This window comes from Cherax quadricarinatus, unplaced genomic scaffold, assembly GCF_038502225.1.
Source record: "Cherax quadricarinatus isolate ZL_2023a unplaced genomic scaffold, ASM3850222v1 Contig1344, whole genome shotgun sequence".
Taxonomy (NCBI): domain Eukaryota; kingdom Metazoa; phylum Arthropoda; class Malacostraca; order Decapoda; family Parastacidae; genus Cherax; species Cherax quadricarinatus.
The window spans coordinates 11,287-83,375 of NW_027196370.1; the positions used below are offsets into that span (position 1 = coordinate 11,287).

The 72,089-nt window shown below is 45.0% G+C and overlaps 1 protein-coding gene across 1 annotated transcript; it reads right to left on the reverse strand.

Annotated features, from left to right (window-relative positions):
* Positions 1–16,844: 16,844 nt before the first annotated feature.
* On the reverse strand, positions 16,845–36,568 carry LOC138851641 (cell surface glycoprotein 1). Its single transcript, XM_070080957.1, has 4 exons — positions 36,547–36,568; positions 20,958–21,033; positions 19,982–20,843; positions 16,845–17,354 (listed from the first exon to the last, which is right to left on the reverse strand). The coding sequence occupies exons 2-4, from the start codon at positions 21,031–21,033 to the stop codon at positions 17,216–17,218; spliced, it is 1,077 nt and encodes a 358-aa protein (XP_069937058.1). The 5' UTR covers positions 36,547–36,568; the 3' UTR covers positions 16,845–17,215.
* Between the last annotated feature and the right edge of the window lie 35,521 nt (positions 36,569–72,089).

Genomic DNA, 72,089 nt, shown 5'->3' on the forward strand with positions numbered 1-72,089 from the left:
TAGATTGCGTAGCTGTGGATCATTATAGTATTTACATTTGTTTTTATTGTTATTTATACTGGAAAGTAGGTTTTCTTTTCCTGCCCACTTGATCTGTGAGGACAGTCTCAATAGTGACAATATTATTGAATTTTTGTGTGTCAATGTGCTCGTAATTCTTATACCATTGATCCAAGTGGTTAATATAGTCATCTCTGTGTTCTGGGTTAAGAATAAGTTTTCTCCTTCTGTATTTAACTCCTTGATTACTGGAGATGTGATCAAGATTGACAGTTGTGAGTCTTGGGAAGTGATCAGATAGAAGATCATCAACTATGACAGAGTCATGCATCGTATATGATGTATTAAATCCAAGGCACAAGGAAAAATAAAAGCACTAATGATGCAATCATAAAAATGCTAGATCTGCTTTACACAGCATTGGAAAATAAGGAATATCCACTAGGAATTTTTGACCTAAGAAAAGCTTTTGACACAGTAGACCACGACATCCTACTCCACAAACTTGACTATTACGGCATAAGAGGCCATGCGCTTGCTTATTTCAAATCTTACCTTACTAATAGGTATCAGTATGTCACCATTAAAGATACAGCATCAACAACACGGCCACTTGATACTGGAGTTCCACAGGGAAGTGTCCTTGGTCCCCTGCTCTTCCTCATATACATCAATGATCTTCCAAACGTATCCTAACACCTGAAACCCATTCTCTTTGCTGACGACACGACTTAAGTCATCTCTCACCCTAATCTTGCCACCCTCAACACCATTGTTAATGAGGAGCTGCTCAAAATATCGACTTGGATGACAGCCAATAAACTTACACTTAACACTGACAAAACCTACTATATTATGTTTGGTAGCAGAGCAGGTGTTGCACAACTTAACATTAAGATCGACAACACTCTAATTACCAGACATAATGAGGGCAAATTCCTAGGCCTATACCTTGACAACAACCTGAATTTCAGCACCCATATCCAACACATAACCAAAAAAGTATCCAAAACGGTTGGGATCCTCTCCAAGATACGATACTACGTGCCGCAAAATGCCCTTCTCACACTATACCACTCACTTATTTATCCATACCTCACCTATGCTATTTGTGCTTGGGGATCAACTGCAGCAACACACCTAAAGCCAATAATAACCCAACAAAAAGCTGCAGTAAGAATAATCACTAAATCCCATCCCTGGCAACACACCCCCCACTCTTCATAGATCTAAACTTACTCCCTGTTCAGTACATCCACACTTACTACTGTGCAATCTACATCTACGGGACCTTAAACTCCAATATCAACCTTGACCTAAAATGCTTTCTTGACAGTTGTGACAGAACCCACAGGCATAACACCAGACACAAACATCTGTACGACATTCCCCGTGTCCGACTAAACCTTTACAAAAATTCAATGTATGTCAAAGGCCCTAAAATCTGGAACACCCTACCTGAGAACTCTAGAACTGCAGACACATTCATCACCTTCAAAACTACCATTAGAAAACATCTTATCTCCCTGATACACCCCATCAACTAACTACACGAATACCACCTGGTGGTTCACACTAACACTCACTCACCCATTCGACCATAAACAGAAATATTAACCTCAATCTTAAAATAATGAACCCTGTGATACTCCAATACTGAAACTATGTACTGTGCCAAAACAAAAGCATTCACATTGCTAAACTCACAAACTAGTATTTAGTCACTTAGTTTAATTCTTAATTTTAAAATATTACAAATTATGAGGTAAGTTGGTATTATGGCTAAGTGACTAAATACTAGTTTGTGAGTTTAGCAATGTGAATGCCCGAAATGCCTAGCCATGCTAGGTGTTCTAGTGGTGCACTCTGTAATCATTATTTAAGTGCATGTAAACCACAATAACCAAATTCTGTAAACTCAGCATTGTAATCCTTATAGAGAATAAACTTTGAATTTGAATTGAATATTCCACCATATATGTGAGTAGGCTCAGTAGTGCCCACAATTCCAACATTATCATGCTCATTTAGAAATTTCATTATTTTAGTTCCATTGGTGTTTGTTATAGACCCACCAATATTCTTATGTCTGGCATTAAAGTCTCCAAGAATGATGGTAGGTTCACTATTGATGCGATCTGGTGAAGCATCAGGTCGAAGCTGGTTCGCTGGGGCATAGAGATTAAAAATGTTTATAGAAAAATCGCCTGCACATAATTTGACACCATGATACTGCATGTTAACTCGACTCTGCAAGGAAAGGAGTGAATGTGGCAAGTTCTTTCTAACATACATCACACAACAGTTGGTTGACCTTAGGTTATAAGCTGCATATCCAGGCAAGTTTGGTGGAGGTGCTCCATCTTTCAATCTACATTCCTGCAAACAGATGACATCAATATTCTTGGTTGCACTAATATGATGTAAGTCAGACAACCGCTTCTTGATGGAAGCAATGTTCCATGAAAAGATTTGTAATGTAACCATTGTAGTGAGTTATTACAATCTCTTGCTCATAAGATGGTAAAACTATTATGCTTTGGCTACAGTGTTCAGACACTTAAGGGCAAATAGTCCTTATTTCAAGCATTTTTCGGCATCTTGCCAGCCAGTTCCAAGGTATTGAAAAAGGTCACTTTATCCGACTTTTTAGGTTATCTTAAATAAATGATACACGTAACTCCAATATCAAATCCAACTCCAATATCAACCTTGACCTAAAACGCTTTCTTGATAGTTGTGACAGAACCCACAGGCATAACACCAGACACAAACATCTCTACGACATTCCCCGTGTCCGACTAAACCTTTACAAAAATTCAATGTATGTCAAAGGCCCTAAAATCCGGAACACCCTACCTGAGAACTCTAGAACTGCAGACACATTCATCACCTTCAAAACTACCATTAGAAAACATCTTATCTCCCTGATACACCCCATCAACTAACTACACGAATACCACCTGGTGGTTCACACTAACACTCACTCACCCATTCGACCATAAACAGAAATATTAATCTCAATCTTAAAATAATGAATCCTATGATACTCCAATACTGAAACTATGTACTGTGCCAAAACAAAAGCATTCACATTGCTAAACTCACAAACTAGTATTTAGTCACTGAGCCATAATACCAACTTACCTCATAATTTGTAATATTTTAAAATAAAAAAATAAACTAAGTCTGCCCGAAATGCCTAGCCATGCTAAGTGTTCTAGTGGTACACTCTGTAATCATTATTTAACTACATGTAAACCACACAACAAACATTGTAATCTTTATAGAGAATAAACTTTGAATTGAATTGAATTGAATGTAAAATAATTGTAACCATTCCATTTTTTATAAAACTGTAGCGAATAGTAGAGAAAACGTTAAGAGAAAATGAGTACATTATTATTATAATCAAAAAGAAGGGCTAAGCCACAAGGACTATACAGCGCTGCAGGGCAGGAAGGAAGCGAGGGCATCAGGTGGCAAAAGGGAGGTGGATGAGTAATAGGTTACGGATAACAGCGGAGCAGTGGATGGTGAAAGGGTAAAGGGCAGCAAGAGACTGAGCTAGAAAGGGCTGAGGGGAGTGCGTAAGGTATCATCATCAGAGTTTGTGGAGTAAATCAGTCGTTGTCAAGAAGTCAATGAGAGAGTCAGGATTAAAGGAGGGTCCATCAGCAAGAAGGGAAGGTAAAGAGAGAGTAGTAGAACGAAGACAGCGTTGGAGGTAAATTCTGCGTGCTCGTTGATAGAGAGGGCAGTCTAACAGAATGTGACTAATCGATACTGGAACTTGACACTGCTCACAGAGAGGTACAGGGTGCCTCTCCATGAGATACCGTGAGTAAGACGAGTGTGGCCAATGCGAAGACGGGAGAGAGTTGTCTCCCAACCTCGGCACTGAAGACAAGAAGACGGCCAGTAACCTATGCTCGGTTTAATAGAATGAAGTTTGTTACCAAGCAGAGTTGACCAACGTTGTTGCCAACGGGTGCGAAGGTGGGTAGCTATTGCAGCAAAATAGTCCAGAAATGGAACACCTCTATAGGAAATTGGTAGGTCATGTACTGCTGACCGCGCAGCAGTGTCTGCCTGTTCATTGCCCTGTACATCGACATGACCAGGGACCCAACAAAAAATAATATCTTTATGCTTCGTAGAGATACGCCGTAGCCAAAGTTGGATACGGAGAACTAGGGGGTGAGATGTATCAAATTTTCGTATAGCCTGTAGAGCACTAAGGGAGTCTGAGACTACCACAAATGATGACACAGATATAGATGCGATACGAATAAGTGCTGCAAGAATGGCATACAGTTCAGCAGTAAAAATGCTAGCCGAAGATAGTAAATGCCCCCGCACGACGCTGTCCGGAAACACTGCTGCGAATCCGACGCCGTCTGAAGACTTAGAGCCATCTGTGTACACAGTGGTGGCATGAGAATGGGAGTGGAAGTGATCAAGAAAAAGAGAGCGGGAAGCCACCATAGGCAGTTGAGCTTTCGAGCAAGGGAGTGAGAAAGAACAGACCCAAACAGCTGGAACTTCCCAGGGGGGTAGGGAAAAGTGAGATGCTACATGAACATATAAAGGTGGTAACTGAAGGGAAGACAAGAGTGAATGTAGGCAAAGAGAAAAGGGACGGAGCAAACAGGGGCGGCGAATGAATAATGTCTACTAATATCGGTGACCATTCTATAAATGGAAGGATTGTGGAGATCGTGAGAGTGTACATAGTAGCGAAGGCAATGGGCATCACGGCGATCAGACAAGGATGGAACATTCGCTTCTGCATAGAGGCTCTCAACAGGGGAACAGCGAAAAGCACCAAGGCACAAACGTAATCCTTGGTGATGGATAGAGTTAAGGCTAGAGAGAGTAGCAGGAGAGGCCGCGGAATAAATCTGGTCACCATAATCGAGTTCCGATAAAACGAGGGCTGAATGTAGGCGAAGCAGAGTTCGACGATCAGCTTCCCAGGAAAGATGAGCAAGGGTTTTAAGAAGGTTTCGCCGGCTGTGACAAGTTGCCTTCAGAGAGGTAATGTGAGGTTTCCAGGATAACCTACGGTCAAAGAGAAAGCCTAGAAACCTGACTGTATCACGTTCGGGGATACGGGAGCCATAGAGATACAAAGGATGATCGGAGATAACAGAGCGTCTAGTGAAAGTAATTTTGTGAGTTTTGGTACTTGAAAATTTAAACCCATGCGTGGTGGCCCAAGTGGAAACACGGTCTACCGCATGCTGGAGAGAAACTGCAATAAGATGACAATCAGCGCCTGCACAAGCAATAGTGAAGTCATCAACATAGAGTGATGACAAAATATTAGGTGGAAGAACAGAGGCCAAATCATATATAGCAAGGAGAAAAAGTGTTGTGCTTAGAACACATCCCTGAGGGACACCTTCAGCTTGGACGAAGTCCGGGGAAAGAACATTATTGACTCGAACACGGAAATGTCTGTCAGTTAAAAAGTTCTTAAGGAAGGATGGTAGATTGCCTCGGAGGCCTAAGGAATGGGCCTGGGCCAAAATATTATACCTCCAAGTTGTGTCATATGCCTTCTCAAGGTCAAAAAATATGGCAATAACTGAGTGATTATTCGCAAAGGCATTACGAACATACGTATCCAAGCGTAGTAAGGGGTCTATGGTAGAACGACCCTTACGAAAGCCATATTGACTAGCGGAGAGACTGTTGTGTGTCTCTAAATACCACATTAAACGTCGATTTACGAGACGTTCCATCACTTTGCAAACTGCACTAGTAAGAGCGATGGGACGATAGTGGGAGGCATCATGTCCTGTAGTACCCGGTTTGCGGAAAGGGAGAACAATGGCAGGTTTCCACAGCTGGGGAAGAACTCCTTGTGCCCAAATAAGATTGAAGAGGTGTAAGAGGACTACAAGGGCTGACCGATGTAAATGTTGTAACATACGAATATGAATGTCGTCAGGCCCAGCTGCCAATGATCGGCAAGCTGAGAGCGTTGCCTCTAGTTCTTGAAGTGTTATAATGTTCTTCTCTGAGAGAAGAAAAGTCCAAGGGTACTAACTCACTGGCAGACTTTGAGGAAAGAAACGAGGGGCATAGATGGAGCCCTTGGGAAATACGGACCAGATGTGTGCCAAGTTCAATGGCAACGTCAAGAGGGTTTGCTACATCAACACCAGCGACCCGTAGAACAGGAGCCGGGTCAGGAGAGTATTTACCACTCAATTTCCTCACTTTTTTCCAGACTGCACTCATAGAAGAAGCAGAGGTGATGGTGGAAACATAGTCTCGCCAACAAGTGCGTTTAGCCTCACGGATGACACGGCGAGCGACCGCACGCTTCTGCTTAAAATCAAGAAGTCTCTCAGCGGTTCTATTGTACCTGTACCTGCCCCATGCAGCGCGTTTCAAATGTACTGCACGAGCACAAGCAGGAGACCACCAAGGCACGCACTTCTGAGAACTGGCAACTACCCGAACACACTGTTCCTAGCTCCGACTAACCCATACAAAGTCTCCCTTATTATCAACGCACTAAAAAACAAGGCAGGAGATTTAAATACCTTACCACCCTTTATATACAAAAAAGTGTCACAAGTACTATCACCAATCATTGCAACACTAACAAATCCATTGAATCCTCCACCTTCCCTACAGCTCTCAAAATAGCAAGGGTCACCCCGATCCATAAAGGAGGAGACCAAACAGAGTTGAATAACTATAGGCCAATATCCAATTTACACCCTCTCTCAAAAATCTTCGAAAAATTAATTCATAAACGAATCTACTCCTACCTCATCTCCCAAAACATACTCAACCCCTGCCAATTTGGATTCAGGCCTAATAAAAATACTAATGATGCTATTATACACATGCTAGAACATATATACACTGCAATTGAGAAAAAAGAAGTCCCACTGGGGATCTTCATTGACTTACGTAAAGCTTTTGATACAGTTGACCATGACTTGCTCCACGTAAAATTGTCACACTACGGTATTAGAGGGCACTCCCTCAACTACCTCAAGTCATACCTCAGCAACAGAAGCCAATATGTGTACGCAAATGGGGCAAGCTCTTCCGCTCAACCAATTACAGTTGGTGTCCCACAGGGAAGTGTCCTTGGCCCTCTTCTCTTTCTCCTATACATAAATGACCTACCAAATGCTTCGCAATTACTCAAACCCACACTTTTTGCAGATGACACTACATCTCCAGGTAAACTCTCCAGGTACGTCTTCTCTCACCCGAGCCCAGTCACGCTAGCCGATACTGTAAACACCGAATTACAGAAAATATCTACCTGGATGAGGACTAACAAACTTACACTAAACATTGACAAAACCTACTTCATTCAGTTTGGTAACAGAGCTACAGATGTACCTCTTAACATAACGATAAACAGATCACCTATCACAAAGCTAACAGAGGGAAAATTCTTAGGAATCCACCTTGATAATAGACTCAAATTTCATACACATATACAACAAATTTCTAAGAAAATTTCCAAGACTGTAGGCATACTATCGAAGATACGGTACTATGTTCCACAGTCAGCCCTCCTGGCCCTATATCACTCTCTTATTTACCCCTATCTCACCTATGGAATTTGTGCATGGGGCTCAACAACAATTAACCATCTCAGACCACTAATTACCCAACAAAAGGCTGCAGTTAGAATGATAACAAATTCTCACTACAGGCAACACACTCCACCAATATTCAAAACACTCAACCTACTCACCATACAAAACATCCATACTTATTACTGCACCTATTACATACATAGAACACTTAACTCTGATATTAACCCTCCCCTCAAACATCTCCTTGCCAACCTCAACAGAACACATGACCATAACACAAGGCACAGATCACTCTTTGATGTTCCTCGTGTCCATCTCACACTATGCAAAAACTCAATGCACATAAAAAGCCCTAAAATCTGGAATTCATTACCTGTAAATATAAAAGAAATACTACCTGTTTATAAATTCAAGTCTCTTCTCAAAGATCACTTACTCACTCAAAACCAAATAAATACTGAATAACTGAACCTTATAAATTGTATATCCTATATGTTACTCACAATTATATCACACAAATGTTAAACCTAGGACCCAATCTAACTTTGTTATTTTTTAAATACACTACCTAACAGAATACTCCATTCGACTGAATGTACAACAATGCATGCAACCATATGACCTGTCTTTGTAATGCTCATTTGTGCTTTATAGTTATCTGATTACAATAATGTTTTATCACTGATTTCATCATTGCTTAGTTAATCTTAAGTTAATTTTAAGCCAGCCAGTAATGCTATGCATATAAGTGGCTTTGGCATGCTGCTCTTACCTGTATTTTTTTGTACCTCTGTATGTATGCTAAAATTACTAAATAAATAAATAAATAAATAAATAAATGCCTGCCTGAGGTTTGGGGTATAGAATGAGAAGCTGCGGTATAAACTGACGTCGAGAAGAGGTGTAGGAGCTCATCAATGGAGGATGAAGAAGGAACCTCACTAAAAGCAGTGAGGTGTGAGTAAAGATCCCAATTTGCCCGATCAAATTGCCAGCGAGGGCTACGGAAAGGTGGTGAATAGGAAGGAGAAGTAAGAATGATTGGAAAATGATCGCTGTCATGTAAGTCCGGTAGAACAGACCAGGTGAAGTCTAGTGCAGTGGAGGAAGAGCAGACTGATAGATCGATGCAAGAGAGAGTATAAGTACGAGGATCAAAATGGGTGGGAGTACTCGCATTTAAAACATGGAGGGGGTGAGAGGCGAGAAAAGCCTCCAACTGGATGCCACGTGAGTCACAATGAGACCCCCCCCCAGAGGAAATGGTGGGCATTAAAATCACCAAGTAACAGAAGTGGTGGTGGTAAGGATGAAACAAGAAAGGCAAAGTCTGGGATAGAAAATGCCTGAGAAGGAGAGAGATATAAAGAACATATTGTAAACCACTTATTCAAGTGGATACGGGCTGCAGTGTAATGCAGCGAGGTATGGACAAATAGTTGACAGTACGGAATATCATTGCGTAGAAGAAGGGCACTTTCATTAAAGGTCCCATCTGAGAAAGGATCCGAAGAATACAATAAATTATAGCCTGAGATAGGTTGGAAAACAGCCGAGTGTAATTTTGGTTCTTGTAAGCAAGCACCAACAGGGGAAAACCTGGAAAGCAACATCTGAAGCTCACCCCGATTACCCCTGAGGCCGCGGATATTCCACTGTAAATAGGCCATGATTGGCGATGAAGAAAATACCAGGAATCTGTAGGTAAAGGCACCTACGGACTAGAGGGGTTAGAAAAGTCAACGTGTGGTGGCATTGGAAGACGTTCAAGCAGCGAAGGAACGGAGCGTTGCGAAGAATGGGGTTGTGAAGATGGAGGAGAGGGAAGAGAAGGAACAGGAAGTGAATCAGTGTCCATTGAAGGTTTAGTCTCTGCAATATATTCTGAAATGGCTTCAAGTGTTTCTGAATTCAAAGATGTATGGGAGACCATATTGGAGATAGAAGGAGGAGGGCGAGTAAAGATTGGGACAGTAATGGACTGTACCAAAGTAGAGGGGGAGGGAAGAGTGTAAGGGACTGGAGATGAAGTGTGGGGGGGGACAGAAGAGGCAGAAACCTGGGAGGTGGCAGAAGAGGGAAAAACTTGGGAGGGGACTGGGGTGGAAGGCATAGTACGAGGAGGGGAAGGGGAAGAACTAGGTACAGAGACTGGAAAGGTAAAGTGTGGAGGTGGAAGAAGGGAAGGAAGGGGCAAAGATTTGAGCAATGTGGATTTTTTGGACTTCTGAGAAGTAGAGGGGCGATTGGTATTAGGTGTCGTACGAGGTTTTGTCGATACTGGGGCTTGTGAGGAAGGACGCGAAGATGTGAGAACAGACCGAGTTGTAGTCGGGACGTCAGAGCCAAGGACAGCAAAAGGATTAGATGCAGGAGTGTCTATGGGAGGGGTAACAACAGAGGAGGCTGCAGAAGATGGGACCCCAGAAGTGGGGGAATGTTTGGAAACACGAGAATAAGAAACACGGGGTAGTCTCCCTTGGAGGCGGAGATGAGTAACTGCCATAGCATAAGGGAGACCTTCTGCCTCTTTGAGGCAACGGATTTCACGTTCATTTAAGTAGACCTGGCAACGGCGGGAGTACGAAGGGTGAGCTTCATTACAATTAAGGCAAGATGGAGGTTGACTGCAAGATGTATTAGAATGGTCGTTGGCACCACAGACTGGGCATTCGGCCATAGATCTGCAATATTTCGCTGGGTGACCAAAACGCCAGCAATTTCTACACTGTTGCGGTGTAGGTATCACCTTTCGAACTTGTAACCGATGTCCCGCGACATATACAGAGGACGGGAGTTCTCGGCTGTCAAAAGTTAAATGAGCCACATTGCAAGGGTAACGTCTCCGCCCACGGGCAGGAAGGACATAAGTGTCTACTTTGAGGATTGGGAGATCCTGGAGTTCCAGCTGTTCAAAAATGTCATTGCCACATGACTGGAAATTCTGTTGGACTATGGTATGGGGCAGAATGACAGCACCACTACAAGAATTGAGAGAAAGATGTTTTTCAATAGTGATAGGAGTAGTATCAATATTTGAAAGGAGAGAAAGATCATGAGCTTGGGTAGCATTCTGGACAGTGACGATGCGCGTACCGCTCTTGAGAGCATGAAATGAAATATCTCTACCAACATGACGCAGGAGCGCTTTGCCAATACTATGGTCAGAAAGGTAGGCAGAAGAAGAAGTTGGTCTTAAAGTAAAGAATTTAGTCCATTGTGTGGTCCGAAACTGAGCGTGGAGAGGGAGTGCTTGACGTGTCGGTCTTTTCCGAGTAGAATGGGAAGGTAACGAAGGAGCATCATCAGGAGATTGACATTGGCATTTAGGAGTAGGACCTGAGTTGGTCCGGCATGAAATGGGCGGGCGATTCGAAAATTGCCATACCGTAGAGGGAGAAGCCAGAAGCATAGTCAAAGGAGAGCAGAGTTCAGACAAATCGAAGGAGTCAGTCGAAGCCCCGGTACCTGAGGCGGGTGAGGAAACAGCACCAGCAAGAGGTACAGGGGCATCAGGAGTGTCCGAAGAGTGGTCTAAACACAAGGCAGGGTCAGAATGGGGTGCGGTATCATGAAGGGGCCCGGGGGTAGTGGGTTCATGGATTGGGTTCTCCATGGTTAGGTTACTCCTTTGCTTTTTGTTTTTAAGAAAAAAAAAGAAAGAAAAGAAAATAAAAATAAAAAAAGAATAAAAAAGGGGGGAGCGGGGAGGAATAGTTCCCAGGAGGAATTAAAGGGCCGGAAATCTCCCTCCGCGCCCAAGAGGACCTCAGCACCGCTAGTAGCGCAGATGCAGCATGGAACCCGTGCCATACCCTACCCTTCATGCCAGTAAACCAGCAATCCGGGATAGCAACCTCACATCTGCCAAGCTACCTTGGTGGACAAAAGAGAGGGCGGCCGGATATCCGCCACAAAGCATACCTCCTTCAGCCACCACCCCCGGAATCCGAAAGGTGGCTTCCAGAGATACACCCGTCGCCCGAAAGACACCCAAAGCTACTCCAGGATACCGGAGAGGGATCGGGACATCCCTAGGCGATCCAGATTCCACGGCAAACTATGCCACCGCCAAGAACCTCAATGGAATGGGATGGACCCCGGTGTCCTTTCCCCTACCTAGGAACTAGCACGCCTGTGGGAGAAATCCCAAAGGCCAAAAAGAGGAAGGGCAAAAGGGAGGGGTGGGGAGGAGGAGGAGGAATGGAAAAAGGGGAGGATGGGGAGGATGGGATAGGGGAGGGGAGAATAGGGGGTAATTAGGTTCGGTCTGAGGAAGAAGACCGACAGGTCTAATTCCTCAGACCAAGAGCCTCTTCACCACGCCAAGGAGCCCCCCTTGAAGAGGAAAAATGAGTACAGAAAACGGTATGAATTGGAAGATTTTAAAGAGTAACTTACCTAGAGAGACCGGAGGGGGACACAGTGAAGGTCATCAGGTGGTAGGCGGTAGGTGTAGTCCTCAGTGCTAACGTCACCTAAAACACATATTGAGTTACCTTACTAGCTCATGTAAGTAGAAAGTAGGTATAATGATGCTGTCATTTTGGACGAAAGGACGCAAATGCATAGGTTAGGTTAGGTAATATTAGTCAGGAAATATTAATATAGGTTCTTATACTTAGGCCCTCTCTAAAAATGTCCAGTGTATGGATTTACGTCTTTGCTGCTGTATCATCCAGAGATAAATAATATAGCTTGATGTTGTGCTCACAAATGAAGAGCCCGGGCTCAATCCTGGTTGAAGCAGGAGTGGCAGGACGTATGGGCAAGTCTCCTAGCTAACACCTGCCGCCCTTGTTTACCTAGCAGTCAGTAGGTGCCTGGGTGTTAGCTAGTGTGGACAGCATCCTGGGGAAGATCCTAAAGATCTCACTGTATATAAGCCAAATTGCTTGAGTTCCTTGGGTTATCCTGGATTATTAACCCCAGATTTGTGAAGAAGAAGAAGAAGAAGAGATAAGATAAGATAAGATTTCGTTCGGATTTTTAACCCCGGGGGGTTAGCCACCCAGGATAACCCAAGAAAGTCAGTGCGTCATCGAGGACTAACTTATTTCATAAGAACATAAGAAAGGAGGAACACTGCAGCAGGCCTGTTGGCCCATACTAGGCAGGTCCTTTACAATTCATCCCACTAACAAAACATTTTCCCAACCCAATTTTCAATGCCACCCAAGAAACAAGCTCCGATGTGCAAGTCCCACTCAAATCCAACCCCTCCCACTCATGTACTTATCCAACCTAAATTTGAAACTACCCAGAGTCCTAGCCTCAATAACCCAACTAGGTAGACTGTTCCACTCATCAACTACCCTATTTCCAAACCAATACTTTCCTATGTCCTTTCTAAATCTAAACTTATCTAATTTAAATCCATTACTGCGGGTTCTCTCTTGGAGAGATATCCTCAAGACCTTGTTAATATCCCCTTTATTAATACCTATCTTCCACTTATACACTTCGATCAGGTCTCCCCTCATTCTTCGTCTAGCAAGTGAATGTAACTTAAGAGTCTTCAATCTTTCTTCATAAGGAAGATTTCTAATGTTATGTATTAATTTAGTCATCCTACGCTGAATGTTTTCTAACGAATTTATGTCCATTCTGTAATATGGAGACCAGAATTGAGCTGCATAATCTAGGTGAGGCCTTACTAATGATGTATAAAGCTGCAGTATGACCTCTGGACTTCTGTTGCTTACACTTCTTGATATAAATCCCAGTAATCTATTTGCCTTATTATGTACGCTTAGGCATTGCTGTCTTGGTTTAAGGTTGCTGCTTACCATAACCCCCAAGTCCTTTTCGCAATCTGTATGGCTAAGTTCTACATTATTTAACTTATAAGTGCTAGGGTTATGGACACTCCCGAGCTTCAGAACCTTGCATTTATCTACATTGAACTGCATCTGCCACTTTTCTGACCAAGAGTAGAGTTTGTCTAAATCCTCCTGAAGTTCCCTAACATCTACGTTTGAATCAATTATCCTACCTATCTTCGTGTCATCGGCGAATTTGCTCATATCACTAGCAATTCCTTCATCAAGATCATTGATATATATTATAAACAACAACGGGCCCAAGACTGATCCCTGTGGAACGCCACTTGTTACTGATCCCCACTTGGATTTAACCCCATTTATGGACACTCTCTGCTTCCTGTCTGTGAGCCATGATTCGATCCACGAGAGCACCCTTCCCCCAATGCCATGAGCTGCTACTTTCTTCAACAGTCTTTGATGCGGAACTCTATCAAATGCCTTACTAAAATCTAAGTAAACAATATCAAATTCTTTATCGTGGTCAACAGCCTCAAAAGCTTTACTGAAGAAAGTTAATAAATTAGTTAGACAAGACCGGCCTCTTGTGAATCCATGCTGATTATCATTAATCAAGCTATGCTTATCGAGATGGCTTCTTATAATCTCAGCTATGAGATTATAAGAAGCCATTGGAGTCCTTAATCTTGTCCCCCAGGATGCGACCCACACCAGTCGACTAACACCCAGGTACCTATTTGCTGCTAGGTGAACAGGACAACAGGTGTAAGGAAACGTGTCGAAATGTTTCCACCCGCCGGGAATAGAACCCGAGCCCTCCGTGTGTGAAGCGGGAGCTTTAGCCACCAGGCTAATATAAATGATATAAATGATACCTGGAGAGGGTTTCGGGGGTCAACGCCCCCGCGGCCCGGTCTGTGACCAGGCTTCATGGTGGATCAGGGTCTGATCAACCAAGCTGTTACTGTTGATACCGACCATTACTGACATCAATGACATACTATAAGAATAAGAATAATCTTTATTTCTACAAGTAAATGATTCAAATAATACAGACAAGCTATAATGAAAGACCTCTGGTTATCCAGAGCATTTAGTAGTTAGCAAACTTGTCTGTACCTCTTATCCTGCCCAAAACTCGAACCCCCGGACTAGCAACAGCCTGGTTGATCAAGCCCTGATCCACCACGAAGCATCCTCCAGGTATCAAGAAATAGGTAACGCTTATATACATCACAAGGGTTATTGAAGCCTCACTTTTCTATACTAGTAGATTTGATATTCTATATAATCTTTAAAAACGGGATATTGAAAGATTGAGGCCTGTGTCAGGCCCGTCATGAATATTTTAACAATTAAATAATCTTAATTTTTAAAGGGATGGAGTGGCAAGCCAGTGGAAGGCGTCGGTCAGATGACCAAAAGCTGCAGTGGCGGGTCAACATATAAGTAAGATCCGCGTCAGGAAACACTTGTCCTGTTTCCTCACCTAACCAAACCTTCTCTGTTATTGCTATTATCCAAATTATTATTCAAATTATTGTTAAAATATCATTCACCGGGAGGTTCCTAGACACCGGTGAGGGGACCAGCCCTTCCCTTCCTTGGATCAGATTTGATTGTCTCCCATTTCCCACCAGACACTGTATAACCCCTGAAGGGTTTAGCGCTGTGCTTCATGACGATAAGAATCACTCACCAGTGATCCTTCCCACAGTTGAGGTTGAAGAGCGCTGGGAGCCTCTCTCTCCACCACAACCACCAGCCACCATAACCTGTTCGACTCGAGCTGCTTCTCCCTCACCTGTAAACAAGACTGATGGGCGTAATTTGTTCATGATTGCAACCATGTATACACGTGTGGATGATTCATTACCTTTGTAACTTGGTCATGATTGTGACCAGATCTACCTGGAGTTCATTACCTTTGTAACTTGTTCAGCTATCAAAACTTTGAGCCCCAGTCCCAGTTTTCTAATCCATTTAATCAAGTTAGGCTTAGCCAGTGGAATAAGTGACATTTCGACCACCAGGCGGCTTCATCAATTTATTTCACAAAATCTCTCCAATAAATGTACCCTGGGAAGAGTTGCACATATGTCTTACTCATTACCTTGTCGGTATTATACACACTCAGTCTATTTGTAGTGCTGCTAGACTATGACGAGGTAGTAATGTACGAATTTCGGAGGAGCCCATTATGTTCTTCAAAGAGGAAAGTGTCTCATTTATATCATGTGTTGCATAATCCTGTATGCAACACATGACATATATTGTGTTGCATACGGGATTACGTTCATTTGTTCACAAACTTTGTACATCACTAATGAAACAGACACATTACAAAGGAGAGTGTCACACTGAACTAAGACACAGAGACAACTGTAGGGTGGGGCGGGATATCTTTCTGAAATTTCATGCAGTCGTGATAAAACTTATCAATACAGGGGAAAGTTGAAAATTAGACACATGTGCAACATCTGGGTATCTTTATTGTAGACGTTTCGCCATCCAGTGGCTTTATCAATACATATTCAGGGGCATGATGGAAAGATAGTAGAACTATATACAGAAGATGAGGTAATCAGTCCCTCACTCTTGGAGGTGGTGTGAAGGGCACCATAGTTATGAAGAATTTGGAGCACAGGTAAGAAGGCTGCCTTTTGGAAAGAAGTGCTTCCTCTCTCTCTCTCTCTCTCTCTCTCTCTCTCTCTCTCTCTCTCTCTCTCTCTCTCTCTCTCTCTCTCTCTCTCTCTCTCTCTCTCTCTCTCTCTCTCTCTCTCACTCACATATTGGAAGATGGTCAGGGCATTCTCCAGGGAGCAGATCATGAGGAAGTGCTTGAAGTCAGCGTGGTTCTGAGGGAGTGTGAGCACCTCCTGCAGGAGGGTGAGGTCTTGTTCCTGCTGCTGCTGTGAGTACGACAGCACCGTCACCGCCCTTCCTGACGCCTCCTCATATCCACGAACTAACGCACCAACATCTGGTTCATGGTTAATAGGATTTAAAGCCTATCAACTACAGAGGTTCAATAATCCTGTTCACCACCAGTCTAAGAATATTTTAATCCCCAGATTAAAAATTAAACTGTGTATAAACTATATTGAGAGACATAGTCCTCTCGGTCTATGTATAAACATCTGAACCAATGTTTATATATGTTCATATAAACACCTGATATTGCAACAATTGTGAATCTTGTGGAGTTCAAAAAATACTTCAAAATTAGCCCCTTGCGTCCCTGGATCCATTATGTGCCTCTCTAATATTTTGACTTTCTAATATTTTGACTAATATTTTTGACTTCCGATGGGTATGGGAGTGTATAATATATATTAACCTTAACTATGAAGACCATTTAGGGCAGCATTATGGCAAGAACTGCGTCGTCTAGCTGCTTTTCCCCGCCAACGGGGCAATGTACATTAGTACGAAGATTTAAAACAACTGCACCGAGGTAATTTTTAATTCCCGAGGAAGACATCAAAATTCTGAGTGTATATACCAGGACAAAAAAGGCACAATACCGTGACTGGTACAATACACAAAAAAACTGCTCATGGGAGAAAGAAGTTCATGACTTCTGTACGACTTGGACTGGTCACATGGCTGGTCAATGGTTCTAGTCGTACGACTTGGACTGGTCACATGGCTAGTCGTACCGGAACGTCGTCAGAAGTTTCTTCTAATTGCGTGTTATCTGTGTATTACTGCGGCCCACAGTAATAGCCTGGTTGATCAGGTTCTGATCCACCATGAAGCCTGGCCACAGACCGGGCCGCGGGGGCGTTGACCCCCGAAACCCTTTCTAGGTATATTCCAGGTATTATACAAGGAGATATATACCTCTTAGTACATATACCCTGTATTTAATTGCTTGTCCTTACCAAACTGCGAGAGGTCGTGAAGGAGGTATATGTTGGCCTCTGGGAGGTAAGATGACAGGAGGTCCAGTAGCCCGGCCTCTTGCAAGCCATTTCCACAACACCTGCGTGGGAGAGAGGTTTGAAGCCTAGTCATTACACAGTTCTTTAGACTGGTTGGTTTAGTGGGTTTATAACCTATCTAGTATACGAGGATCATTGAGATTTGTTTATTTGGTTTAAAACCTGTATAGTACAAGAGGGTAATTAAGACTGGTTGCTTGATTGAGTTTAAAGTCTATCTACTAAGCAGTCGTGAAGGCTTGCTGGTTTATTGCGTTTTAAGCCTATCTACTAAACAGTTATTAAGGCATAATTAGTGACGCACTGACCAATTAGAGCAACGTTGTCATATTGGTGTCCCATGGCTCGGTTGGTAGCGTCCTCTCAAAACTCTCAGATATCATTCTAACCCCACAATATTTTGAAGAGGCAATTAATGACATGCCCATGCACTCTGCCCCAGACCCAGACTCATGGAACTCCGTGTTCATCAAGAACTGCAAGAAGTCTATCACGTGCCTTCAGCATTTGATGGAGAGGAAGCATGGACACAGGGGTCATCCCACACACACTAAAAACAACAGACAGCCCCACTCCACAAAGGTGGCAGTAAAGCGACTGCAAAGAACTACAGACAGATAGCACTAACATCCCATATATAAAAATCTTTGAGAGAGTTCTAAGAAGCAAGATAGCCAACCACCTAGATACCCATCAGTTACACAACCCAGGGCAACACGGGTTTAGAGCAGGTCGCTCCTGTCTGTCTCAGCTACTGGACCACTATGACAAGGTCCCGGATGCTGTAGAGGATAAACAAAATACAGATGTAGTAAACACAGACTTTGTAAAAGCTTTCGACAAGTGTGACCATGGTGTAATAGCACACAAAATGCGTGATAAAGGAATAACAGGAAAAGTTGGTAGATGGATCTATAACTTCCTGATAAATAAAACACAAAGAGTAATAGTAAACAGAGTAAAGTCCCAGGTAGCCACAGTAAAAAGTTCTGTTCCACAAGGCACAGTACTCGCTCCCATTCTATTTCTCATCCTCATTTCTGACACAGACAGATGTAAGCCATAGCTCCGTGTCTTCCTTTGCGGATGACACCCGGATCACCATGGCAGTGACCTCCATCGAGGACACTGCGAGACTTCAAGGGGACATCAACCAAATCTTCGAATGGGCCACTCAAAACAATATGAAGTTCAACGAGGAGAAATTTCAACTACTCAGATATGGAAAACTTGAGGAAATTAAAAATGTGTCAGGGTATACGGCAAAATCTAACCATACAATAGAGCGAAAAAGTAATGTGAAGGACCTGGGAGTGATAATGTCAGAGGATTTCGCCTTCAAAGACTACAACAATGTATCTACCTCATCTGCTAGGAAAATAATAGGATGGACACTGAGAACCTTCAGAACTAGGGACGCCAAGTCCATGATGATTCTCTTCAAATCGCTTGTGCTCTCTAGGCTGGAATACTGCTGTACACTAACTGCCCCCTTCAAGACTGGCGACTGGAGAGTGTGCAAAGAGCTTTCACGGCACACATAAGTACGATAAGGCAACTAAATTACTGGGAATGGTTGAAGGTCCTTGATCTGTATTCCCTCGAACGCAGGCGAGAGAGATACATGATAATATACACTTGGAAGGTTCTGGAGGGATTGGTACCAAACCTGCACACGAAAATCACTCCCTATGAAAGCAAAAGACTCGGCAGGAGATGCAACATTCCCCCGATGAAAAGCAGGGGCGCCACGAGTACACTGAGAGACAACACAGTAAGTGTCAGGGGCCCAGGACTGTTCAATTGCCTCCCAGCATACATAAGGGGGATTACCAATAGACCCCTGACTGTCTTCAAGAAGGCACTGGACAGGCACCTAAAGTCAGTACCTGACCAACCGGGCTGTGGTTAGTTACCATTTTGTCTTAGGCACATGTCGATTAGACACTAGGCCTGTTGTATATGCGTGTGTTCGTACGTCAGCTTGCGTGCGGCCAACAGTAACAGCCTGGTTGATTAGACCCTGATCCACCATGAGGCCTGGTCTCAGACCGAGCCGCGGGGGGTTGACCCCCGAAACCCCTCTCCAGGTAAACTCCAGGTAGGTCTTCGGCTCACACAATGAGGGTCCGTGGTTCGATCCCCGGCACGGGTGGAACGTTGGGCATGTTTGCTTACACCTGCTGTCCCTGTTCACCTAGCAGCAAGGTAGATAAGGTTTTGTTGGGACTTTTAACCCCGGAGGGTCAGCCACCCAGGATAAGCCAAGAAAGTCAGTGCGTCATCAATGACTGTGTCTTATTTCCATTGTAGTCCTCAATCTTCTCCCCCAGGATGCCACCCACACCAGTCACCTAACACCCAGGTACCTACTTACTGCTAGGTGAACAGGGACAGCAGGTGTAAGAAAACATGATCAATGTTTCCACCCTTGCCGAGGAGGATCGAACCACGGACACTGAGGCCAGAGCGTTGTCTACCAGACCACGGGCCACCCTAAGTAGGTATCTGAGGTGGGATAATAGCAAAAAGTCTGTAAATTAGGTACGTGTAAAAAATGTAAACGGTCACATTAACCAATGGTAAGTACTCTGGTACCCTTATACTCTGGCACTCTGGCACTCTGGCACTCTGGCAAGCACGGGAATGTAAGATCTAAATAACTTACTTTAAATTAATGCCGATGACTGATGACCTCTCTTGATAGAGTGAGAGAAGAGCCAGGTGAGTAGGACCAGGAGTAGCCTCATCCAGGTGAGTAGGACCAGGAGTAGCCTCATCCAGGTGAGTAGGACCAGGAGTAGCCTCATCCAGGTGAGTAGGACCAGGAGTAGCCTCATCCAGGTGAGTAGGACCAGGAGTAGCCTCATCCAGGTGAGTAGGACCAGGAGTAGCCTCATCCAGGTGAGTAGGACCAGGAGTAGCCTCATCCAGGTAAGTAGGACCAGGAGTAGCCTCATCCAGGTGAGTAGGACCAGGAGTAGCCTCATCCAGGTGAGTAGGACCAGGTGTAGCCTCATCCAGGTGAGTAGGGCCAGGAGTAGCCTCATCCAGGTGAGTAGGGCCAGGAATAGCCTCATCCAGGTGAGTAGGACCAGGAGTAGCCTCATCCAGGTAAGTAGGACCAGGAGTAGCCTCATCCAGGTAAGTAGGACCAGGAGTAGCCTCATCCAGGTGAGTAGGACCAGGAGTAGCCTCATCCAGGTGAGTAGGACCAGGAGTAGCCTCATCCAGGTGAGTAGGGCCAGGAGTAGCCTCATCCAGGTGAGTAGGACCAGGAGTAGCCTCATCCAGGTGAGTAGGACCAGGAGTAGCCTCATCCAGGTGAGTAGGACCAGGTGTAGCCTCATCCAGGCGAGTAGGACCAGGAGTAGCCTCATCCAGGTGAGTAGGACCAGGTGTAGCCTCATCCAGGTGAGTAGGACCAGGTGTAGCCTCATCCAGGTGAGTAGGACCAGGTGTATTCACACCCATGAGTAGTAACCTCGTACTAGGCTCCTCAGGTCTAGTCAACGCCCCTACCACACCTCCTGCAACACATCAATTGCAGTCACTGTGTTGTATATGTAAGTATTGACGACTATAACTATCAATGTGACAGAGTAATATTACCTATGAATATCATAGGCATATAAAATGCTTACCAAGGCAGTGGAGGCGGCAGGGAAGCCACACCATGATCAACCAGACTGTTGGGTGACGCAGGAGACCACGTACCATCTGAGAATGAGAGAGTAAGAGATTGAGAGTGAGAGTGAGAGTGAGAGAGAGAGAGAGAAAAAGAGAGAGAGAGAGAGAGAGAGAGAGAGAGAGAGAGAGAGAGAGAGAGAGAGTGTGTACCTACGACTGGTGCGCTTAGTGACCCTTACGGGTTTAGCGCTGGGTTATACCTGGAGAGCGTTGCGGGGGGTCAGCGCCCCCGCGGCTCGGTCTGAAACAATTGGTCAGGAAACAGTATATATATATACTGTGTCAACATGCATAGTGTCATGTATACTTTGTCATGTATACCGAGTCATTTATACTGTGTCATGTACAATATGTCATGTATACTATGTTATGTATACTGAGTCATCATGTATACTGTGTCATGTATACTGAGTCATCATGTATACTGTGTCATGTATACTGAGTCATCATGTATTACCTGGAGTTTACCTGCAGAGAGTTCCGGGGGTCAACGCCCCCGCGGCCCGGTCTGTGACCAGGCCTCCTGGTGGATCAGAGCCTGATCAACCAGGCTGTTGCTGCTGGCTGCACACAAACCAACGTACGAGCCACAGCCCGGCTGATCAGGAACTGACTTTAGGTGCTTGTCCAGTGCCAGCTTGAAGACTGCCAGGGGTCTGTTGGTAATCCCCCTTATGTATGCTGGGAGGCAGTTGAACAGTCTCGGGCCCCTGACACTTATTGTATGGTCTCTTAACGTGCTAGTGACACCCCTGCTTTTCATTGGGGGGATGTTGCATCGTCTGCCAAGTCTTTTGCTTTCGTAGTGAGTGATTTTCGTGTGCAAGTTCGGTACTAGTCCCTCTAGGATTTTCCAGGTGTATATAATCATGTATCTCTCCCTCCTGCGTTCCAGGGAATACAGGTTTAGGAACCTCAAGCGCTCCCAGTAATTGAGATGTTTTATCTCCGTTATGCGCTCCTTGAAGGTTCTCTGTACATTTTCTAGGTCAGCAATTTCACCTGCCTTGAAAGGTGCTGTTAGTGTGCAGCAATATTCCAGCCTAGATAGAACAAGTGACCTGAAGAGTGTCATCATGGGCTTGGCCTCCCTAGTTTTGAAGGTTCTCATTATCCATCCTGTCATTTTTCTAGCAGATGCGATCGATACAATGTTATGGTCCTTGAAGGTGAGATCCTCCGACATGATCACTCCCAGGTCTTTGACGTTGGTGTTTCGCTCTATTTTGTGGCCAGAATTTGTTTTGTACTCTGATGAAGATTTAATTTCCTCATGTTTACCATATTACCATATCTACTGTGACATCAAGTATACTGTGTCATGTATACTGAGTCATCATGTATACTGTGTCATGTATACTGAATCATGTATACTGTGTCATGTATACTGAGTCATCATGTATACTGTGTCATGTATACTGAGTCATCATGTATACTGTGACATCAAGTATACTGTATCATGTATACTGAGTCATCATGTATACTGTGTCATGTATACTGAGTCATCATGTATACTGTGCCATGTATACTGAGTCATCATGTATACTGTGTCATGTATACTGAGTCATCATGTATACTGTGCCATGTATACTGAGTCATCATGTATACTGTGTCATGTATACTGAGTCATCATATATACTGTGACATCAAGTATACTGTGTAATGTATACTGTGACATGTATACTGTGTCATGTATAATGTGGCATCATGCATATTGTGTCATATATACTGTGTTATGTATACTGTGTCATGTGTACTGTGTCATCATGTAGACTGTCATGTATACTGTGTCATCATGTATACTGTGACATGTATACTGTGTCATCATACATGCTGTCATGTATACTGTGACATCATGTATACTGTGTCATGTATACTATGTCATGTAGACTGTGAGATGTATACTGTATCATATATTTTGTCATCATGTATACTGCGTCATCATGTATACTACAACAATGTATACCTAGGTTAAACAGTAACAATTATCGTACATAAGCAACAAGAATGTGTCGCAGTAAGTGAACAATTATCGTTGAGTGGGAGAGAAACGTTCCCTGGGTAACTTATTACCTCTATACTGCCTCCAACAATAATTTACCTCTAGTAATTAACTATGTCAAATTCAGCTCGTGGAATCAACACTGTTGTAACAAGTTGTGTTTCTGTACGACAGGAATCAACACTGTTGTAACAAGTTGTGTTTCTGTGCGACAGGAATCAACACTGTTGTAACAAGTTGTGTTTCTGTACGACAGGAATCAACACTCTTGTAACAAGTTGTGTTTCTGTACGACAGGAATCAACACTGTTGCAACAAGTTGTGTTTCTGTGCGACAGGAATCAACACTCTTGTAACAAGTTGTGTTTCTGTACGACAGGAATCAACACTCTTGTAACAAGTTGTGTTTCTGTACGACAGGAATCAACACTGTTGTAACAAGTTGTGTTTCTGTACGACAGGAATCAACACTGTTGTAACAAGTTGTGTTTCTGTGCGACAGGAATCAACACTGTTGTAACAAGTTGTGTTTCTGTACGACAGGAATCAACACTGTTGTAACAAGTTGTGTTTCTGTACGACAGGAATCAACACTGTTGTAACAAGTTGTGTTTCTGTACGACAGGAATCAACACCGTTGTAACAAGTTGTGTTTCTGTACGACAGGAATCAACACTTGCAACAAGTTGTGTTTCTGCACGACAGAAATCAACACTTGCAACAAGTTGTGTTTCTGCACGACAGAAATCAACACTTGCAACAAGTTGTGTTTCTGCACGACAGAAATCAACACTTGCAACAAGTTGTGTTTCTGTACGACAGAAATCAACACTTGCAACAAGTTGTGTTTCTGCACGACAGGAATCAACACTGTTGTAACAAGTTGTGTTTCTGCACGACAGGAATCAACACTGTTGTAACAAGTTGTGTTTCTGTACGACAGGAATCAACACTGTTGTAACAAGTTGTGTTTCTGCACGACAGGAATCAACACTGTTGTAACAAGTTGTGTTTCTGTACGACAGGAATCAACACTGTTGTAACAAGTTGTGTTTCTGTACGACAGGAATCAACACTGTTGTAACAAGTTGTGTTTCTGCACGACAGAGGAGATGTATCAGGATTTGGTAGGGTCCAAGAGCTGTAGAGCAACACCCTCAAGAGGCCCAGGAGCTGCAACTCAATCCAGTCAAGAAATTATATATGTATATAAGACTGGCTGGCAATATGTGATAGAAACACCATATATTATACCAGTTAACTTAGACAGCCTCAGGCTGTTAGACTGTCTAATGTGTGTAGATATTTGAGTGGCCTCAGGCTGTTAGACTGTCTAATGTGTGTAGATATTTGAGTGGCCTCAGGCTGTTAGACTGTCTAATGTGTGTAGATATTTGAGTGGCCTCAGGCTGTTAGACTGTCTAATATGTGTAGATATTTGAGTGGCCTCAGGCTATTAGACTGTCTAATATGTGTAGATATTTGAGTGGCCTCAGGCTGTTAGACTGTCTAATGTGTGTAGATATTTGAGTGGCCTCAGGCTGTTAGACTGTCTAATGTGTGTAGATATTTGAGTGGCCTCAGGCTGTTAGACTGTCTAATGTGTGTAGATATTTGAGTGGCCTCAGGCTGTTAGACTGTCTAATATGTGTAGATATTTGAGTGGCCTCAGGCTGTTAGACTGTCTAATATGTGTAGATATTTGAGTGGCCTCAGGCTGTTAGACTGTCTAATATGTGTAGATATTTGAGTGGCCTCAGGCTGTTAGACTGTCTAATATGTGTAGATATTTGAGTGGCCTCAGGCTGTTAGACTGTCTAATGTGTGTAGATATTTGAGTGGCCTCAGGCTGTTAGACTGTCTAATGTGTGTAGATATTTGAGTGGCCTCAGGCTGTTAGACTGTCTAATGTGTGTAGATATTTGAGTGGCCTCAGGCTGTTAGACTGTCTAATGTGTGTAGATATTTGAGTGGCCTCAGGCTGTTAGACTGTCTAATGTGTGTAGATATTTGAGTGGCCTCAGGCTGTTAGACTGTCTAATATGTGTAGATATTTGAGTGGCCTCAGGCTGTTAGACTGTCTAATGTGTGTAGATATTTGAGTGGCCTCAGGCTGTTAGACTGTCTAATATGTGTAGATATTTGAGTGGCCTCAGGCTGTTAGACTGTCTAATATGTGTAGATATTTGAGTGGCCTCAGGCTGTTAGACTGTCTAATATGTGTAGATATTTGAGTGGCCTCAGGCTGTTAGACTGTCTAATATGTGTAGATATTTGAGTGGCCTCAGGCTGTTAGACTGTCTAATATGTGTAGATATTTGAGTGGCCTCAGGCTGTTAGACTGTCTAATATGTGTAGATATTTGAGTGGCCTCAGGCTGTTAGACTGTCTAATATGTGTAGATATTTGAGTGGCCTCAGGCTGTTAGACTGTCTAATGTGTGTAGATATTTGAGTGACCTCAGGCTGTTAGACTGTCTAATATGTGTAGATATTTGAGTGGCCTCAGGCTATTAGACTGTCTAATATGTGTAGATATTTGAGTGGCCTCAGGCTGTTAGACTGTCTAATATGTGTAGATATTTGAGTAGCCTCAGGCTGTGTTAGACCGTCTAATGTGTGAAGATATTTGAGTGGCCTCAGGCTGTGTTAGACCGTCTAATATGTGTAGATATTTGAGTGGCCTCAGGCTGTGTTAGACCGTCTAATGTGTGAAGATATTTGAGTGGCCTCAGGCTGTGTTAGACTGTCTAATGTGTGAAGATATTTGAGTGGCCTCAGGCTGTGTTAGACCGTCTAATGTGTGAAGATATTTGAGTGGCCTCAGGCTGTGTTAGACTGTCTAACGTATGTAGACAGCAGAGTGGTAGATACAGTTCAAGACAATCACAAGGCCTCATTACGTTTCGGTCGTGGTGACTCGATCAAAACGCTGACGAGTCTCGTCTGCGCTGTAGCTTTCTTCAGTCGAATGCGAGATGACCTGCAATCCTGGAGACAGTAGACAAGATGGAGAGGCAGTTTGAGGTAATCATTCCCTCAGCTTTGATTAAAGAACTAATGAAACCAGTAGGCGAAGGAGAAAGATAGAGGGACTGACTGCGTGTCAGGCCCGTGGTCTGGTTAGCAACGCACTAGCCTCACAAACTGTGTCCGTGATTCGATTCCCGGCACGGGTGTAAACATTGGGTGTGTTACCTTGGAGGTCTTGTCCCCTTCATCTAGCAGTAAGTAGGTACCTGGGTGTTAGTCACCTTACACCTGTTATCCCTGTTCACCTAGCAGTAAGTAGGAACATGGGTGTTAGTGGACTGGTATGGGTGGCATCCCGGGGAACAAGATTGAAGGACCACATTGGAAATAAGACAGACAGTCCTCGATGACGCACTGACTTTCTTGGCTTATCCTGGGTGCTTAACCCTCCGGGGTTAAAAATCCCAACAAAATCTCATTCTAATGTCTCCAGGACTGTCATTCGTCTTTGTATTCGACTGACGGAACCTGCAGCAGAGACCAAACGTTTCGCCAGGAGAGAAACCTCGTGCTACACACTTCTCACTCGTCAAGTAGTCAGCACTGTTGACATTTATAACATCAGTCAAAGTGAATAAGACTCACGAAATCGTAATAACACGATTGCAAACAAACCATTCCACGAGTGGGGTTAGAACCCGCGGTCAGAGAGTCTCTGATCGCGGGTTCTAACCCCACCAGTGGTATGGTTTGTTAGAAAGTGAATAAAACAGTTTTAACGTAAAGAAATTCCTAGCCAAGACAAAAGAGTAGAGGCGGGGCCCAGGAGCTATGATTCAACCCCTGCAACCAGATATAGGTGAGTACTTATTAGATTTATTTGGGTGAAATTTAATAATAAAAGCAAATGCCCGGTATAACCAGGGGCTGGCTGGTTAATGGGGTTTAAAGTCTGTCTAGTACACGAGGGTTATTGAGGCTGCAGGTCACCTGTTCACCACCAGTCAAGAATACTTTAATACCTGAAACAGGGATTAAATTATACTACCAGTGTATATACAAAGAAATGCACCTCTCAATGTATATGCACTGGAGAAATGCACTTCTCAGTGTATATATGCACACACACCAACAAGTGTTGGACACAATACACACATTGAACATTAAAATGGTATAAAATACCGACAGGTTGTTAGGTAAGACACATATGCAACAGTTAGGTATCTTTATTTCGAAACGTTTCGCTTACACAGTAGGCTTCTTCAGTCGAGTACAGAAAAGTTGATAGAAGCAGAAGATACTTGAAGACGATGTAATCAGTCCATCACCCTGATTACATCGTCTTCAAGTATCTTCTGCTTCTATCAACTTTTCTGTACTCGACTGAAGAAGCCTACTGTGTAGGCGAAACGTTTCGAAATAAAGATACCTAACTGTTGCATATGTGTCTTACCTAACACAATACACACAACCGAGGAGGTGAAGAGGCTGCTGAGCAAACTAGGTACCTCAAAGGCGGTGAGACCTGACATCTCTCCATGGGTCATCATCGACACCATGCCCAGCCCTTCTAGGGTAGGGTAGGTGCCCGAGCCGGAGCTTGCAGCTCACAAGACTGTCATTCCCATTAACCCCCTTGGGGCGGGGATGGCAGACCAGAGAGGCCTAGCTTGTGGCTAGGCCTGGGGACAGTTGGTCCCAAAGATGAGGAGGTACTTGTGCCTCCTCCCATGGGAGAATTAGGCCTCAGACACTCCCTAAAGAGGGAGCCAAGGCCGGGCCACCACTTGGAAAAGGCCCGGGCCGGGAGAATACCGGCTAATCTTTAATAAATAAATAATACATCTCCATGTGTCCTGAGAGAGGGAGCAGAGGCGCTATGTGTGTGTCACTAACAATGTTCAACACATGTATTGAAACAGGGCGACTACCTGAGGTATGGAAGACATCAAATGTAGTCCCTATCTTTAAGAAGGGAGACAAGCAGGCAGCATTAAATTACAGACCAGTGTCACTGGCATATATAGTATGCAAAGTCATGTAGAAGATTATCAGAAGAGAGTGGTGGAGCACCTAGAAAGGTACAAGATTCCATGTATACACGATGACCAGCACGGTTTCAGAGAGAGGAAATCCTGTGCCACAAACCTACTGGAGTTTCGCGACAAGGTGACAGAAGTAAGGCAAGAGAGAGAAGGGTGGGTAGACAGTATTTTCTAGGACTGTAAGAAGACTTTCAACACAGTTCAGCATAATAAATTAATGCAAAAGCTGGAGGATCGGGCAGGAATAACAGGAAAGGCACTGCAATGGATCAGAGAATACCTGACAGGGAGGCAACAACGAGTCATGGTACGTGACGAGGCGTCAGTGTGAACGCCTGCGACTAGCGAGGTTCCACAAGGGTTAGTCTTAGGGCCTGGAGTTTACCTGGAGAGGGTTTCGGGGGTCAACGCCCCCGCGCCCCGGTCTGAGACCAGGCCTCGTGGTGGATCAAGGTCTGATCAACCAGGTTGTTACTGTTGGCCGCACGCAAACTGACGTACGAACCACAGCCCAGTTGGTCAGGTACTGACTTTAGGTTCTTGTCCAGTGCCTTCTTGAAAACAGTCAGGGGTCTATTGGTAATCCCCCTGTATGCTGAGAGGCAGTTGAACAGTCTTGGGCCCCTGACACTTACTGTGTTGTCTCTCAGTGTACTCGTGGCGCCGCTGCTTTTCATCGGGGGAATGTTGCATCTCCTGCCGAGTCTTTATTTATTTATTTATTTATTTATTTATTAATTTGAACATGATACAGAAAGGTACAAAAGAATACAGTTGAGTGTAACATGCCAAAGCCTCGTGTATGCAGAGCATTATGGGCAGGCTTAAAATTAACTTAAGATTAACTAAGCATTCCTAAACATTATTGTAAACATAGGGAGTGATTTTCGTGTGCAAGTTTGGTACCAATCCCTCCAGGACCTTCCAAGTGTACATTATCATGTATCTCTCTCGCCTGCGTTCCATGGAATACAGATCAAGGACCTTCAACCGTTACCAGTAATTTAGTTGCCTTATCGTACTTATGTGTGCCGTGAAAGATCTTTGTACACTCTCCAGGTCTGTAATGTCGCCAATCTTGAAGGAGGCCGTTAGTGTACAGCAGTATTCCAGCCTAGAAAGCACAAGCGATTTGAAGAGAATCATCATGGACTTGGCGTCCCTAGTTTTTAATTAAGGTTCTCATTATCCATCCTATCATTTTCCTAGCGTATGCGGTAGATACATTGTTGTGGTCTTTGAAGCCGAAATTCCCTGACATTATCACTCCCAGGTCCGGTGCTGTTTCTGGTATATGTGAATGACATAACGGAAGAGATACATTCAGAGGTGTCCCTGTTTGCAGACGACGTGAAGCTAATGCGGAGAATTTAAGTGGATGAGGATCAGGCAGAACTACAAAGGGATCTTGACAGGCTGCAAGCCTGGTCCAACACCTGGCTCCTGGAGTTTAACCTCACCAAGTGCAAGTCATGGAGATTACGGTAAGTAAAAGAAGACCGCAGAGTTCAGGCTCGAGGGTCAAAGCCTGCAAATCTCACTCAAGGGAAAAGATCTTGAGATGAGTATAATACCGAGCACATCTCCTGAGGTGCACAACAAGCAAATAATACTGCAGCATATTGGTGCCTGGCAAACCTAAGAATAGCATTTCGACACCTTAGCAAGGAATCGTGTACGTCAGGCCCATATTGGAGTATGCAGCACCAGTATGGAACCCACACCTGGTCAAGTACGTCAAGAAATTATAGAAAGTGCAAAGGTTTGCAACAAGACTAATCCCAGAGCTAAGGGGAATGTCCTACGAGGAGAGGTTAAGGAAAATCAACCTGGCGACACTGGAGGACAGGAGGATAGGGGGGACATGATAACGACATATAAAATACTGAGAGGAATAGACAAGGTGGACAGAGACAGGATGTTCCAGAAATGGGACACAGCAACAAGGGGACACAGTTGGAAGTTGAAGACTCAGATGAATCACAGGGATGTTAGGAAGCATTTCTTCAGCCACAGAGTAGTCAAGAAGTGGAACAATCTGGAGAGTGATGTAGTGGAGGCAGGATACATACATAGGCCTGGTCACAGACCGATCCGCGGGGGCGTTGACCCCCAAAACCCTCTCCAGGAATACTCCAGGTATAGCTTTAAGAAGAGGTATGATAAAGCTCGTGGAGCAGAGTGACCTAGTAGCGGCCAGTGAAGTGGCGGGTCCAGGAGCTGTGACACGACCCCTGCAGCCACAACTAGGCGAGTACATTACAGGAGTACCATTAGACGAGGTGTAACGACCCAGGTATTGATTGCAGTTGTCACTGTAAATCCTTGATACATAATGAAGCTCCCCAGCCAGATAGTAGGGGGGAGGACCCTTGATGCTGGTGGAGGGCTCTTGATCCAGGGAGGGTGGAGGGCTCTTGATCCAGGGAGTTAGCGCTGCCCTCTTCTGCCTCGGATTGAACCTCGTTATCCCTTCCCTAGTGTGATGGAATATAATTCCCCTCAACTGACTGTACTAGTGTAGCGTTAAACCCGTAGGGGGTAAGAGCCTACAGGGGGGAATGGGAGACGATGAGGTTTGATTCGAGGAAGTGGAGAGCTGCTCCAGCTCCTTGGAGTTGGAGCTTTTTCAACGTATTTTGTCAGCGTATTTCTTTCCTCTCTGCTTATTACTTTTTGTCTTCTCTTCCATCTTCTCTATCTTCTTTCTTCTCTTCTCTTTCTATCTCCTCCTCCTCCTCTCTTCTTATTCCTGTTTATTTCTCTCTTTCTGGTATTATTATTATGGATTTATTAAAAATTCGATATTTTTCTACTTGGAGGTCAATTAAGCCGGTTCCACCTCCAGGTATACTCCAGGTATTGGGAGTTTTTGTCTGGCAACTCTGAAGGAACAATGGCTGAGTACTGAATTATAGGGACCACCTGGTGGTCATCCAGAGACAAGTGTGAATTATAGGGACCACCTGGTGGTCATCCAGAGACAAGTCGTGTGAATTATAGGGACCACCTGGTGGTCATCCAGAGACAAGTTATGTGAATTATAGGGACCACCTGGTGGTCATCCAGAGACAAGTCATGTGAATTATAGGGGCCACCTGGTGGTCATCCAGAGACAAGTCATGTGAATTATAGGGACCACCTGGTGGTCATCCAGAGACAAGTTATGTGAATTATAGGGACCACCTGGTGGTCATCCAGAGACAAGTCGGGTGAATTATAGGGGCCACCTGGTGGTCATCCAGAGACAAGTCATGTGAATTATAGGGACCACCTGGTGGTCATCCAGAGACAAGCCATGTGAATTATAGGGACCACCTGGTGGTCATACAGAGACAAGTCATATGAATTATAGAGACCACCTGGTGGTCATCCAGAGACAAGTCGTGTGAATTATAGGGACCACCTGGTGGTCATCCAGAGACAAGTCATGTGAATTATAGGGGCCACCTGGTGGTCATCCAGAGACAAGTGTGAATTATAGGGACCACCTGGTGGTCATCCAGAGACAAGTCATATGAATTATAGAGACCACCTGGTGGTCATCCAGAGACAAGTCATGTGAATTATAGGGACCACCTGGTGGTCATCCAGAGACAAGTCATGTGAATTGTAGGGACCACCTGGTGGTCATCCAGAGACAAGTCATATGAATTATAGAGACCACCTGGTGGTCATCCAGAGACAAGTCATGTGAATTATACGGACCACCTGGTGGTCATCCAGAGACAAGTCATATGAATTATAGAGACCACCTGGTGGTCATCCAGAGACAAGTCATGTGAATTATAGGGACCACCTGGTGGTCATCCAGAGACAAGTCATGTGAATTATAGGGACCACCTGGTGGTCATCCAGAGACAAGTCATATGAATTATAGGGACCACCTGGGGGTCATCCAGAGACAAGTCAGGCTCTGATCCACCAGGAGGCCTGGTCACAGACCGGGCCGCGGGGGCGTTGACCCCCGGAACTCTCCAGGTAAACTCCAGGTGAATTATAGGGGCCACCTGGTGGTCATCCAGAGACAAGTCATGTGAATTATAGGGGCCACCTGGTGGTCATCCAGAGACAAGTCATGTGAATTATAGGGGCCACCTGGTGGTCATCCAGAGACAAGTCATGTGAATTATAGGGACCACCTGGTGGTCATCCAGAGACAAGTCATGTGAATTATAGGGGCCACCCGGTGGTCATCCAGAGACAAGTCATGTGAATTATAGGGACCACCTGGTGGTCATCCAGAGACAAGTCATGTGAATTATAGGGGCCACCCGGTGGTCATCCAGAGACAAGTCATGTGAATTATAGGGACCACCTGGTGGTCATCCAGAGACAAGTCATGTGAATTATAGGGGCCACCCGGTGGTCATCCAGAGACAAGTCATGTGAATTATAGGGGCCACCTGGTGGTCATCCAGAGACAAGTCATGTGAATTATAGGGGCCACCTGGTGGTCATCCAGAGACAAGTCATGTGAATTATAGGGGCCACCTGGTGGTCATCCAGAGACAAGTCATGTGAATTATAGGGGCCACCTGGTGGTCATCCAGAGACAAGTCATGTGAATTATAGGGACCACCTGGTGGTCATCCAGAGACAAGTCATGTGAATTATAGGGACCACCTGGTGGTCATCCAGAGACAAGCCATGTGAATTATAGGGGCCACCCGGTGGTCATCCAGAGACAAGTCATGTGAATTACAGGGGCCACCTGGTGGTCATCCAGAGACAAGTCATGTGAATTATAGGGGCCACCTGGTCATCCAGAGACAAGTCATGTGAATTATAGGGGCCACCTGGTGGTCATCCAGAGACAAGTCATGTGAATTATAGGGGCCACCTGGTGGTCATCCAGAGACAAGTCATGTTAATTATAGGGGCCACCTGGTGGTCATCCAGAGACATGTCTCAGTTGCTGTCCTGATTTAGCAAGCATAGGTGGTTTTTCCATTCTTATTAACTGATAATTCCATTAATGTGTGTTTTACGTGTCAATGTTTGCTACTAAAAGTGCCTTTTGTTTACTATTTTTTTTCAGTTTAATGGTTAGAAGAGTCAGTAGAAATGGGCAAAAACAGTGATTTGAGTCGTCGTAAAGTGGGACACAAACTTTTTTGGATGAAACACACTGGAACAGAAAGAAATATTAATGAAATTTGACGTTACTACTGAAATTTAAAAGAAATTTAATTACAGTCAAGATTAAGCTACAGAAGGGTGGGAAGATGTGATAGTAAATAGACAAAACCGAGATTAAACAGAAAAATAATACGAATGGCTCTTAACAACAGAAGAGGATCTTACTGGCAGATTTGGGAATAAATGGTATAAAATACCGACACAATGGAAATATAAATGCAAATGCAGTATAATGTGATCCTTTATTGACTACGTTTCGCCCACACAGTGGGCTTTTTCAAGTCACAAACAGAACTGTTTGTGACTTGAAAAAGCCCTGTGTGGGCGAAACGTAGTCAATAAAGGATCACATTATACTGCATTTGCGTTTATATTTCCACTGGCAGATTTCTTCTGACGAGCAACAGCAGGTGTTAGCCTAGCCTGAAGGACAGGTAATGAGAGGCTTTTGGAGAGTGGACTGAAAGTATGTCGCCTTGGAAAGAAGCCGCCACTAACTGTACCCATGATATTGAAACGTTTATGTTGGGCTGAGAATCACACTGAGTGGACTTCTGAACAACGGCCGCAGATAAGAATTACATTTTGCTTTTTATTTCATTTAATCATAAAATAACATTAATTTTTAAAGTAAAAGGACACAAGTGCAACTAATGTGACATTTTATTGTGGCAACGTTTCGCTCTCCAGGAGCTTTGTCGAGCCTTTACGCAATGGCTTGATAAAGCTACTGGAGAGCGAAACGTTGCCACAATAAAATGTCACATTAGTTGCACTTGTGTCCTTTTACTTTACATATTGTCGTTAATTCTACCAACTTTATTACAACATTAATTTTTAGTAAAATGACGATTCTATTTCAAAAAATTAAGATTACCGCCATTCAGCTTCTCTGGTTGTTCCACTACTTCCATTTTTTTTTTCTATTATTGCAGGTGTTGTCTGATTAATCAACCATTGCAGTGCTGGATGACAGTGTGTTGACTGTAAGAAAACTGTCAGGTAAAGAATTTATGCCTGAATGTCTGAAGAAAACGGTTAAATTTTCACAGAAAATCATGGTGTGGGAGCCATTTCCGTTCATGGAATAAGTTGTTTGCACAATGTTGATGGTACCATGAACCAGGTTAAGTGTATACACGTACTAGTACTGTGAAATTACTGCCTCAGATAAGGGATTGGTATGGTAATGGACGTTGGGTATTCCAACAACACTCAGCCTCATGTAACACCGCAAAAATCAGTAATGCCGAGATGTGCACAAAATAAGCGTTGAGCTGTTCCCACGAGCTGGAAATACCTCCGACATGAACCCTATTGAGAGTTTATGGTCTATATTGATGGATGAAATATACGAAGTTGCCATTACTACCAAAGTGCAACACATGGAACGACTTATTAAGGTTTGGTTTCATCCTTCCAGAATCATGGAATTATGGAACACTTTGATGGCTGTCATGATGGCCATACTTGTTAAAGAACTCATGGATGCTAGATTTAAATTTTGCCACCGAAGTGGCTAGTTTATTGTGTCATATCCATCCTGTGGACGGTAGCGCAAGAGCATATGGATACACAAAAGGCCAAGGAATTAGGCTCCAAAGGGTTAACAAGTGTACATAGGAATTTATATCTACATATCTATAGTTCACTTATCTGTTAACAAACAAATTTAAGAAATTTGCTTAGTATATCTGGTATCTTATATTCATTAACAAGATATCTTGACATGTCACATAGGTTATTATACTGTCTGTCTCTGTATTCCTCAATAAGTGGACAATTAAGCACAGTGTTCAAGACAGTGACCATATGCCTGATCACATAATTTACATTTAGTTTGATCATCATTTGTGTGTCTCCCAAAGTGCCAGATGTTTGGGAGACACACAGCCTGTAGTGGCCTAAGCCTGGCCACTATAACATCAGTCAGTACTTGTAACCAAGCCTAAGCCTGGCCACTACAACATCAGTCAGTACTTGTAACCAAGCCTAAGCCTGGCCACTACAACATCAGTCAGTACTTGTAACCAAGCCTAAGCCTGGCCACTACAACATCAGTCAGTACTTGTAACCAAGCCTAAGCCTGGCCACTACAACATCAGTCAGTACTTGTAACCAAGCCTAAGCCTGGCCACTACAACATCAGTCAGTATTTGTAACCAAGCCTAAGCCTGGCCACTACAACATCAGTCAGTACTTGTAACCAAGCCTAAGCCTGGCCACTACAACATCAGTCAGTACTTGTAACCAAACCTAAGCCTGGCCACTACAACATCAGTCAGTACTTGTAACCAAACCTAAGCCTGGCCACTACAACATCAGTCAGTACTTGTAACCAAGCCTAAGCCTGGCCACTACAACATCAGTCAGTACTTGTAACCAAACCTAAGCCTGGCCACTACAACATCAGTCAGTACTTGTAACCAAACCTAAGCCTGGCCACTACAACATCAGTCAGTACTTGTAACCAAGCCTAAGCCTGGCCACTACAACATCAGTCAGTACTTGTAACCAAGCCTAAGCCTGGCCACTACAACATCAGTCAGTACTTGTAACCAAACCTAAGCCTGGCCACTACAACATCAGTCAGTACTTGTAACCAAACCTAAGCCTGGCCACTACAACATCAGTCAGTACTTGTAACCAAGCCTAAGCCTGGCCACTACAACATCAGTCAGTACTTGTAACCAAACCTAAGCCTGGCCACTACAACATCAGTCAGTACTTGTAACCAAACCTAAGCCTGGCCACTACAACATCAGTCAGTACTTGTAACCAAGCCTAAGCCTGGCCACTACAACATCAGTCAATACTTGTAACCAAGCCTAAGCCTGGCCACTACAACATCAGTCAGTACTTGTAACTAACCAAACCTAAGCCTGGCCACTACAACATCAGTCAGTACTTGTAACCAAGCCTAAGCCTGGCCACTACAACATCAGTCAGTACTTGTAACCAAGCCTAAGCCTGGCCACTACAACATCAGACAGTCTGTTCACATTGCAAGTTGCTCCATTAACATACTTATCTACGTTCATGTTATCATAGTGGGTTATAAATCTACTCAGGCTTCTAACTGCATTCCTAAAACAATCATTTTCATTATTTACTTCTCTCCTAATATTATTCCTAATGCTAGACACATATACCAAAGTTATATTCTACATTCTCCTTCTGGGTACTCTTCTTGGCTAACATATCAACTTTATCATGCTAGGGCTGGTCAAACCAAATATTATTAATCAATGTAAAATAGTTGACCTGTACTTTTGTATCAAAATAAATCCATTAAATAAACCCATAAAATACAATAATACACGTATATATATTATGGATTTTTAAGTACTTAGTAAAGTTTGCTAAACTACTGTTACACTACCTTACTACCTCGAGGGTGTAGCGCAGACTGAAGGAATGGCCCGCTACGTTGGCTTTTTTAATAGTTTCCCCTCTGGCAACTGTTTCAGTGATGACCTTAACCAATCACAGCTCATCTCAATGAGATTCCGCTCTTGTGGTTGGTTCTCTGGGTGCTCAACGAGGAGCTTTACCAATCACGATGCAACTAGGCAGTAATCTTGGCATGTGATTGGTTGTCTAAGTCACTTCGCTCTCGAGGACTTAATAAATACATAAGAGCAATTGATTTTTGAATGGCTGTCGACAGGTCATCGAAGATTTGGAGTTCTTTGTCTTCTCTCTCACACAGAAGCTCGTGGCTTCTTCCGCAAGAAAGGAGTCACGATGTTCCAAGGACAAAACCAAGAACGCGGATTTGGAAATGTGGGGCACAGTTCTGTTGAAGATAGATTTAGATTTTACCACCGAAGTGGCTAGTTTATTGTGCACCCCATATCCATCCTGTGGACGGTAGCGCGAGAGCATATGGATACACAAAAGGCCCAGGAACTAGGCCCCAAAGGGTTAACAGGAATGCATATGGATTTATATCTACATATCTACAGTTCACTTATCTGTTACAAGCAAATTTAAGAAATTTGCTTAGTATATCTGGTATCTTATATTCATTAACAAGATATCTTGACATGTCACATAGGTTATTATACTGTCTGTCTCTGTATTCCTCAATAAGTGGACAACTAAGCAAATAGTGTCCAAGACAGTGACCATATGCCTGATCACATAATTTACATTTAGTCTGATCATCATTTGTGTGTCTCCCAAACTGCCAGAAGTACTTGTAACCAAGCCTAAGCCTGGCCACTACAACATCAGTCAGTACTTGTAACCAAGCCTAAGCCTGGTCACTACAACATCAGCCAGTACTTGTAACTAAGCCTAAGCCTGGCTACTACAACATCAGTCAGTACTTGTAACCAAGCCTAAGCCTGGCCACTACAACATCAGTCAGTACTTGTAACCAAGCCTAAGCCTGGCCACTACAACATCAGTCAGTACTTGTAACCAAGCCTAAGCCTGGCCACTACATCAGTCAGTACTTGTAACCAAGCCTAAGCCTGGCCACTACAACATCAGTCAGTACTTGTAACCAAGCCTAAGCCTGGCCCCTACATCAGTCAGTACTTGTAACCAAGCCTAAGCCTGGCCACTACAACATCAGTCAGTACTTGTAACCAAGCCTAAGCCTGGCCACTACAACATCAGTCAGTACTTGTAACCAAGCCTAAGCCTAGCCCCTACATCAGTCAGTACTTGTAACCAAACCTAAGCCTGGCCACTACAACATCAGTCAGTACTTGTAACCATGCCTAAGCCTGGCCACTACAACATCAGTCAGTACTTGTAACCAAGCCTAAGCCTGGCCCCAACATCAGTCAGTACTTGTAACCAAACCTAAGCCTGGCCACTACAACATCAGTCAGTACTTGTAACCAAGCCTAAGCCTGGCCACTACAACATCAGTCAGTCCGTTCACATTGCAAGTTGCTCCATTAACATACTTATCTACGTTCATGTTATCATAGTGGGTTATAAATCTACTCAGGCTTCTAACTGCATTCCTATAACAATCATTTTCATTATTTACTTCTCTCCTAACAAGCTGGCACTGGACAAGCACCTAAAGTCGGTTCCTGACCAGCTGGGCTGTGGCTCGTACGTTGGTTTGCGTGCAGCCAGCAGCAACAGCCTGGTTGATCAGGCTCTGATCCACCAGGTCTGGTCACAGACCGGGCCGCGGGGGCGTTCACCCCCGGAACTCTCTCCAGGTAAACTCCAGGTAACATTATTCCTAATGCTAGACACAGATATACCAAAGTTATATTCTACATTCTCCTTCTGGGTACTCTTCTTGGCTAACATATCAACTTTATCATGAAGGAGTAATCCAATGTGTGATGGGATCCATAGCAATTGTACATTAATTTCTTTGTCCCTGATTTTTGAGTATCTATACCTGGCTTCTCCAATGAGCATGTTGTTGGAGTCATTATATGAGTCAAGAGCCTTCAATGATGACATAGAATCAGTAATGATGATAGAGTCAAGCTCAGTGTCATAGGTTAGCTTTAGCGCCATTAGGATGGCAAACAATTCAGTTTGCAGTGTAGACGCCCAGTTGTTAATTCTTATGCCTACTTCAACAAATTTATTGTCGTTCTTAACTAGGGAGGTGGCAACAAGAGCAGATGCAGCCCTGCCAGAAGACTCCTGTTTAGATCCATCAGTGTATATAACTTGTGATAACTTATTACTACCAGCTAGGTGAGAAATTTCTTCTTGAGCAGTTGCTCTAACAAGAGATTTAAGGAAGTGATTACTAGCAATGAGCTTCTTGGGAGGGACTTGCAGGTATGTGATATTAAATGAACACATCTTCCATGGAGGAGTGAAATGCTCTTGCTGTCTACAGTAATACAGTTCATGCAGGTTATAAAACTTAATGCAATTGCACGTTTTCACAATCAATTTAAATATGTGTGTATTTACTTCTAGACACTTAGTAAGGTTCGTTGTGACAGTGATTCATTTCTTAACATTCTAATACCGAGTACAGTGTTAACCTCATGGGACAGCGAGATTACTCACTGGACTCCTGGAACAGCGAGACTACTCACTGCACTCCTGGGACAGCGAGGCAAGCGAAACTAGCCGGGCCAGTGTGGCAGGAATGGATCAAGAAATGTTCATCCCAGCCAGGTAGGAGAAGCCTCGAAGTCCCAGAGGAGACACAATCGAATCGAATCGAGGACGACGAGATCTGTCGTAAGATGGGAAGGAAGAAGCATATGGAAGGATGGAAATAACTGGAAAAGGATGGGGAGGAGGGGAAGAGGAGGAATCAAGGCAAGTGGCCCAACCACTTTGGGACATGTGGTACAAAAGAACTGGAGACGTAGATAGAGAGGCTTGACTGATGTCATTGCTTGGCTCACTAGGAGAGGATGGCGAAGGCAGCGGTAGGAGCTGGGAGTGTCAGAAGGCAGCAAGCAGGATGAGTTGGTTATGGTCTTATACCGTTTATCAGTGCGGCAAATTGTTTTTGGGAGAGTTGTATCACACTTATGGGAGAGCTGTAGTAGTATTCGTTGGTTTGGAGTTGGTGGAGTATCTGGTTGTAGGTAGGGAATGGTCTTTCTTCGCTTTGATACGATACAGTGTTGTCTTGGAGATGTTGGATGAGTTCTAGGCGAGTCATGCTTGCAGGGTACAGCCTCGTAGTGTAGAATATGAGTCCTTTGTGTTTAACCCATGGTGTTCCAGGTAATCGACGTGAGGTAAGTAGAGAAGGCGGTGGTGGTGTTGCTTCGTTTTCAACTTCAGTAGACGAATTAGAAGATGTTTCTGGTGGTAAGGCTTCTGATTGGTTGGATTCTATGAGAGGTGGTGGCGGTGGAGGCGTCTCATTGGTCGTTGTTGGATTGACGTCACTAGTTGGTGGTGTTGATGGAACTTCTGCAGAAGAGTTGGCGATTAAGTTTTTGGTGAATTTGAGAATTTCTTCAGAAGGTGGAGATGCTGGAAATGTAAATGAAGGCATATTATTTAATGAAAATAACTCGTTGATGGTAGAGTTAAATGATCCAGGTACAGCCATGTTTTGCATATGAGCGTATAGTAGACAGTAGTGAATCTTCGTTACGTCACATGTTGGAGGAGTGATGGTAGTGGTGGTGGAGGCGGGCTGAGTAGATGCTTAAAGTAATTTTGTAGTGTCTGCTTGTATTTTTGCAATTGCTGCATACGTTAGAGTGTTGCTAGTAGGTTTTTTCTTTGCTGCATCTTGTGTTTTCTTCATAATATCCTTTCTTGTAGGACATTTTGCTGCCAGTGTATGGTGATCATTACTCTTGCAGTTTAAGCACGCTGGTTGTGTTGGAGCAGCAGCGGTGCAGGAACTGAAGGTGTGTCCCTCACTACCACATGTAGTGCAGAACTTCTTGTCTTTTACTGGACATGCTTTGGTGGTGTGATGGTATGAATAACAGTTCCAGCAATGTTGGATGTAGTGATATATCTCTGCTTCAATGTAGGTAGGGCTGATGTAGTAGTAGTAGACAGCAAGAGCTTTGTTCAGTGCAGTGGCAGCCATGTTCACGTCGGTGAAGGTGACCTTGATCATGGACGTTGCATTTGGGATTTTTGTAATGCTGTCAACAGTAGCCCAAGTATTTTGCGTCTAGATGGATGACTTGAGTTCAGCAGGTGTTTGAGACGTCAGAATCTTGTCCAGTTTTTTTTAGGAATACTGATTTCCTTGCCCTGGAGACACAGTGTTACTTTACCTCAGATCGGGCAAGCCAAGTCATCTGCAGGCAATAAATTCAGGTTGATAAAAGACACCATGACACCCTGTGGCTGCTATAATTCACCTAGAGAGGAAATACGGCTTGAAGATATCAGTGTCCCCAAATCTGAAAGGAGGTACTGCAGAAGGTTAACGACCTGGAATCACCCCTTGTACTAACAGAACTAAAATCCATACAGCGGGTAACAAAAGGCGTATTAACGTGCTGTCCAGTAGACTTTCCTCTCGATACAATCCACAGTAACAAAAACATTGTGAAAGCTGAGCTGCTCCGGGCCAAGATGGACGGCAACGTACCTATGAGGCGGGTCTTGATCCAACGTAGAGGACCTCTCCCAGCTTAATTAGATCTAGGTTGCAGGGAAAAATACCAGGTTAGGACGTACTACCCAGAACCAGTTTAAGGAAATATGCGGCACCTGCAGCGGGTTTGACTGACCAAGGACTGTTGAACACCGACTCTCTGACCTCCACTCACCGTACTAACTAGAACCAACCATTTACGTAACTCCTCTATTTGTCCACAGCAGAGCACTCCATGGAGTGCAGTGTCGTCCTCTCTAGTCTCTGATCCAGTGCTGCCAAACTAGGCTACTAAATATTGAGAGTGCAGTGTTGCATGACCCTTGTGGGTTTAGCGCTTAGTTTTGATTGTTGTAATGATACTAATAATAACTGATATTGAGCAGATTAATAAAGCAACAGCCACCTGGATTTTAGAAACGGTAAATCCTGTCTCGCTAATCTGGCTTCTATGACTACGTAAGCATAGGGTTTAAACCTTATTAACCCCTCTAAGTCAGTGTTGGGTTTACAACCTAAAGGACTCGGGGTCGAACCCTGGGCGAGGCGGGATGTAAGTTTATTTAGGTACAAATACTCATAAGTACGGTAATGTTTTACGGACATGTTTTCACTGTGGGAAGCCTGTAAACATCTGCTGCCCTTGTTTACCTAGCAGGAAATACGTATCTTGGGAGATACTTGACTGTTGTGGTTGGCATCCTGCAGGACCTAAGAGCCACAGTGGAAATAAGCTACACTTGTTTGGCTTAGAAAATTAACCCACCGTGGTTAATAATCCAGGATAATATCTTCTGCGTTCTCCCTCCCTCCCTTTATCCATTATTACCTCCCTCCCTTTATCCATTATTACCTCCCTCCCTTTATCCATTATTACCTCCCTCCCTTTATCCATTATTACCTCCCTCCCTTTATCCATTATTACCTCCCTCCCTTTATCTATTATTACCTCCCTCCCTTTATCCATTATTACCTCCCTCCCTTTATCTATTATTACCTCCCTCCCTTTATCCATTATTACCTCCCTCCCTTTATCCATTATTACCTCCCTCCCTTTATCCATTATTACCTCCCTCCCTTTATCTATTATTACCTCCCTCCCTCTATCTATTATTCTTTCCTTTCCTTCCCTCCCTCACTACCCTCCAGCCTCTCCTATCCCTCCCTCTCCCTTTCTTCCAACCTCTCTCCAATAATAATAATAATAATAATAATAATAATAATAATAATAATTTCAACCAGTACATGATACAACTTATACAGACCATAACTCACATCAATGACATACTGTATAGAAAGTCCCTGGTTATGTAGAGCATTTCCCACAACTTTGGTTAATTTTGTCCCCAGGATGCCACCCACACCAGTCAACTTACACCCAGGTACCTACTTACTGCTAGCTGAACAGTGACAGCAGGAGTGAGGTACCTACTTTCTACTAGGTGAACATGGACAGCAGGTGTCTTAAAGAAACACGTCCCAATATTTCCACCCGTACCGGGATCGAACCACAGACCTCAGTGTGAGTTGAGTGCGCTACCAATCGAGCCACGGGACACACCCCCTCCACCATGCATAATTTTAACCCTCACAAACTCTCTAATTCTCGCTATCATGTCGATCTTTTTTGTGTCTTCACGTCTACATGTACCCTCACGTCTACATGTACCCTCACATCTACATGTACCCTCACGTCTACATGTACCCTCACGTCTACATGTACCCTCACGTCTACATGTACCCTCACGTCTACATGTACCCTCACGTCTACATGTACCCTCACGTCTACATGTACCCTCACGTCTACATGTACCCTCACATCTACATGTACCCTCACGTCTACATGTACCCTCACATCTACATGTACCCTCACGTCTACATGTACCCTCACGTCTACATGTACCCTCACGTCTACATGTACCCTCACGTCTACATGTACCCTCACGTCTACATGTACCCTCACGTCTACATGTACCCTCACGTCTACATGTACCCTCACGTCTACATGTACCCTCACGTCTACATGTACCCTCACGCTACTGCGTCCATGACACTTGTGTCTTTACTAAGTTATATCCCTGTAAATGTTTCTTTTCTCTTTTGCCATTCCAATAGTAGTTATGGTTTTTTTTAAGATAAGTAATAATATGATAATTAGTGTGCTAGAGGCGCCATGGGTACGGTAAGAGAAAACACAATAAGTGTCAGGGGCCCAAGACTGTTCAACTGCCTCCCAGCATACATGAGGGAGATTACCAATAGATCTCTGGATGTCTTTAAGACCCCTGGCTGTCTTCAGGACCCATGACTGCTCTCAAGACCCCTGGCTGTCTTCAAGACCAGTGGCTGACTTCAAGACCCATGGCTCTCTTCGAGACCCCCGGCTGTTTTCAATACCCCTAACTGACTTCAAGACCCCTGGCTGTCTTCAAGACCCATGACTGACTTCAAGACCCCTGGCTGTCTTCAAGACCCATGACTGACTTCAAGACCCCTGACTGAGTTCAAGAACCCTGGCCGTCTTAAAGACCCATGCTTGACTTCAAAACCCCTGGCTGTCTTCAAGACCCCTGACTGACTTCAAGACCCCTGGCTGTTTTCAAGACCCATGAATGATTTCAAGACCACTGACTGTCTTCAAGACCCCTGACTGACTTCAAGACCCCTGGCTGTCTTCAAGACCCCTGATTGACTTCAAGACCCCTGACTGTATTAATGCCCCTGACTGTCTTCAAGACCCCTGACTGTCTTCAAGACCCCTGACTGACTTCAAGTTCACTGATTGACTTCAAGACCCCTGACTGTATTAATGCCCCTCACTGTCTTCAAGACCCCTGGCTGTCTTCAAGACCCCTGGCTGTCTTCAAGACCCCTGATTGACTTCAAGACCCCTGACTGTATTAATGCCCCTGACTGTCTTCAAGACCCCTGACTGTCTTCAAGGCCCCTGACTGTCTTCAAAACCCCTGTTTGACTTCAAGACCCCTGACTGTATTAATGCCCCTGACTGTCTTCAAGACCCCTGACCGTCTTCAAGACCCCTGACTGACTTCAAGACCCCTATCTGCTTTCAAGACTGTCTTCAAGACCCCTGACTGTCTTCAAAACCCCTGACTGTCTTCAAGACCCCTGACTGACTTCAAGACCCCAGATTGACTTCAAGACCCCTGACTGTATTAATGCCCCTGACTGTCTTCAAGACCCCTGACTGTCTTCAAGACCCCTGACTGTCTTCAAGATCCCTGGCTGTCTTCAAGACCCCTGATTGACTTCAAGACCCCTGACTGTATTAATGCCCCTGACTGTCTTCAAGACCCCTGACTGTATTAATGCCCCTGACTGTCTTCAAGACCCTTGGCTGTCAAGGCCCTGGAGTTACCTGGAGTTTACCTGGAGAAGTTTTCGGGGATCAACGCCCCCGTGGCTCGGTCTGAGACCAGGCCTCATGGTGGATCAGGGTCTGATCAATCAGGCTGTTGCTGCTGGCCGCACGCAAGCTGACGTACGAACCACAGCCCGGTTGGTCAGGTGCTGACTTTTGGTGCCTGTCCAGTGTCTTCTTGAAGACAGCCAGGGGTCTATTGGTAATCCCTCTTATGTATGCTGGGAGGAAGTTGAGCAGTCTTGGGCCCCGGACACTTATCGTGTTGACTCTCAATGTATTCGTGGCGCCCCAAAGTAAGACTCGGGAGGCGGTATAACATTTCCACAATGAAATGCAGCGGCGCCACGAGTACACTCAGAGACATCACAATAAGTGTCTGGGGCCCAAGACTGTTCAACTGCATCCCAGCATACAGAAGGGGGACTACCAGTAGATCCCTGGCTGTGTTCAAGACCCCTGGATGTCTTCAAGACCCCTGGCAGTCTTCAAGACCTCTGGCTGTCTTCAAGACCCCTGGCAGTCTTCAAGACCTCTGGCTGTCTTCAAGACCCCTGGCAGTCTTCAAGACCTCTGGCTGTCTTCAAGACCTCTGGCTGTCTTCAAGACCCCTGGCTGTCTTTAAGACCTCTGGCTGTCTTCAAGACCTCTGGCTGTCTTCAAGACCTCTGGCTGTCTTCAAGACCCCTGGCTGTCTTCAAGACCCCTGGCTGTCTTTAAGACCTCTGGCTGTCTTCAAGCCCCCTGGCTGTCTTTAAGACCTATGGCTGTCTTCAAGCCCCCTGGCTGTCTTTAAGACCTCTGGCTGTCTTTAAGACCTCTGGCTGTCTTCAAGACCCATGGCTGTCTTCAAGACCCCTGACTGACTTCAAGACCCCTGGCTGTCTTCAAGACCCCTGTCTGTCTTCAAGACCCCTGACTGTCTTCAAGACCCCTGACTGTCTTCAAGACCCCTGGCTGTCTTCAAGATCTCTGGCAGTCTTCAAGACCCCTGTCTGTCTTCAAGACCCCTGGCTGTCTTCGAGACCTCTGGATGTCTTCAATACCTCTGGCTGTCTTCAAGTCCTCTGGCTGTCTTCAAGACCCCTGGCCGTCTTCAAGACCCCGGCTGTCTTCAAGACCTCTGGCTGACTTCAAGACCCCTGGCTGTCTTCAAGACCCCTGTCTGTCTTCAAGACCCCTGACTGTCTTCAAGTCCCCTGGCTGTCTTCAAGACCCCTGGCTGTCTTCAAGACCCCTGGCTGTCTTCAAGACCCCTGGCTGTCTTCAAGAGCCCTGTCTGTCTCCAAAACCCCTGGCTGTCTTCAAGACCTCTGGCTGTCTTCAAGACCCCTGGCTGTCTTCAAGACCCCTGACTGTCTTCAAAACCCCTGGCTGTCTTCAAGACCCCTGGCTGTCTTCAAGACCCGTGGCTGTCTTCAAGACCCCTGTATGTCTTCAAGACCCCTGGCTGTCTTCAAGACCTCTGGCTGTCTTCAAGACCCCTGGCTGTCTTCAAGACCCCTGACTATCTTCAAAACCCCTGGCTGTCTTCAAGACCCCTGGCTGTTTTCAAGACCCCTAGCTGTCTTCAAGACCTCTGGCCGTCTTCAAGACTCCTGGCTGTCTTCAAGACCCGTGGCTGTCTTCAAGACCCCTGGCTTTCTTCAAGACCCCTGGCTGTCTTCAAGACCCTTGGTTGTACTCATGAAGGTGCTGGACAGGCGCCTAAGGTCAGTGCCAGACAAGCTGGGCTGTGGTTCGTACGTTCGTTTACGTGCGGCCAGCAGTAACAGCCTGGTTGATCAGACTCTGATCCACCATGAGGCCTGGTCTTGGACCGGGCCGTGGGGGCGTTGACCCCGGGAACACCCTCCAGATAGTTCAACACCAGGGATAATGCAGGAAGTCAAGGGTTCAACACCAGGGTTCATGCAGGAAGTCAAGGGTTCAACACCAGGGTTCATGCAGGAAGTCAAGGGTTCAACACCAGGGTTCATGCAGGAAGTCAAGGATTCAACACCAGGGTTCATGCAGGAAGCCAAAGGTTCAACACCAGGGTTCATGCAGGAAGTCAAGGGTTCAACACCAGGGTTCTTGCAGGAAGTCAAGGGTTCAACACCATGGTTCATGCAGGAAGTTGAGGGTTCAACACCAGGGTTCATGCAGGAAATCAAGGGTTCAACACCAGGGTTCATGCAGGAAGTCATGGAATCAACACCATGGTTCGTGCAGGAAGTCAAGGGTTCAACACCAAGGTTCATGCAGGAAGTCAAGAGTTCAACACCAGGGTTCATGCAGGAAGTCAAGGGTTCAACACCAGGGATCATGCAGAAAGTCAAGGGTTCAACACCAGGGTTCGTGCAGGAAGTCAAGGGTTTAACACCAGGGTTCATGCAGAAAGTCAAAGGCTCAACACCAGGGTTCTTGCAGGAAGTTGAGGGTTCAACACCAGAGTTCATGCAGGAAGTCAAGGGTTCAACACCAGGGTTCATGCACGAAGTCAAGGGTTAAACACCAGGGTTCGTGCAGGAAGTCAACGGTTCAACACCAGGGTTCATGCAGGAAGTCGAGGGTTCAACACCAGGATTCATGCAGGAAGTCAAGGGTTCAAGACTAGGGTTCATGCAAGAAGTCATGGGTTCAACACCAGGGTTCATGCAGGAAGTCAAGGGTTCAACACCAGGGTTCATGCAGAAAGTCAAGGGTTTAACACAAGGGTTCATGCAGGAAGTCAAGTGTTCAACACCAGGGTTCATTCAAGAACTTGAGGGTTCAACACCAGGGTTCATGCAGGAAGTTGAGGGTTCAACACCAGGGTTCATGCAGGAAGTCAAGGGTTCAACACCAGGGTTCATACAGGAAGTCAAGGGTTCAACACCAGGGTTCATACATGAAGTCAAGGGTTCAACACCAGGGTTCATTCAGGAAGTTGAGGGTTCAACACCAGGGTTCATGCAGGAAGTCAAGGGTTCAACACCAGGGTTCATGCAGGAAATCAAGGGTTCAACACCAGGGTTCGCGTAGGAAGCTGAGGATTCAACACCAGGGTTCATGCAGGAAGTCAAGGGTTCAACACCAGGGTTCATGCAGGAATTCAAGGGTTCAACACCAGGGTTCATGCAGGAAGTCAAGGGTTCAACACCAGGGTTCATGCAGGAAGTCAAGGGTTGAACATCAAGGTTCATGCAGGAAGTCGATGGTTCAACACCAGGGTTCATGCACGAAGTCAAGGGTTCAACACCAGGGTTCATTCAGGAAGTCAAGGGTTCAACACCAGGGTTCATACAGGAATTTGAGGGTTCAACACCAGAGTTCATGCAGGAAGTAAAGGGTTCAACACCAGACTTCGTGCACGAAGTCAAGGGTTCAACACCAGGGTTCATGCAGGAAGTCAAGGGTTCAACACCTGGGTTCATGCATGAAGTCAATGGTTCAACACCAGGGTTCATGCAGAAAGTCAAGGGTTCAACACCAGGGTTCATGCAGGAAATCAAGGGTTCAACACCAGGGTTCGTGCAGGAAGCTGAGAGTTCAACACCAGGGTTCATGCAGGAAGTCAAGTGTTCAACACCAGGGTTCATGCAAGAAGTCAAGGGTTCAACACCAGGGTTCATGCAGGAAGTCAAGGGTTCAACACCAAGGTTCATGCAGTAAGTCAAGAGTTCAACACCAGGGTTCATGCAGGAAGTCAAGGATTCAACACCAGGGTTTATACAGGAAGTCAAGGGTTCAACACCAGGGTTCATGCAGGAAGTCAAGGGTTCAACACCAGGGTTCGTGCAGGAAGTCAAGGGTTCAACACCAGGGTTCATGCAGGAAGTCAAGAGTTCAACACCAGGGTTCATGCAGGAAGTTGAGGGTTCAGCACCAGGGTTCGTGCAGGAAGTCAAGGGTTCAACACCAGGGTTCATGCAGGAAGTCAAGGGTTCAACACCAGGGTTCGCGCAGGAAGTCAAGGGTTCAACACCAGGGTTCATGCAGAAAGTCATGGGTTCAACACCAGGATTCATGCAGGAAGTCGAGGGTTCAACACCAGGGTTCATGCAGGAAGTCAAGGGTTCAACACCAGGGTTCATGCAGAAAGTCAAGGGTTCAACACCAGGGTTCATGCAGGAAGTTGAGGGTTCAACACCAGGGTTCATGCAAGAAGTCAAGGGTTCAACACCAGGGTTCATTCAGGAAGATGAGGGTTCAACACCAGGGTTCATTCAGGAAGATGAGGGTTCAACACAAGGGTTCATTCAGGAAGTTGAGGGTTCAACACCAGGGTTCATGCAAGAAGTCAAGGGTTCAACACCAGGGTTTGTGCAGGAAGTCAAGGGTTCAACACCAGGGTTCATGCAGGAAGTTGAGGGTTCAACACCAGGGTTCATGCATGAAGTCAAGGGTTCAACACCAGGGTTCATGCAGGAAATCAAGGGTTCAACACCAGGGTTCATTCAGTAAGCTGAGGGTTCAACACCAGGGTTGATGCAGGAATTCAAGGGTTCAGCACCAGGGTTCATGCATGAAGTCAAGGGTTCAACACCAGGGTTCATGCAGGAAGTCAAGGGTTCAACACCAGGGTTCATGCAGGAAGTCGAGGGTTCAACACCAGGGTTCATGCAGGAAGTCAAGGGTTCAACACCGGGGTTCATGCACGAAGTCAAGGGTTCAACACCAGGGTTCATGCAGGAAGTCAAGGGTTCAACACCAGGGTTCCTGCAGGAAGTCAAGGGTTCAACACCAGGCTTCATTCAAGAAGTTGAGTGTTCAACACCATGGTTCATGCAGGAAGTCAAGGATTCAACACCAGGGTTCGTGCAGGAAGTCAAGGGTTCAACACCAGGGTTCATGCAGGAAGTCAAGAGTTCAACACCAGGGTTCATGCAGGAAGTTGAGGGTTCAGCACCAGGGTTCGTGCAGTAAGTCAAGGGTTCAACACCAGGGTTCATGCAGGAAATCAAGGGTTCAACACCAGGGTTCGTGCAGGAAGTCAAGGGCTCAACACCAGGGTTCATGCAGAAAGTCATGGGTTCAACACCAGGGTTCATGCAGGAAGTTGAGGGTTCAACACCAGGGTTCATGCAGGAAGTCAAGGTTTCAACACCAGGGTTCATGCAGAAAGTCAAGGGTTCAACACCAGGGTTCATGCAGGAAGTTGAGGGTTCAACACCAGGGTTCATGCAAGAAGTCAAGGGTTCAACACCAGGGTTCATGCAGGAAGTCAAGGGTTCAACACCAGGGTTCATTCAGGAAGATGAGGTTTCAACACCAGGGTTCATTCAGGAAATTGAGGGTTCAACACCAGGGTTCATGCAGGAAGTCAAGGGTTCAACACCAGGGTTTGTGCACGAAGTCAAGGGTTCAACACCAGGGTTCATGCAGGAAGTTGAGGGTTCAACACCAGGGTTCATGCAAGAAGTCAAGGGTTCAACACCAGGGTTCATGCATGAAGTCAAGGGTTCAACACCAGGGTTCATGCAGGAAGTCTAGGGTTCAACACCAGGGTTCATTCAGGAAGTTGAGGGTTCAACACCAGGGTTCATGCATGAAGTCAAGGGTTCAACACCAGGGCTCATGCAGGAAATCAAGGGTTCAACACCAGGGTTCATTCAGTAAGCTGAGGGTTCAACACCAGGGTTGATGCAGGAATTCAAGGGTTCAACACCAGGGTTCATGCATGAAGTCAAGGGTTCAACACCAGGGTTCATGCAGGAAGTCAAGGGTTCAACACCAGGGTTCATGCAGGAAGTCGAGGGTTCAACACCAGGGTTCATGCAGGAAGTCAAGGGTTCAACACCGGGGTTCATGCACGAAGTCAAGGGTTCAACACCAGGGTTCATGCAGGAAGTCAAGGGTTCAACACCAGGGTTCCTGCAGGAAGTCAAGGGTTCAACACCAGGGTTCATTCAAGAAGTTGAGTGTTCAACACCATGGTTCATGCAGGAAGTCAAGGATTCAACACCAGGGTTCGTGCAGGAAGTCAAGGGTTCAACACCAGGGTTCATGCAGGAAGTCAAGAGTTCAACACCAGGGTTCATGCAGGAAGTTGAGGGTTCAGCACCAGGGTTCGTGCAGTAAGTCAAGGGTTCAACACCAGGGTTCATGCAGGAAATCAAGGGTTCAACACCAGGGTTCGTGCAGGAAGCTGAGAGTTCAACACCAGGGTTCATGCAGGAAGTCAAGTGTTCAACACCAGGGTTCATGCAAGAAGTCAAGGGTTCAACACCAGGGTTCATGCAGGAAGTCAAGGGTTCAACACCAAGGTTCATGCAGTAAGTCAAGAGTTCAACACCAGGGTTCATGCAGGAAGTCAAGGATTCAACACCAGGGTTTATACAGGAAGTCAAGGGTTCAACACCAGGGTTCATGCAGGAAGTCAAGGGTTCAACACCAGGGTTCGTGCAGGAAGTCAAGGGTTCAACACCAGGGTTCATGCAGGAAGTCAAGAGTTCAACACCAGGGTTCATGCAGGAAGTTGAGGGTTCAGCACCAGGGTTCGTGCAGGAAGTCAAGGGTTCAACACCAGGGTTCATGCAGGAAGTCAAGGGTTCAACACCAGGGTTCGCGCAGGAAGTCAAGGGTTCAACACCAGGGTTCATGCAGAAAGTCATGGGTTCAACACCAGGATTCATGCAGGAAGTCGAGGGTTCAACACCAGGGTTCATGCAGGAAGTCAAGGGTTCAACACCAGGGTTCATGCAGAAAGTCAAGGGTTCAACACCAGGGTTCATGCAGGAAGTTGAGGGTTCAACACCAGGGTTCATGCAAGAAGTCAAGGGTTCAACACCAGGGTTCATTCAGGAAGATGAGGGTTCAACACCAGGGTTCATTCAGGAAGATGAGGGTTCAACACAAGGGTTCATTCAGGAAGTTGAGGGTTCAACACCAGGGTTCATGCAAGAAGTCAAGGGTTCAACACCAGGGTTTGTGCAGGAAGTCAAGGGTTCAACACCAGGGTTCATGCAGGAAGTTGAGGGTTCAACACCAGGGTTCATGCATGAAGTCAAGGGTTCAACACCAGGGTTCATGCAGGAAATCAAGGGTTCAACACCAGGGTTCATTCAGTAAGCTGAGGGTTCAACACCAGGGTTGATGCAGGAATTCAAGGGTTCAGCACCAGGGTTCATGCATGAAGTCAAGGGTTCAACACCAGGGTTCATGCAGGAAGTCAAGGGTTCAACACCAGGGTTCATGCAGGAAGTCGAGGGTTCAACACCAGGGTTCATGCAGGAAGTCAAGGGTTCAACACCGGGGTTCATGCACGAAGTCAAGGGTTCAACACCAGGGTTCATGCAGGAAGTCAAGGGTTCAACACCAGGGTTCCTGCAGGAAGTCAAGGGTTCAACACCAGGGTTCATTCAAGAAGTTGAGTGTTCAACACCATGGTTCATGCAGGAAGTCAAGGATTCAACACCAGGGTTCGTGCAGGAAGTCAAGGGTTCAACACCAGGGTTCATGCAGGAAGTCAAGAGTTCAACACCAGGGTTCATGCAGGAAGTTGAGGGTTCAGCACCAGGGTTCGTGCAGTAAGTCAAGGGTTCAACACCAGGGTTCATGCAGGAAATCAAGGGTTCAACACCAGGGTTCGTGCAGGAAGTCAAGGGCTCAACACCAGGGTTCATGCAGAAAGTCATGGGTTCAACACCAGGGTTCATGCAGGAAGTTGAGGGTTCAACACCAGGGTTCATGCAGGAAGTCAAGGTTTCAACACCAGGGTTCATGCAGAAAGTCAAGGGTTCAACACCAGGGTTCATGCAGGAAGTTGAGGGTTCAACACCAGGGTTCATGCAAGAAGTCAAGGGTTCAACACCAGGGTTCATGCAGGAAGTCAAGGGTTCAACACCAGGGTTCATTCAGGAAGATGAGGTTTCAACACCAGGGTTCATTCAGGAAATTGAGGGTTCAACACCAGGGTTCATGCAGGAAGTCAAGGGTTCAACACCAGGGTTTGTGCACGAAGTCAAGGGTTCAACACCAGGGTTCATGCAGGAAGTTGAGGGTTCAACACCAGGGTTCATGCAAGAAGTCAAGGGTTCAACACCAGGGTTCATGCATGAAGTCAAGGGTTCAACACCAGGGTTCATGCAGGAAGTCTAGGGTTCAACACCAGGGTTCATTCAGGAAGTTGAGGGTTCAACACCAGGGTTCATGCATGAAGTCAAGGGTTCAACACCAGGGCTCATGCAGGAAATCAAGGGTTCAACACCAGGGTTCATTCAGTAAGCTGAGGGTTCAACACCAGGGTTGATGCAGGAATTCAAGGGTTCAACACCAGGGTTCATGCAGGAAGTCAAGGGTTCAACACCAGGGTTCATGCAGGAAGTCAAGGGTTGAACACCAGGGTTCATGCAGGAAGTCGTCGGTTCAACACCAGGGTTCATGCAGGAAGTCAAGGGTTCAACACCGGGGTTCATGCACGAAGTCAAGGGTTCAACACTAGGGTTCATGCAGGAAGTCAAGGGTTCAACACCAGGGTTCATGCAGGAAGTCAAGGGTTCAACACCAGGGTTCATTCAAGAAGTTGAGGGTTCAACACCATGGTTCATGCAGGAAGTCAAGGATTCAACACCATGGTTCATGCAGGAAGTCAAGGATTCAACACCAGGGTTCATGCAGGAAGTCAAGGGTTCAACACCAGGGTTCATGCAGGAAGTCGAGGGTTCAACACCAGGGTTCATGCAGGAAGTCAAGGGTTCAACACCGGGGTTCATGCACGAAGTCAAGGGTTCAACACCAGGGTTCATGCAGGAAGTCAAGGGTTCAACACCAGGGTTCCTGCAGGAAGTCAAGGGTTCAACACCAGGCTTCATTCAAGAAGTTGAGTGTTCAACACCATGGTTCATGCAGGAAGTCAAGGATTCAACACCAGGGTTCGTGCAGGAAGTCAAGGGTTCAACACCAGGGTTCATGCAGGAAGTCAAGAGTTCAACACCAGGGTTCATGCAGGAAGTTGAGGGTTCAGCACCAGGGTTCGTGCAGTAAGTCAAGGGTTCAACACCAGGGTTCATGCAGGAAATCAAGGGTTCAACACCAGGGTTCGTGCAGGAAGTCAAGGGCTCAACACCAGGGTTCATGCAGAAAGTCATGGGTTCAACACCAGGGTTCATGCAGGAAGTTGAGGGTTCAACACCAGGGTTCATGCAGGAAGTCAAGGTTTCAACACCAGGGTTCATGCAGAAAGTCAAGGGTTCAACACCAGGGTTCATGCAGGAAGTTGAGGGTTCAACACCAGGGTTCATGCAAGAAGTCAAGGGTTCAACACCAGGGTTCATGCAGGAAGTCAAGGGTTCAACACCAGGGTTCATTCAGGAAGATGAGGTTTCAACACCAGGGTTCATTCAGGAAATTGAGGGTTCAACACCAGGGTTCATGCAGGAAGTCAAGGGTTCAACACCAGGGTTTGTGCACGAAGTCAAGGGTTCAACACCAGGGTTCATGCAGGAAGTTGAGGGTTCAACACCAGGGTTCATGCAAGAAGTCAAGGGTTCAACACCAGGGTTCATGCATGAAGTCAAGGGTTCAACACCAGGGTTCATGCAGGAAGTCTAGGGTTCAACACCAGGGTTCATTCAGGAAGTTGAGGGTTCAACACCAGGGTTCATGCATGAAGTCAAGGGTTCAACACCAGGGCTCATGCAGGAAATCAAGGGTTCAACACCAGGGTTCATTCAGTAAGCTGAGGGTTCAACACCAGGGTTGATGCAGGAATTCAAGGGTTCAACACCAGGGTTCATGCATGAAGTCAAGGGTTCAACACCAGGGTTCATGCAGGAAGTCAAGGGTTCAACACCAGGGTTCATGCAGGAAGTCGAGGGTTCAACACCAGGGTTCATGCAGGAAGTCAAGGGTTCAACACCGGGGTTCATGCACGAAGTCAAGGGTTCAACACCAGGGTTCATGCAGGAAGTCAAGGGTTCAACACCAGGGTTCCTGCAGGAAGTCAAGGGTTCAACACCAGGGTTCATTCAAGAAGTTGAGTGTTCAACACCATGGTTCATGCAGGAAGTCAAGGATTCAACACCAGGGTTCGTGCAGGAAGTCAAGGGTTCAACACCAGGGTTCATGCAGGAAGTCAAGAGTTCAACACCAGGGTTCATGCAGGAAGTTGAGGGTTCAGCACCAGGGTTCGTGCAGTAAGTCAAGGGTTCAACACCAGGGTTCATGCAGGAAATCAAGGGTTCAACACCAGGGTTCGTGCAGGAAGCTGAGAGTTCAACACCAGGGTTCATGCAGGAAGTCAAGTGTTCAACACCAGGGTTCATGCAAGAAGTCAAGGGTTCAACACCAGGGTTCATGCAGGAAGTCAAGGGTTCAACACCAAGGTTCATGCAGTAAGTCAAGAGTTCAACACCAGGGTTCATGCAGGAAGTCAAGGATTCAACACCAGGGTTTATACAGGAAGTCAAGGGTTCAACACCAGGGTTCATGCAGGAAGTCAAGGGTTCAACACCAGGGTTCGTGCAGGAAGTCAAGGGTTCAACACCAGGGTTCATGCAGGAAGTCAAGAGTTCAACACCAGGGTTCATGCAGGAAGTTGAGGGTTCAGCACCAGGGTTCGTGCAGGAAGTCAAGGGTTCAACACCAGGGTTCATGCAGGAAGTCAAGGGTTCAACACCAGGGTTCGCGCAGGAAGTCAAGGGTTCAACACCAGGGTTCATGCAGAAAGTCATGGGTTCAACACCAGGATTCATGCAGGAAGTCGAGGGTTCAACACCAGGGTTCATGCAGGAAGTCAAGGGTTCAACACCAGGGTTCATGCAGAAAGTCAAGGGTTCAACACCAGGGTTCATGCAGGAAGTTGAGGGTTCAACACCAGGGTTCATGCAAGAAGTCAAGGGTTCAACACCAGGGTTCATTCAGGAAGATGAGGGTTCAACACCAGGGTTCATTCAGGAAGATGAGGGTTCAACACAAGGGTTCATTCAGGAAGTTGAGGGTTCAACACCAGGGTTCATGCAAGAAGTCAAGGGTTCAACACCAGGGTTTGTGCAGGAAGTCAAGGGTTCAACACCAGGGTTCATGCAGGAAGTTGAGGGTTCAACACCAGGGTTCATGCATGAAGTCAAGGGTTCAACACCAGGGTTCATGCAGGAAATCAAGGGTTCAACACCAGGGTTCATTCAGTAAGCTGAGGGTTCAACACCAGGGTTGATGCAGGAATTCAAGGGTTCAGCACCAGGGTTCATGCATGAAGTCAAGGGTTCAACACCAGGGTTCATGCAGGAAGTCAAGGGTTCAACACCAGGGTTCATGCAGGAAGTCGAGGGTTCAACACCAGGGTTCATGCAGGAAGTCAAGGGTTCAACACCGGGGTTCATGCACGAAGTCAAGGGTTCAACACCAGGGTTCATGCAGGAAGTCAAGGGTTCAACACCAGGGTTCCTGCAGGAAGTCAAGGGTTCAACACCAGGGTTCATTCAAGAAGTTGAGTGTTCAACACCATGGTTCATGCAGGAAGTCAAGGATTCAACACCAGGGTTCGTGCAGGAAGTCAAGGGTTCAACACCAGGGTTCATGCAGGAAGTCAAGAGTTCAACACCAGGGTTCATGCAGGAAGTTGAGGGTTCAGCACCAGGGTTCGTGCAGTAAGTCAAGGGTTCAACACCAGGGTTCATGCAGGAAATCAAGGGTTCAACACCAGGGTTCGTGCAGGAAGTCAAGGGCTCAACACCAGGGTTCATGCAGAAAGTCATGGGTTCAACACCAGGGTTCATGCAGGAAGTTGAGGGTTCAACACCAGGGTTCATGCAGGAAGTCAAGGTTTCAACACCAGGGTTCATGCAGAAAGTCAAGGGTTCAACACCAGGGTTCATGCAGGAAGTTGAGGGTTCAACACCAGGGTTCATGCAAGAAGTCAAGGGTTCAACACCAGGGTTCATGCAGGAAGTCAAGGGTTCAACACCAGGGTTCATTCAGGAAGATGAGGTTTCAACACCAGGGTTCATTCAGGAAATTGAGGGTTCAACACCAGGGTTCATGCAGGAAGTCAAGGGTTCAACACCAGGGTTTGTGCACGAAGTCAAGGGTTCAACACCAGGGTTCATGCAGGAAGTTGAGGGTTCAACACCAGGGTTCATGCAAGAAGTCAAGGGTTCAACACCAGGGTTCATGCATGAAGTCAAGGGTTCAACACCAGGGTTCATGCAGGAAGTCTAGGGTTCAACACCAGGGTTCATTCAGGAAGTTGAGGGTTCAACACCAGGGTTCATGCATGAAGTCAAGGGTTCAACACCAGGGCTCATGCAGGAAATCAAGGGTTCAACACCAGGGTTCATTCAGTAAGCTGAGGGTTCAACACCAGGGTTGATGCAGGAATTCAAGGGTTCAACACCAGGGTTCATGCAGGAAGTCAAGGGTTCAACACCAGGGTTCATGCAGGAAGTCAAGGGTTGAACACCAGGGTTCATGCAGGAAGTCGTCGGTTCAACACCAGGGTTCATGCAGGAAGTCAAGGGTTCAACACCGGGGTTCATGCACGAAGTCAAGGGTTCAACACTAGGGTTCATGCAGGAAGTCAAGGGTTCAACACCAGGGTTCATGCAGGAAGTCAAGGGTTCAACACCAGGGTTCATTCAAGAAGTTGAGGGTTCAACACCATGGTTCATGCAGGAAGTCAAGGATTCAACACCATGGTTCATGCAGGAAGTTGAGGGTTCAAAACCAAGGTTCATGCAGGAATTCAAGGATTCAACACCAGGGTTCATGCAGGAATTCAAGGCTTCAACACCAGGGTTCGTGCAGGAAATCAAGGGTTCAACACCAGGGTTCATGCAGGAAGTTGAGGATTCAACACCAGGGTTCATGCAGGAAGTCAAGGGTTCAACACCAGGGTTCATGCAGGAAGTCAAGGGTTCAACACCAGGGTTCATGCAGGAAGTTGAGGGTTCAACAACAGGGTTCGTGCAGGAAGTCAAGGGTTCAACTCCAGGGTTCATGCAGGAAGCTGAGGGTTCAAAAAGAGGGTTCATGCAGGAAGTCAAGGGTTCAACACCAGGGTTCATGCACGAAGTCAAGGGTTCCACACCAGGGTTCATGCAGGAAGTCAAGGGTTCAACACCAGGGTTCATGCAGGAAGTTGAGGGTTCAACACCAGAGTTCATGCAGGAAGTCAAGGGTTCAATACCAGGGTTCATGCACGAAGTCAAGGGTTCAACACCAGGGTTCATGCAGGAAGTCAAGGGTTCAACACCAGGGTTCGTGCAGGAAGTCAAGGGTTCAACACCAGGGTTCATGCAAGAAGTTGAGGGTTCAACACCAGGGTTCATGCCGAAAGTCAAGGGTTCAACACCAGGGTTCATGCAGGAAGTTGAGGGTTCAACACCAGGGTTCACGCAGGAAGTCAAGGGTTCAACACCAGGGTTCATGCAGGAAGTCAAGGGTTCAACACCAGGGTTCATGCAGGAAGTCAAGGGTTCAACACCAGGTTTCATGCAGGAAGTCAAGGGTTCAACACCAGGGTTCATGCACGAAGTCAAGGGTTCAACACCAGGGTTCATGCAGGAAGCTGAGGGTTCAAAAAGAGGGTTCATGCACGAAGTCAAGGGTCCAACACCAGGGTTCATGCAGGAAGTCAAGGGTTCAACACCAGGGTTCATGCAGGAAGTCAAGGGTTCAACACCAGGGTTCATGCAGGAAGTTGAGGGTTCAACACCAGGGTTCATGCAGGAAGTCAAGGGTTCAACACCAGGGTTCATGCAGGAAATCAAGGGTTCAACACCAGGGTTCATGCAGGAAGTTGAGGGTTCAACACCAGGGTTCGTGCAGGAAGTCAATGATTCAACACCAGGGTTCATGCAGGAAGTTGAGAGTTCAACACCAAGGTTCATGCAGGAAGTCAAGGGTTCAACACCAGTGTTCATGCAGGAAGTCAAGGGTTCAACACCAGGGTTCATGCAGGAAGTCAAGGGTTCAACACCAGGGTTCATGCAGGAAGTCGAGGGTTCAACACCAGGGTTCATGCAGGAAGTCAAGGGTTCAACACCAGGGTTCATGCAGGAAGTCAAGGGTTCAACACCAGTGTTCATGCAGGAAGTCAAGGGTTCAACACCAGGGTTCATGCAGGAAGTCAAGGGTTCAACACCAGGGTTCATGCAGGAAGTCAAGGGTTCAACACCAGGGTTCATGCAGGAAGTCAAGGGTTCAACACCAGGGTTCAAGGGTTGAAGGTTTGGAAGTAATGGCTTGAGAATTTCAATCGACATCGGAGGTTCGATAACCATTGGTGACGCTGTGAATTATTCCATGTAATGAAACCTTTCTCTGAACCCTCTCACTGACTCTCACTCTCTCTCACTGACTCTCACTCTCTCTCACTGACTCTCACTCTCTCTCACTGACTCTCACTCTCCCTCACTGACTCTCACTATCTCTCACTGACTTTCACTCTCACTGATTCTCACTCTCTGTCTCGCTCTCTCTCACTGACTATCATTCTCGCCCTGTCTCATTCTTATTATCATTCTCACAGCGAGAATAAGAATTCTCGCTGTCTCATTCCCATCTTGTCTTGTAACTTGGTCATGACTGTGACCAGGTCTTCCTGGAGGTCATTATTTTTGTACCTTGTTCAGCTATCAAAACTTTGAGGTCCTGTCCCTGGACCCATTATGTACCTCTGTAATATTGAGGTACAGTCCCTGGACCCATTATGTACCTCTGTAATGTTGAGGTACAGTCCCTGGACCCATTATGTACCTCTGTAATATTGAGGTACAGTCCCTGGACCCATTATGTACCTCTGTAATATTGAGGTACAGTCCCTGGACCCATTATGTACCTCTGTAATGTTGAGGTACAGTCCCTGGACCCATTATGTACCTCTGTAATGTTGAGGTACAGTCCCTGGACCCATTATGTACCTCTGTAATATTGAAGTACAGTCCCTGGACCCATTATGTGCCTCTATAATACTGAGGTACAGTCCCTGGACCCATTATGTACCTCTGTAATATTGAGGTACAGTCCCTGGACCCATTATGTGCCTCTGTAATGTTGAGGTACAGTCCCTGGACCAATTATGTACCTCTGTAATATTGAGGTACAGTCCCTGGACCCATTATGTACCTCTGTAATATTGAGGTACAGTCCCTGGACCCATTATGTACCTCTGTAATGTTGAGGTACAGTCCCTGGACCAATTATGTACCTCTGTAATATTGAGGTACAGTCCCTGGACCCATTATGTACCTCTGTAATATTGAGGTACAGTCCCTGGACCCATTATGTACCTCTGTAATATTGAGGTACAGTCCCTGGACCCATTATGTACCTCTGTAATATTGAGGTACAGTCCCTGAACCCATTATGTGCCTCTGTAATGTTGAGGTACAGTCCCTGGACCCATTATGTACCTCTGTAATATTGAGGTACAGTCCCTGGACCCATTATGTACCTCTGTTATATTGAGGTACAGTCCCTGGACCCATTATGTACCTCTGTAATATTGAGGTACAGTCCCTGGACCCATTATGTACCTCTGTAATATTGAGGTACAGTCCCTGAACCCATTATGTGCCTCTGTAATATTGAGGTACAGTCCCTGGACCCATTATGTACCTCTGTAATATTGAGGTACAGTCCCTGGACACATTATGTACCTCTGTAATGTTGAGGTACAGTCCTTCAGTTACATTGTCGCTCTAGTCTTCCTGCTCTGTTCCATTGTCGCTCTAGTCTTCCTGCTCTGTTCCATTGTCGCTCTAGTCTTCCTGCTCTGTTCCATTGTACTAGAACCATTGTACTAGAACTCAACACACAACTCAGGATATAAATAACCATAATTTAAACCTAGAAGATGATTGATCACGTTGACCCTGATCTAAACCTCCATAATCTGACACCCAATCAAAACCTATTGGAAAGTAACTGCCTTTATTACACAGCATCACAAGCCACCACTATCCTAAACAATGCTAAAAGTCTATCAGTACTTAACTACAACATCAGGTCCTTAAGCAAACACTATGATGACCTCCTGGCACTCCTTGAATCACTAAAGACACCCTTCTCCTGCATTATTCTTACTGAGACCTGGCTTAAGCAGGACACAATAGATATCTACCCTCTACCAGGATACACAGCAATTCACAACTGCAGACCAAACCAAGTTGGGGGTGGTATTGCAATCTATTACTCTAACCAATTATCTTGTATTAGCACCACTTGCTTTAGTGATGAATATGGGGAATACATTTTTGCTAATTTTACTGTAAAAAACCTTAAGACACCTATAACAATCGGTGCCATTTACCGGATAGCTCACACAAACATCCCAAATTTCAGTGAGAAATTAAAGTCACAAATAACAAACAGACAAATGAATAAGCACCACCTTCTCTTAGCTGGAGATTTCAACATCAACCTTGGCTTACTAGATGATCAGCCTGTAACTGATTTCATCAACAATATGAACAACACACTTCTCATACCAACAATAACTAAACCAACCAGGCTCACTGAGACAAGTGCAACCATAATAGAGCATATATGGACCAATATACTAGCCCCCTTAAATCAGGGATAATCACAAATAGCACTACAGACCACTACCCTACCTTCCTCCTGACAAACATTAGTAAACCACCACTTGAATTCAACAAAGTCTCATTTAGACTCCATGACGAGGCCTCAATAAGGAAGTTCACAGCTGACCTAGAGATTGTTGACTGGCCTACAGAATTCTCCAAGGCCAATGGTATTGATGACTGGACAGACATTTTTCTTAACAAATTACTTAGACTATACAACAAACATTGTCCTATAAAAACGAAACAGATCACAAACAAACGGCTTGGTTGCCCATGGCTAACCAGCACCATTCTGAAATCCACTGACAAGAAACACCAACATGAAAAGCAATATAGACAGGGCTTAATACACAAAGATATTCTTAAACACTATTCATCAGTCCTCACCAAAGTAATAAAGAAAGACAAACAACTGTACTACTCCAGTAGATTCACAGACACTAGAGGAGATATAAAAAAGACCTGGAAAACACTCTCTCAGATTCTAGGAACCTACAAACTGAAAAAAAACAAGAATATTGTCCTAACTAAACCTAATGAAACACCACTACATCCCACTGACACAGCTAACAAGATAAACGACTTCTTCTCAACCATAGGATCTAATCTCGCCAATAAAATCCCACATACCAATGCCCATGCCAGGGACTACCTAGATGGGAATTTCCCAAATTCCTTCTATCTTGCACCAACTGAGCCCTCGGAAGTCACCGAGATTATAAAGTCACTTAAAAACAACTCAGGGAATCTGTCTAATGTCCCACCATTACTGTACAAGCGAGCGGCCCATATCCTTTCGCATGCTATTTCATTACTTTTTAACAAGTCACTAGAAACTAGCACCTTCCCGAAACTACTCAAGATGGCAAGGGTTACACCAATACATAAAGGTGGTGACCCTACAGACTTAAACAACTATAGGCCAATATCAAACTTACCATTGCTATCCAAAATCTTTGAGAAACTCGTGCACAGGAGACTATATTCATTTATAACAACACAAAACATACTCAACCCCTGCCAATTTGGATTCAGGAAAAATAAAAGCACTAATGATGCAATCATAAAAATGCTAGATCTGCTTTACACAGCATTGGAAAATAAGGAATATCCACTAGGAATTTTTATTGACCTAAGAAAAGCTTTTGACACAGTAGACCACGACATCCTACTCCACAAACTTGACCATTACGGTATAAGAGGCCATGCGCTTGCTTATTTCAAATCTTACCTTACTAATAGGTATCAGTATGTCACCATTAAAGACACAGCATCAACAACACGGCCACTTGATACTGGAGTTCCGCAGGGAAGTGTCCTTGGTCCCCTGCTCTTCCTCATATACATCAATGATCTTCCAAACGTATCCCAACACCTGAAACCCATTCTCTTTGCTGACGACACGACTAACGTCATCTCTCACCCTAATCTTGCCACCCTCAACACCATTGTTAACGAGGAGCTGATCAAAATATCGACTTGGATGACAGCCAATAAACTTACGCTTAACACTGACAAAACCTACTATATTATGTTTGGTAGCAGAGCAGGAGATGCACAAATTAACATTAAGATCGACAACACTCTACTTACCAGACATAATGAGGGCAAATTCCTAGGCCTATACCTTGACAACAACCTGAATTTCAGCACCCATATCCAACACATAACCAAAAAAGTATCCAAAACGGTTGGGATCCTCTCCAAGATACGATACTACGTGCCGCAAACTGCCCTTATCACACTATACCATTCACTTATATATCCATACCTCACCTATGCTATTTGTGCTTGGGGATCAACTGCAGCAACACACCTAAAGCCAATAATAATCCAACAAAAAGCTGCAGTAAGAATAATCACTAAATCCCATCCCTGGCAACACACCCCCCCCACTCTTCATAGATCTAAACTTCCTCCCTGTTCAGTACATCCACACTTACTATTGTGCAATCTACATCTACAGGACCTTAAACTCCAATATCAACCTTGACCTAAAACGCTTTCTTGATAGTTGCGACAGAACCCACAGGCATAACACCAGACACAAACATCTCTACGACATTCCCCGTGTCCGACTAAACCTTTACAAAAATTCAATGTATGTCAAAGGCCCTAAAATCTGGAACACCCTACCTGAGAACTCTAGAACTGCAGACACATTCATCACCTTCAAAACTACCATTAGAAAACATCTTATCTCCCTGATACACCCCGTCAACTAACTACACGAATACCATCTGGTGGTTCACACTTACACTCACTCACCCATTTGACCATAAACAGAAATATTAATCTCAATCTTAAAATAATGAATCCTATGATACTCCAATACTGAAACTATGTACTGTGCCAAAACAAAAGCATTCACATTGCTAAACTCACAAACTAGTATTTAGTCACTTAGCCATAATACCAACTTACCTCATAATTTGTAATATTTTAAAATAAAAAATTAAACTAAGTCTGCCCGAAATGCCTAGCCATGCTAGGTGTTCTAGTGGTACACTCTGTAATCATTATTTAACTACATGTAAACCACACAACAACCAAATTCTGTAAATTCAACATTGTAATCTTTATAGAGAATAAACTTTGAATTGAATTGAATTTGAAATTGTCGCTCTGGTCTTCCTGCTCTGTTCCATTGTCGCTCTGGTCTTCCTGCTCTGTTCCATTGTCGTTCTGGTCTTCCTGCTCTGTTCCATTGTCGCTCTGGTCTTCCTGCTCTGTTCCATTGTCGTTCTGGTCTTCCTGCTCTGTTCCATTGTCGTTCTGGTCTTCCTGCTCTGTTCCATTGTCGCTCTGGTCTTCCTGCTCTGTTCCATTGTCGCTCTGGTCTTCCTGCTCTGTTCCATTGTCGTTCTGGTCTTCCTGCTCTGTTCCATTGTCGCTCTGGTCTTCCTGCTCTGTTCCGTTGTCGCTCTGGTCTTCTTGCTCTGTTCCATTGTCGCTCTGGTCTTCTTGCTCTGTTCCATTGTCGCTCTGGTCTTCTTGCTCTGTTCCATTGTCGCTCTGGTCTTCCTGCTCTGTTCCATTGTCGCTCTGGTCTTCTTGCTCTGTTCCATTGTCGCTCTGGTCTTCTTGCTCTGTTCCGTTGTCGCTCTGGTCTTCTTGCTCTGTTCCATTGTCGCTCTGGTCTTCTTGCTCTGTTCCATTGTCGCTCTGGTCTTCTTGCTCTGTTCCGTTGTCGCTCTGGTCTTCTTGCTCTGTTCCATTGTCGCTCTGGTCTTCTTGCTCTGTTCCATTGTCGCTCTGGTCTTCTTGCTCTGTTCCATTGTCGCTCTGGTCTTCTTGCTCTGTTCCATTGTCGCTCTGGTCTTCCTGCTCTGTTCCATTGTCGCTCTGGTCTTCCTGCTCTGTTCCATTGTCGCTCTGGTCTTCTTGCTCTGTTCCATTGTCGCTCTGGTCTTCTTGCTCTGTTCCATTGTCGCTCTGGTCTTCCTGCTCTGTTCCATTGTCGCTCTGGTCTTCCTGCTCTGTTCCATTGTCGCTCTGGTCTTCTTGCTCTGTTCCATTGTCGCTCTGGTCTTCCTGCTCTGTTCCATTGTCGCTCTGGTCTTCCTGCTCTGTTCCATTGTCGCTCTGGTCTTCTTGCTCTGTTCCATTGTCGCTCTGGTCTTCTTGCTCTGTTCCATTGTCGCTCTGGTCTTCTTGCTCTGTTCCATTGTCGCTCTGGTCTTCCTGCTCTGTTCCATTGTCGCTCTGGTCTTCCTGCTCTGTTCCATTGTCGCTCTGGTCTTCCTGCTCTGTTCCATTGTCGCTCTGGTCTTCTTGCTCTGTTCCATTGTCGCTCTAGTCTTTCTGCTCTGTTCCATTGTCGCTCTGGTCTTCTTGCTCTGTTCCATTGTCGCTCTAGTCTTCCTGCTCTGTTCCATTGTCGCTCTGGTCTTCTTGTTCTGTTCCATTGTCGATCTGGTCGTCCTGCTCTGTTCCATTGTCGATCTGGTCTTCCTGCTCTGTTCCATTGTCGATCTGTTCACTTCAGGTCACATATCACACGAAAGCTTTATAAGAACCATCTTATAACTTACTAGGAAACGCATGCATCTGAAGCCATATTCGGCTCCTGTCATAAAATTAACATTGTAAACGGTTACTAAAGCTTTTAGGGACCATCTTTTAACTCAGAAAGATATCCATTTGACGCTCCATCAGAGAGTGCGTCTCCCGTCATAAATTTTACCTATTAAAAAAGCTTTCAATGCAACAAAAGTCTGTAACGTGTGAATAGTGAGAACTTCAATGATATCACACTACTAAAAATTATATGAATTGTTTAGTGCACGTCAATACGGACTCATGAGGAGGAGAGATTCTTGTCAAATCTAACCTACACATTCGTCGCCTACTTGTGTTTCACCTCACCTGTCTGCAGTGTATAAGGGACTTATACACTGCAGACAGTTGCTGGGTCACCGCATGGAGAAGACCCGGGCCAGGACCAGTCCTGGCCAACCTATCTGTATCTGACAATATACTGTGTAAGAATGTAATTGATTATAAATGTAATTGGTTATAAGCCAGTGGAAGGCCTCAGTCAGATGACCAAAAGCTCCAGCGGCGGGTCATCATATGACTAAGACCCGTGTCGGGGAACACTTAAGAACATAAGAAAGAAGGAACACTGCAGGAGGCGTACTGGCCCATGCGAGGCAGGTCCAAGTCTCCAGCCGGCTTAAGCCAATGCCGTAACATAAGAACATAAGAACGAAGGAACACTGCAGAAGGCCTACTGGCCCATGCGAGGCAGGTCCAAGTCTCCTACCGGCTTAAGCCAATGCACCCAACCTAGTCAGGTCAGGTCACATTGACTTAAGGGAGGAACACGGCAACCGACCTGGTAGCACAAGCTATCAGGTCCAACTCACACCCACCCACATCCACTCATGTATTTATCCAACCTATTTTTAAAGCTACACAACGTTCTGGCCTCTATAACTGTACTCGGGAGTTTGTTCCACTCATCCACAACTCTATTACCAAACCAGTACTTTCCTATATCCTTCCTGAATCTGAATTTTTCCAACTTAAAACCATTGCTGCGAGTCCTGTCTAGGCTAGATATTTTCAGCACACTATTTACATCCCCTTTATTTATTCCTGTCTTCCATTTATACACCTCAATCATATCCCCCCTAATTCTACGTCTTTCTAGAGAGTGCAGATTCAGGGGCCTTAGTCTATCCTCATAGGGAAGGTTTCTGATACATGGGATCAACTTTGTCATCCTCCTTTGTACATTTTCCAGAGAATTTATATCCATTCTGTAATACGGTGACCAAAACTGTGCAGCATAATCTAAATGAGGCCTAACCAAGGATGTATAGAGTTGAAGAACAACCTGAGGACTCCTATTATTTATGCTTCTTGATATGAAGCCAAGGATTCTATTAGCTTTATTGCGAACACTTATGCACTGTTGTCTTGGTTTCAGATTACTGCTAACCAGAACTCCTAAATCTTTTTCGCAATCCGTAATATTAAGATCTACATTATTTAGTTTATATGTGGCATGGTTATTGTCCTGTCCAACATTTAGAACTTTGCATTTGTCTATATTAAACTGCATCTGCCACTTCTCCGACCACTGCATCAGTCTATTCAAATCTTCCTGGAGTGCTCGAATGTCCTCGTCAGAATGAATTCGACGGCCTATTTTGGTGTCATCGGCAAACTTGCCGATGTCGCTCTTTATGCCCTCATCTATGTCGTTTATGTAGATTGTGAACAGCAGGGGGCCCAACACTGACCCCTGTGGAACACCGCTCGTGACGCTTCCCCACTCTGATTTCTCCCCATTTATGCAAACTCTCTGCTGCCTATTTGTCAACCATGCCTCAATCCAGGAAAAAATTTCTCCTCCTATTCCATGTGCTTTAATTTTCCTCAATAGTCTCTGATGTGGGACCCTGTCAAAAGCCTTACTGAAGTCCATATACACAATATCATATTCATTACCATGATCTACCTCCTCAAATACCTTAGTGAAAAAAGTTAATAAATTCGTAAGGCAGGAACGCCCCTTTGTAAAACCATGCTGAGATTCGTTGATTAATTTATGCTTTTCAAGGTGGCTACGAACTGCCTCGGCAATTATTGATTCCATAAATTTTCCCACTATGGAGGTTAGGCTTATTGGTCTATAGTTCGAAGCTAAGGACCTGTCACCTGTTTTGAAAATAGGTATCACATTTGCCATTTTCCACTTATCTGGCACCATGCCAGTTTGTAGTGATATGTTGAAAAGATTAGCCAAAGGTGTGCTAAGCTCCTCTTTACATTCCTTTAGAACCCTTGCATACAGTTCATCAGGGCCTGGGGATTTGTTAGGTTTTAATTTATCTATTTGCCTAAGGACCATGTCACTTGTGACCCTAATCGTGCACAGTTTATTATCGTCCTGTTCTACATAATTTATCATTACTGGAATATCGCTGGTATCCTCTTGTGTAAAAACTGTGTTAAAAATTCTACACATTTCCTTATCACTGTCAGTGAGCTGACCCGAGGAACTTTTGAGTGGGCCTATCTTGTCCCTGATCTTACTTCTGTATACCTGAAAGAATCCTTTTGGGTTAGTCTTCGATTGTCTTGCAACTTTAACCTCATAATCTCTTTTTGCTTTTCTAATTCCCTTTTTTATTTCTCTCTTTAACTGAATATATTGATTTCTTAATTGCCCCTCTCCTCTTTTGATTTGCCTATATATGCCTCTTTTGACCAATCAGATATTTTAATCTATTGTTCATCCATTTAGGATCATTTTTGTTTGATCTGATTTCCCTATTTGGAACATAATTTGACTGAGCAGCTAGAACTATGCCCTGGAAAGCATCATATCGGCAACCATCACCACCTACCTGACCCTTAGTCAGGTCATTCCAGTTCAGCCCACCTAAGTAATTTTTCAGTCCTATGAAATCAGCCAAGCGAAAGTCAGGGACGGAGACTTGATTGCCATTATTAGGGGAATTCCATGATATATTAAAACTGAGTGATTTGTGATCACTTTCCCCAAGCTCATCATTAACCTCAAGATTATTAATTAGTGTTTCCCTACTGGCAAGAACCAAGTCAAGGAGGTTATTTCCCCTAGTTGGCTCTGTCACAAACTGTTTTAAAAAACAATCCTGGATCGTATCAAGAAAGTCACCTGACTCTAAATTTCCTGTCAAATTGCTCCAGTCAATCTGTCTATAGTTGAAATCTCCCATTAGCACAACATTTTCGTATGTAGATGCCTTACGAATTTCGTCCCATAGAAGTTTACTGCACTCCCTATCAAGATTTGGGGCCCTGTAAATCACACCCAAAATTAGTTTTTCTCGGCCCTCGAGAAGCTGTAACCAAACAGATTCAATGGCTGACGCTTCTAATTTAATATCTTGTCTAACACAACAATTTAAATTGTCTCTGACATACATCGCTACTCCACCACCTTTCCTGTTGACCCTGTCAGTGTGGAATAATTTATAGCCTTGTATGTGACATTCAGAGGGCATCTCTCTATCTTTCAGATTGAGCCAGGTCTCTGTTATAGCAATAATATCTATGTTTCCTGCACTTGCAATTAATCTTAGCTCATCTATCTTATTTCTTACACTCCTGCTATTAGTATAGTAAACCTTAAGGGAGCTAGTCCCTTGCTGCCCTCTGCTATCCCCCTTTGTTTGCTGACCTGATCTATTGTCTTTATTTATAACTTCATGCTGAATGCCTTTTATACATTTACTGTTTCCAACCCTAGTGTTGCAACCTGCTTGTTTCCCACACACACCCATACCTCTATCTTCCATCAGTTTAAAATCAGGCATTTCACCAATGGCCTTCTCAATCGAGTCTGCAAGTGCTACCACCCCTGCCCCAGAGAGATGTACCCCATCCCTTGCATACATATCATGTTTGCCATAAAAGTTGTTCCAGTTGTCAATGAATGGGATTGCAAGTTCCTTGCAGTATCTGTCTAGCCAGCAATTTACACCAATTGACCTAGTTAGATCAGGTCACATTCATTTAAGGAAGGAGCACAGCATCTGACCTAGTAGCACAAGCTAGTCAGGTCCAACTCACACCCACCCACACCCACTCATTTTTTTTCAACCTATTTTTAAAACTACACAACGTTTTAGCCTCTATAACTGTACTCGGGAGTTTGTTCCAATCAACCACAACTCTATAACCAAATCAGTGCTTTCCTATATCCTTCCTGAATCTGATTTTTTCCAACTGGAAATCATTCCTGCTAGTCCTGTCTTGGCTAGATAGTTTTAGTACGCTATTTACATCCTCTTTATTTATTATTGTTTTCCATTTATGCACCTCAATCATATCCTCTCTAATTCTACGCCTTTCTAGAGAGAGTGCAGATTCAGGGCCCTCAGCCTATTCTCATAGCGAAGATTTCTGATACATGGGATCAACTTGGTCATCCTTCTTTGTACGTTTTCCAGAGCATTTATATCCATTCTGTATTACGAAATTAAGACACATGTGCAACATCTGGGTATCTTTATTGTAGACGTTTCGCCATCCAGTGGCTTTATCAATATAAATTCCAGAACATAATTTGAAGACAGTAGAACTATATACAGAAGATGAGGTAATCAGTCCCTCAGCCTTGGAGTTGGTGCAAAGAGCACCGTAGTCGTGGAGGTTCTGGAACAGAGGCAAGATAAAACACCTCAATTACTGGAAGCGCTTGAAGTTCCTGAACCTGTACTCCCTGGAACGCAGGCGGGAGAGATAAATGATTATATACATCTGGAAAATCCTAGAGGGACTAGTACCGAACTTGCACACGAAAATCACTCACTACGAAAACAAAAGACTCGGCAGACGATGCAACAATATCCCCCAACGAAAAGCAGGGGTGTCACTAGCACGTTAATAGACAACACAATAAGTGTCAGGGGCCCAAGACTGTTGAACTGCCTCCCAGCATACATAAGTGGGATTACCAATAGACCCCCTGGCTGTCTTGTAGCTGGCACTGGACAAGCACCTAAAGTCGGTACCTGACCAGCCGGGCTGTGGCTCGTACGTTGGATTGCGCTCAGCCAGCAGTAACAGCCTGGTTGATCAGGCCCTGATCCACCATGAGGCCTGGTCACAAACCGGGCCGCGGGGGCGTTGACCCCGGGAACTCTCTCCAGGTAAACTCCAGGTAAGGAACCTGGCGCTTATATACTAACGTCAGGTGGAAAGGGGACGTGTCCTTATGTCCTGGAATTTGTATTGATAAAGTCACTGGATGGCGAAACGTCTACAATAAAGATACCCAGATGTTGCACATGTGTCATAATTTCATCTTGTCGGTATTGTATACCATTCTTGTACATTCTGTAATATGGTAACCAAAATTATGTAGCATAATCTAGATGAGGCCTAACCAAGGATGTATAGAGTTGAAGAACAACCTGAGGACTCCTATTATTTATGCTTCTTGATATAAAGCTAAGGATTCTGTTCACTTTATTGCGAACACTTATGCACTGTTGTCTTCATTTTAGATTAACTGCTAACCAGAACTCCCAAATCCTTTTTGCAATCAGTAATATTAAGATCTCCATCTACATCTTCTACATCTTCCTCCTCGTCTACTGAAGCCGACATCAAGTCTTCACTTCCACCTTCATCGCCGCTTGCCAAGAATGATAAGTCCGTGCCAACAACACCATCTTATGACTCTCGACTTGATTCAGTTCCTGATGATGATGCAGATTCTTATTATTCATGGAATGGAATCACCTTCTACACTACAGCTCATTATGCTAAAGATATGCTGAAATTAAGACACATGTGCAACATTTGGGTATCTTTATTGCAGACGTTTCGCCATCCAGTGGCTTTATCAATACAAATTCCAGGACATAACTTGAAGACAGTAGAACTATGTACAGAAGATGAGGTAATCAGTCCCTCAACCTTGGAGTAGGTGCGAAGAGCACCGTAGTCGTGGAGATTCTGAAGCAGAAGCAAGGCGCCTGACGCTTATATACTAACGTCAGGTGGAAATGGGACGTGTAGCAGACGAGGGCATAGTCACTGGTAGGCGGGATTCCCCAGTGGAAGTAGGTCCTTCCCAAAGAGATGGGTTAGTTGTAGTAGTAGTTGTAGTCGTGAAGGTTATGTACATGTCCTCAGAATCAAGATTCCATAAAGATATGCTGTTATCTGAACTGCACACTCGCCTTACCAACAAGACTGTCACGTTTACCATCGATCCTGGTATACCGGTGCTGGTAAAATTAAGCTTTCTTCTGTCCTAGAGTACATTCAAGATCGCTCTCAGAATCCCTGCAATCAACACTTGTTAACACGTCTCATGATCATCCCGATCCAACGATTTAAACTTCTTGTAAATGGATCTGATATCAACAAGCTAGAAGTCATCGTTAAACAACGTTACAACTCGAAGTAACCACCTAACACCATGAACTGACCAATCAACATTAGAGAACATACAGAGAAGAATGACTAAAATGATTTACTGTGTAAGGAATCTCCCGTATAAAGATAGACTTAAAGCCTTAAATCTCCACTCTCTGGAGAGGCGTAGAATGAGGGGAGATATCATTGAAGTGTATAAGTGGATGACAGGCATAAACAAGGGATATATTAATAAAGTACTGAGGGTGTAGAACCAGGTAAGAACCAGAAATAATAAGAACATAAGAACATAAGAAAGGAGGAACACTGCAGCAGGCCTGTTGGCCCATACTTGGCAAGTTCTTTACAATCCATCCCACTAACAAAACATTTGCCCAACCCAATTTTCAATGCCACCCAAGAAAGGGGTTCTTTCAAGTGTATAGGACGAAGGTGAAGGAAAAAGCAGGACCTCTGAAAAGTGGGAATGGACAGCTGACGGATAACGAACTGGAAATGTGTTCCTTATTTAATGACTATTTTTTGTCAGTTTTTACACAGGAAGATGTAAATGAGATTCAAGTAATTAACAATTATTTAGTTCATGATGAATTTAAATTAACTAATACTACTGTCACAAGGGA

What these genes read in the sequence shown, in the direction of transcription:
- LOC138851641 (XM_070080957.1), bottom strand. Translation starts at nt 21,033, where the DNA reads ATGGTACGTGGTCTCCTGCGTCACCCAACAGTCTGGTTGATCATGGTG. An exon ending in CTGCCGCCTCCACTGCCTTG is followed by an intron (nt 20,844 to 20,957) that starts GTAAGCATTTTA and finishes GATGTGTTGCAG; the next exon opens with GAGGTGTGGTAGGGGCGTTG. An exon ending in GTCATCGGCATTAATTTAAA is followed by an intron (nt 17,355 to 19,981) that starts GTAAGTTATTTA and finishes TCTCCCACGCAG; the next exon opens with GTGTTGTGGAAATGGCTTGC.